The sequence below is a fragment of the Thalassophryne amazonica genome, chromosome 5, assembly GCF_902500255.1.
Source record: "Thalassophryne amazonica chromosome 5, fThaAma1.1, whole genome shotgun sequence".
Classification (NCBI taxonomy): Eukaryota; Metazoa; Chordata; class Actinopteri; order Batrachoidiformes; family Batrachoididae; genus Thalassophryne; species Thalassophryne amazonica.
Genome location: NC_047107.1, coordinates 97297947 through 97370035, shown reverse-complemented (window position 1 = coordinate 97370035; position 72089 = coordinate 97297947). Strand labels below are relative to the sequence as shown.

Here is a 72089-nt window from a genome sequence, read left to right as displayed (position 1 = left end):
CATCATCCAGGAATTGCCTTCCATGGTATCACCACATGAGGTCAGGCATTGTCATGCACCAAGAGAAACTCAGGACCCAGTGCACCAGGGTACGGTCTGACAATGGGTCCAAGGATTTCATCCCGATACCTAATAGTAGTCAGGTGTCATTGTCTAGCCTGTAGAAGTCTGTGTTTCCTGCCAAAAATATGCCTCCTCAGACCATCACTGACCCACCAACAAACCGGTCTTGTTGAATGATGTTGCAGGCAGCATAATGTTTTCCACAGGATCTCCAGACTGTCACATCTATCACATGCTCAGGTTGAACCTGCTCTCACAGGGTGCTGGTGGTGGGCCTGCCAATTCTGGTGTCTATGGTAAATGCCAATCAAGCTCCATGGTTTCAGCCAGTGAGCACAGGGTTCACTACAGCAGTTCGGGCCCTCGAGCTACCCTCATGAAATCTGTTTCTGATTGTTTGATCAGAGACATTCACACCAGTGTCCTGCTGGAAGTCATTTTGTAGGGCTTTGGCAGTGCTCATCCTGTTCCTCCTTGCACAAAGGAGGTCAAGGTCATGGTAACTTTATTTATATCCAAAGGTAGATTTGGTTTATAGTGAAGTGAGTCAACTTCCTGCACACACAGATAACACTTAAAACATGATTAATAGTACAGCTGCAACAGTGCTACATCCTAAGAGACAGGAACCAGTGCAAATATGTAAATAGTTTACAAAGTAAGAACCATCATTGCAGATAAATAACAGAATAAGAATAAATATATAAATATATACAAAGAGCTATATTGTCAATCACTTAATTCCATAAATACTTACTCTGTGTTATTGATCAATGTGATGGCTGCAGGAGCAAAGCAAACTTTATATCAGACCAGCAATTGGTATTTGTGGCATGATGGAAGAAACTGAAGTTCATCCACTACATGATGAACTTCAGCTTCTTATTTTGAAAGTCATCTTTCAAAATAAGAGCGACCATCCTCTGTAACTGTCTGGTATATAGAGATTCTGGGTTAGGCTCTCCAATCAGCCTACTAGAGCACCTCACAATTTAATTCAGAGCTTTTATTTTTGAGGGTAAGATTGCTGAACCAAGAGACAAAGCTCAAAAGATAAAACAGAGTCAATAAATGAATGATAAAAGAGGGTCAAGAGTGTTCTGGCAACGTGAAAGAAGGACAGCTTTCTCAAACACAAACACAGATTCTCCAGTTTTGCAGTTTGCCTCAAAAGTTGGCTTGCTGTCAGTGATCGTTCCTGTTGTGGTTTGGACTGCAGTCCGGTCCGTAGGGTTCCTTTCCCATTTTTCCCTATTTTCTGCTTGGAGGGCCTGATGTCAGCCAGGTGCTGAAGCGACACACCTGGGACTCATTTGCTTAAGTCTGAGTTGGGCAGACCTTCCCAGAATCTTCTATCAGTTTGAGTGGTAATGTTTTGGTCTCTCTTTGCTCAGAATTTTCTTGTGAATGTTGAACTCTGTGTCTTTGTTAACCTAAAAGATGTTTTTTTTTGTTTCCAGGTTTAACTACTTCCTTTGAGTACAGCTTTTAATTGAACTTCTCGTTGGTTTTTTTCCAACCCTAGATGGATTATGTGGAGATTCTCAATTTGTAACTTGGCCCTGTGCTTCCTTGCAGTCTGCAGCTGGTTCTACTCCACCCCTTTGTGTCCCAGTCTTCCAGTGCTGTGGTTCCTCAGCGCCTCCTTCTGGCTGTTATTAATCATGCACATTTATCTGCTCCCTTGTGCAATCATCATTTTCACTGTGTAAATAAATCTTGTCACTTCCTATTCAACCAGTCATTGCTCTCTGCATTTTGGGTCCAACCAGTCAGTTCCTCAGTCAACAATAACAGTTCTAAGAGCACATACCGGTCTTGCTGATGGGTTAAGACCCTTCTACAGCCCTGTCCAGCTCTCCTAGGGTAACTGCTTGTCTCCTGGAATGTCCTCCTTGCTCTTAACTGGACTGAAAGACACAGCTAATTTTCTCACAATGGCACGTACTGATGTGCCGTCCTGGAGGAGTTGGACTCCCTGTGCAACCTCTGTAGGGTCCAGGTACCACACCATGTTACCAGTAGTGACACTGCCCCTAGACAAATGCAAAACTAGTAGAAAAATCAGTCAGAAAAGAAAAGAATGCAATGGGTAAACTTTTATTCTCATGTCAAGACCTGGTGATCTTTGCACCTACAGCTGGATAATCTGTTGTCATGGTTGGAGTTTCAGTGACAGCTAGGATTATTCTTAAACACTGGAAACCCCCCAAAGCCCCACATTTTAAAGAATGGGTAAATGTGACAATAAAGGCTGCTTCATATGAATGTATGCTTTATAAGCGGGCAAGCACATATCTGGTACTCATGGTGCTTGTGCGTGCAGAAAACATAAGGAAAGTGCTTTAAAAGAGGAAAGCAATGTTTCCCTCTGCTGTGCATCAGTGATGTTTAGCACACATGAGCATGATGAATACCAGTTATGTGTACCCATGTTTATAAGTTAAATAACAGGGATGGTACCAGAGCACCAGATTTGGAGTCATGTTGGTCTTGCATTGCTGTTGCAGCCCGTCAGCGGGACAAGGGCTAATTTTCTTCCCTATGGTATTTTTATTTAGTTTATCTATTCTACTTTTTTTTTTTTTCTGAGAGCTCCCACACCTTGTAGTGCTATTGATGCTTCTCATTTGCATATGGGAGCCCTGCTTGCTGATGCTGGAGAGCACTGTGCATTTGTCATGTACCAAATGAAAACTCCAGTTTAAAAACTTGAACTAAAGAATAGATGGGTGATTCTTTAACTACGGCACTATTGGCCTTGTAAATGTAATTTCCACCACACCATTGCCTTACAATATAAAGCGCCTTGGGGCAACTGTTTGTTGTGATTTGGCGCTATATACATGTGCTCTGATGTCACTGTTTATCTCCATAGAAACTACCCAAACAATCTTTCATACAAACTGTTTAAAGGGACATTACAGTGTTGTGGTGGAAATTATGGCAAGTGTGGGACAACTACATTTTGTTTAAAAAAATCACAACAGTTGTATGACATTGAATACCCCAATTATGTTTTGATTATTTTACTGATATTTTATTCAGAGATATTTTAAAACATTAGAAAAAACGTTTCTTTACCATTCATTTTTATCATTGAAGAGCAAAAGTCTGGGTGTGGGACAAGCACAAAACGGCAATATTTGCATATAGTGATGCTGAAAAAAGGTGAAAAAGTCATCATAGACTACTAGAACAAATTTCTTAACACACTTTCATTGTAAAGATAACTATAAAAGTGTGAAATTTCCCCTTTTTTCTGTTTTTCATACAATATGATCAAAGGACATAATAAGTGCCCGTAGTCTAAGAATCACCCAGATGTGATAAGTTAATGGCACCTGGGGGGTGCGTTCCCAAAGCCAAATGTTCTGCCTGAATATATAAACTCAACACAGAATTTCATACAAATTTATTCCACAAGGAGATTAACATTTTGGAAACAGTAACTCTGTCACTAATGTAACAGTAAAATTAATTCAAGGAAAGCTCATTAGTCAGATAAAGATTAATTTTAATATTTATTTGCTGTTTATGAAAAAAATTTAATCACTATATACCTTTATGAAAATATAAACCAATTTGAAAACATGCTGGTTAAAAGAGTCAGATGTTTCTGTGAAGGCTCTCAGTTATCCAGGTGCTTTCCATATTAGAGAAGCTTGAATCTTCGACTGGACTGGGTTGCTTGATGTGAGGACATTTCGCTTCAATTCACAGAAGCTTCCTCAGCTAAAATTCTTGCTCTGGTAGTCTGACTTCTGTCTTGACTCTTGTAAAGAACAAACAGAAGCCACAAAAGCTGGAGAAATGGTTTGAAAGAGGAGTGAAGGAGGCATTGTATGTGAAACAGTTGAAACCCAGCCTTAACCGGGGAGGGGGTCTGAGACACGCTTTGTCCCATTTACAATGGGGTACTCAGGTCAAAGCAGTTTCAGTCCTTTGTTCATGGTAATGAGTCATTCACGTCATCAGGAGACTCGTCGGGAGAGCCGCCAGGAGAGGCGTCAGTCCCATCATTAGGAGGGACAGCTCCCCTGTCATTAGGAGGGTGCTAACTAGAGCACAATAGGTGCTAATTAAAGCTATTGTTTAGTCACTAGCCAATAGCAGTCTGCCTCTCGGTAGGAGGGGCTGGTTAGGTTTAAAACTCTAGCTTTTGTGGCATCTGTTCTTCTCTGCAAGAGTCAAGACAGAAATCAGACTACCAGAGCAAGAATTTTAGCTGAGGAAGCTTCTGCGATTTGAAGTGAAACGTCCTTGCTTCAAGCAACCCAGTCCAGTCGAAGATTCAAGCTTCTCTACCAAAAGAGTCAGATGTGTGTGTGTGTGTGTGTGTGTGTGTGTGTGTGTGTGTGTGTGTGTGTGTGTGTGTGTGTGTGTGTGTGTGTGTGTGTGTGTGTGTGTGTGTGTGTGTGTGTGTGTGCAGAGTGGTGTGAAACATTTAACAGATCTTCATGTGTTGCAATGATAAATGAGTGTTTATTGTTTCTTAGAATATGACAACTCAGTTTAAGTGAAAGGGCCACCCTGTGAAGCACTACATATAACTCACTCCTCACGGTCTTGTGCGGCCTCTGTTTGGAAAAGACTTCAAACTCTGTAGTGTAAGTATTCTTTTCTCTTGTCTGTTAAAGATAAATTCCTAAAGCTGATGCTGGTTCAGGCTTCTCTGTGCACCAGGGAGCTTTGGCTTCTAGAACCAAGAGAGGCCAGTTGTTTCCTTTTGAACTTTGTAAATTACAGTGACAGCAACTGTCCACTGTGGAACCTTCTTAACACCTAAAATGTATCATTTGGTAGTGAAGAGGTTTAAATTCTTGGCATGTGTGCTGCTATGATCCTGACCTCACATGCACATATTAGCACAGGGAGGAGGGTTACCTTGAAATAAATAAAGCAGAAACCAGTTTGATGCTGCTTCCCTTGATGCTTAGACTCTATTCCTGTTGGTGTAGTGATGTTGCTGGAGGCATACACTCATAATCACCTTGATATTTACACAACTACTGTATGTGAGACAGACAGCTTCGGAACACCTAAAACAATTTTGATCAAACTTAACAGATGTTTAGGGACTATGGATGAGAAGAAGTTAATTGATTTTTGATTAGGATTAGTCAAGGTCACAATATGATGGGGGGGGGGGGGGGGGGTAATTTTTATAGAAATGATTTCAGATATTTTGTTTGTGAAGGTGACTGTTTAAAAACATTTACATGCCTGATACTTTGAAACATGAATGTGGTATCACTGTGTTCTCTGAGCACTTTTCATTTTAACTTTTTTATAGTGCATGTAATGTGGAAGATGGGTGTTAATGTTTTGTGGAAATTATTTTTGTTCATTTACACTCTGATCCTCATTTATGTCCTTGAATTTTGGGTAATACTGAAAGAACAAGCTCACGTAAAGAAGAGGCGGAAATGAAATTCCTTTGTCTGGTATGTGGACTTTCATTCAGGTACAGGGTGAGAAGCTTGATTATTCGGGAAGGACTTGGAGTACAGCCACTGCGTCTTTGCATTGAAAGGAGCCGGCTGAGGTGGTTTCCCCCACTGGTGACATCCCCCCTGATCGTCTCCCTATAGGGACATGAACCAGGACACATTGGAGGGATTATATTTCCCAACTATCTTGGGAATACCTCAGGATCCCCCAGGAAGAGTTTCCGGACTTGACTCAGGATAAGGAAATGTGGGATGAGCTGCTTGGTCTGATGCCACTGTTTGATTCCCATTACACACTTGCTTTTGCAGGTAACCAGTGCTTGCACAAAGGTGCTTCTGTATTTTCCTCACACTTTTCCAAAAGCTAAACTGTCTCTGTTAACAAATCAAAGCTGTCTTCTGTTGAAGAGTGCAACGTGCTTTTCATGGGTTTCATGTCGCTGAGGAAGAACAGAAGGAGGCTTCTGGTCAGAGTGGAAGGTTCCCTTTCACCTACTCTGACACAAGAGTACCCTCCATCTGCACATGTACCTTATGGGTCCAGAACTGTAATAAACCCATTTCTGGGGACTCACTATTGAATGCATGGACCTCTGAGGGCTCAGTCTGGTTATTCACATTTTGTAAATCAGTGTTTCCAACATCACAAATGTTTTAAACCTGCTTAAACTTGGCCTGATTTCTTAGTGTTCCACAATATACAAACAATGAATGTTTGAGTGCAATGGTACGAAAATTTTATGAAATATTCATACCATTGCACAAATGAAAAAACATTGTTTTATATAATGAATAAAAAATTGTATATTTTATTAATTTATAAACAGAAAAAATTAATGCATCACTGGTCCTTTGATGTCAAGGGGTTCCAAACAGTCCAACACAAATTTTAAATAGCAGTCCAATCCAAAATTGTTCTCGGTCAACTTGCAAAAACAGTTAGTTCAAAAACAATCCTGATGATATAGTCCATAGCTGAGGCTGTGCATTGACTTCTTCGTGTACTACTTCTGCTTTTGTCAGTCCAGCGAAAATTTGCGTCAGAAATGTGTCGAGCTCTTCGTTGAGCAGTTCTACTTTAGCTGGATATGTCCCAGCGAATATTGCAAATACCTCCAGACGGCTTACGGCATCTTGGATTTGTCTTTTGTTTTGTGTTAGAAGAATGAGCTGCGTCAATAAGTTGCTAAGTGCCATCGCTGCTCGTGTGTACACACAATGGCCACAGCATGCAATGGTACACCTCATATGAAACCAAATTCGCACGATAAGTGGAACCAAAATTGCAAGCTAAATGATGCACAATGGCAAATGGGACGAATGATCAATATCACGTGACATACAAATCAGCAATCAAATGATACGCCCGTTTTCAGGCTTGGATATCCATATTTTTTTTCCCCCCACCAAAAATGTACATAATCAGTTTTCAAAAATCGATAAAAGATGACCGACCTTAAACGGTTCAGGAAATGCTTGAATAATTTCACCAGGAATATCCTCTCCACTGATGCCGCTGGCTGCTGTCTCCTGGCAGCGTTCTGCATTTGCATGCCCATACTTGAAGACGTGGAATGGAGACACACCCAGGACTTAAAGAAAAACTGCACCCACTGCCTGAAGAATGTAAATCATGGAGCTATCACAGTGTAAATACTTTGTGCAATGACCAGATGTTCTCTGTGCACATGATGGATCATGTCTCTCCCGGTGGAAAGTGGAGTGGGAGATAAATATTTGCAATCATAAAATTTTGTTTTTGTTCTCAGGACTTGAAGCCCTCAGCATTGCGACATATTATTTCAAACTAAAGTAACTCAGTGTTGTCTGCTGACTTGATCAGAGGTCAACAGATGTGAAGCAAACTTTTCTCCCAAACCACACAGATGTTTCACTGGGTGTGATATCTTTGGATTAACATCAGCGCAAATGGTGATGAGTAATTAACTACGCCCAAAGGCCCCAGACCGGCTCCTCACAGGCTCCCCAGGCTGCTCCTGACCAGGTCCAGCTCTGCAGCTCCAGAACCACACCCTTAGGCTCCTCGTCCTCCTTTGACTTTGAACTTTTGCCTGCACAAACTCATCTACTATATCTGCAGAGAGAACGTACATTAAACATGAACACACACACACACACACACACACACACACAACAATGAAAGGTCTCAGTTCACACTGTAAACCTGCCAAACTCAGCTCTTCAGTTTCTCAACTCTAAGACAAGAAGATCATTCTTTCATGTGAAACTGTGAGAGTGGCTGTCCTGATAAGATACGCCTCCTCAGGGAGAGCTATCTTCTGAATGGCATCTCGTCGATCCATGTCTATAACACTCCACCTCCCTGAAGCTATTTGTGTTGAAGCACCAGTCAGAAGGTGGTGTGTTCAGTCTCTCCTATACCGCAGTCACCGATGCTTGTAACTCCTTCGTGGATGTTTTGGTGGCTTCCCTCACATGTCCATGCACAGTCACTGACTAAATGAAGACAGCCAAAAAAAAAGGTGTTCAAATAAGAGTGGCAGATTTGATTTTCTTACTTTTCTCAACTGGCAATTATAGGCCCTGTGCTGAAGATTTATAAGTGCCTCAAATTAATTTCATTCCCCATATGATATTGAGAAAGAAACCTCAAGCAAACCAGACTCAGGGGGGTAACTCACTGCTTAGGCCATTCTAACAATTACAAGGTTTTTACAAAGTTTTCCAGACCTGAAGAAACAGAAAACAAAAATTCAAAACCATCTGCTGCATCAGCTTCAGGCATGGCATTTCGTGGTCAGTTCTGCATCCCGTCGTACACAGACACCACTCCCACACAGTTCGGACAGAGAGAAAAAGATCAGAATCAGTCGGCCAGATAAACCACACCTAAGGTATAATTCATCAGCATTAAATGGATAGGAATGCAGAGAAAGTACTAAGATGACCGCCAGCCATAGCCCTAAGCTTCACTAACAGACCCAGAAGTTCTATACTATACCAGCATGCTAGCCATACAAAAGAGAGAACAAATGTCTTAAGTCTGGATTTGAATGTCTCTACAGAATCAGACTGTTTTATCTCCATAAAACGGTGCTAAAATAGCACAGAGAGCAGTTTTTCCACACAAGTATCTACAAAACATATCAATGCAATGCAAGTAAAATTTATTCTTTGAATGTGTGTAGTATTCAGAAAATATTTATTGAGTTTGCAGAGTTTTTGGAGTTTTTTTTTTTTTTTTTTTAAACAAAACTTAAAAATGCCGATTCCCCATCGGGTGTTGTGAAGACTTTGTGTCTGTCCATCTGTCTGTCTGTGCTCAGCATAAGTCCAGTCCTATTACTACCAGAGTCTTCAAATACACTTGGAACATTCTTGGGACACAAACCTTGGACAAGTTCAAAGATGGCTAACCTTGACCTATTTTAAAAGGTTAAAAAGTCACATTCTGTTCTGTTGTTGTGCTTTTTTCTTTTTAGTTTTTGAGGGGCAGGGGTGACAGCCAATCAGAGTAGAGTAGTGCAGCGAAGGCAGTGGCTGGTCTAGCTAGCTGCAAACTCTGTTTCGTTTATGTGTAAATATGACCTCTGTCATATATTATGTAAAAGCTAGAGAGAAATAAATACTTCTAAAACTGAAAATGGTGTTTTTGTAATCTGATAATACACATGCCCTCACACATCCACAGACAGTTAAAACCTAAATACTGTTTATGATTGATTGATTGATGGAGGGGTTTTATTGAACATGGGGTAGGGTAATATATATATATATATATATATATACACACACACACACACACACACACACTTTGCACTGGGATACTAATTAAACAACTGCAAATTAGAAAGACCACGCTCATATAGTCAAGGTTATTTTAGCATTGCGTTATATTTTTACTTATCTAAGGATTACAGTGGTTTATATTAAAGTTTTGAATATATATTTCTGTTCTATTCATATAATCAATGTATAATCAAACAGTACACCAATGTTTCAATAAACAGCCACTGAAATACTGTAAAATGTTTATTTTTAAAGTTTTCAGAGGTTTACTCTTGGAGAAGTGGTCATCAAATACCTTTCTAATTTGGTGTATATGAAAACATACCAAATTAGAAAGATATTTGCTATTTTTTATTACATATTTTTGCACATGTGTAAAAAAAAATGTCTAGTTTTAAATTAAAAAAAAATCTACAGACAAAAATTGTGTGTTATATTATGAATCCCCCAAAGCTTTCTACAATGGGGGGGTGGGGGTGGTGTGGTGTTCTAAAAGGGGCTTCCTCAACAGGCGTATAACATCAGAATCAGCTTTATTGGCCAAGTATGTCATCACATATGAAGCTGACAGGACTAAGTTTCACTTGCTCACAGTACTATCACAAAACTGGCGCAGTAGAGAACCGTCGTTTCAACTCCTTGAACGCGGCTTCGCACCGATCCGACCAGGTGAAGGGGACTTTTGGAGAGGTCAGGGCTGTCAGGGGGCTAACCACCTGACTGTAGCCCTTAATGAACCTCCTATAGAAATTTGCGAAGCCGAGGAACTGTTGCAGCTTCCTACAGCTTGTTGGTTGGGGCCAATCTCTCACCGCCGCAACCTTGGCCGGATCAGGGGCGACGGAGTTAGAGGAGATGATAAACCCCAGGAAGGACAAAGAAGTGCGGTGAAACTCGCACTTCTCGCCCTTCACAAACAACCGGTTCTCCAACAACCACTGCAGGACCTGACGTACATGCTGGACATGAGTCTCAGGATCCGGAGAAAAGATGAGTATATCGTCCAGATATACGAAGACGAATCGGTGCAGGAAGTCCCGCAAGACGTCGTTAACCAAGGCTTGGAACGTCGCGGGGGCGTTGGTGAGGCCGACCGGCATGACCAGGTACTCAAAGTGACCTAAGGGGGTGTTAAATGCCATCTTCCACTCGTCTCCCTTCCGGATCCGAACCAGGTGATACGCATTCCTAAGATCCAGCTTAGTGAAGATTTTGGCTCCATGCAGGGGGGTGAACATGGAATCTAACAACGGCAATGGGTATCGGTTGCGAACCGTAATCTCGTTCAGCCCCCTGTAATCAATGCATGGACGGAGTCCGCCATCTTTCTTGCCCACAAAAAAGAAACCTGCACCCATCGGGGAGGTGGAATTCCGGATCAGCCCGGCAGCTAATGAGTCCCGGATGTAGGTCTCCATTGATTCACGCTCAGGTCGTGAGAGGTTGTACAGCCTGCTGGATGGGAACTCAACGCCTGGAATCAAATCAATGACACAATCGTATGGACGGTGCGGGGGAAGGGTGAGTGCCAGATCCTTGCTGAAGACGTCAGCAAGATCGTGGTACTCAACCGGCACCGCCGTCAGATTGGGAGGGACTTTGACCTCCTCCTTAGCATGTAAACCGGGAGGAACCGAGGATCCTAAACACACCCGATGTCAGGTTTCGCTCCACTGAACCACCACCCCAGACGGCCAATCAATCCGGGGATTGTGTTTCAACATCCACGGGAAGTCCAAAATCACGCGGGAGGTAGAAGGAGTAACAAAAAACTCGATCTCCTCTCGATGATTTCCAGACACCACCAGAGTTACTGGTTGTGTCTTGTGTGTGATTAAAGGGAGAAGGGTGCCATCTAGTGCCTGCACCTGCAATGGCGAAGGGAGCGCCACCAGAGGGAGCCCTACCTTCCTTGCCCATCTGCTGTCCAGCAGATTCCCTTCTGACCCCGTGTCCACCAGTGCTGGGGCTTGAAGGGTTAAATCCCCACTTAGGATTGTAACTGGGAGTCGTGTGGAAATATGTGTATGTCCCACGTGAATGTCTTGGCCCACCCTTAGCCCAGTTTCTAGGGGCGGGCGTTGGTGTTTAACCACTTGGGGCAGTCTCTCTGCATATGCTCATTTGAACCGCAGATAAAGCACTCCCCGCGGGCCAGCCTCCGCTGTCTGATAGGTGGTCTAAATGTGGCCCTGCACGTGTCCATAGCTTTGTCAGCAGGGGGAGCTGTAGCCACACGGAGCGTTGAGGCTGTGGAGCGTGGGGAGGGCGTAACCTTTTGGAACCTGGAAGGGAGAGGGACGGCGCGTGCCCGGCCATGTCCTTCGTCTTGCTCCCGACGGCGTTCCTCCAACCGATTGTCTAACCGTATAACGAGATCGATAAGCCCATCTAAATCCCGCGGTTCTTCCTTAGCTACCAGGTGCTCCTTCAGGACCGACAACAGTCTGTTTATGAAGGCGGCGCGGAGCGCAACGTTATTCCAGCTGGACCTCGCAGCCGCGATGCGGAAGTCGACGGCATATTCGGCTGTGCTCCGGCGCCCCTGTCGCATTGACAGCAGCACTGTTGAAGCAGTCTCTCCTCTGTTAGGGTGATCAAACACTGTTCTGGACTCCCTCACAAACCCAGTATAAGTGGTAAGGAGCCGTGAGTTTTGCTCCCAAAGCGCTGTAGCCCAAGCGCGTGCCTCACCACGAAGCAAGTTAATTACATAAGCCACCCTGCTGGCGTCAGACGCGTACATTACGGGCCGTTGTGCAAAGACGAGCGAACACTGCATCAGAAAGTCCGTGCATGTCTCCACACAACCCCCGTACGGCTCTGGGGGACTTATGTATGCTTCAGGGGGTGGTGGGGGGGTTTGTTGAACGACCAGTGGAACATTTATATCCGGCACCGGGTCGGCAGGAGGAGGAGCCGCAGCAGCGCCCTGATCGCGCGCTTCCACCTGTGCGGTGAGAGCCTCCATCTTGCGATTAAGGATGATGTTTTGCTCGGTCATTAAATCCAGCCGAGCGGTAAAGGTGGTGAGGATTTGCTGCAACTCACCGAGCACGCCTCCTGCAGAAGCCCGTGCACCCTGCTCTTCCATTGGCTGTCCAACAGATGGGTGACGCCCCTCGGGATCCATGACGCTGGCCGAGATATCCTGTTGTGAAAGTGTAGTGACACGGACCCACAACAGGGGGCGTAAATGAATGGACAATGAAAGAGTCGAATATGAACATCTTTCTTGCCCACAAAAAAGAAACCTGCACCCATCAGGGAGGTGGAATTCCGGATCAGCCCGGCAGCTAATGAGTCCCGGATGTAGGTCTCCATTGATTCACACTCAGGTCGTGAGAGGTTGTACAGCCTGCTGGACGGGAACTCAACGCCTGGAATCAAATCAATGGCACAATCGTATGGACGGTGCGGGGGAAGGGTGAGTGCCAGATCCTTGCTGAAGACGTCAGCAAGATCGTGGTACTCAACCGGCACTGCCGTCAGATTGGGAGGGACTTTGACCTCCTCCTTAGCATGTAAACCGGGAGGAACCGAGGATCCTAAACACACCCGATGGCAGGTTTCGCTCCACTGAACCACCACCCCAGACGGCCAATCAATCCGAGGATTGTGTTTCAACATCCACGGGAAGCCCAAAATCACGCGGGAGGTAGAAGGAGTCACAAAAAACTCGATCTCCTCCCGATGATTTCCAGACACCACCAGAGTTACTGGTTGTGTCTTGTGTGTGATTAAAGGGAGAAGGGTGCCATCTAGTGCCTGCACCTGCAATGGCGAAGGGAGCGCCACCAGAGGGAGCCCTACCTCCCTTGCCCATCTGCTGTCCAGCAGATTCCCTTCTGACCCCGTGTCCACCAGTGCTGGGGCTTGAAGGGTTAAATCCCCACTTAGGATTGTAACTGGGAGTCGTGTGGAAATATGTGTATGTCCCACGTGAATGTCTTGGCCCACCCTTAGCCCAGTTTCTAGGGGCGGGCGTTGGTGTTTGTCCTGTCGTGAAAGTGTAGTGACACGGACCCACAACAGGGGGCGTAAATGAACGGACAATGAATGAGTTGAATATGAACACTTTACTGTTGTGAATGAGCACAACCACAACCACAACAATTTTGCAAACACTCAATCACAAGGGTGACGTGTGGGCAGGCTCGAGGTTAGAAGACGTCTGTCCTGAGATGAACCGGAACCACACGATTTCCTCCGCCACCGAACCCGGAGAATACTGGAGCCGCCAAGTCCCGAGTCCCTAGGTGGCCAACGTCTTCGAAGGTCGGATCTGGTACTGCTGGCAAGGAGCAGAGACAATAAGATATGGGTGTGTGCACACCCAGTAACAACAACGATGGAGAGTCCACCTCCACCTCTAACACACACTCGTGCAGCTCCTGTCTCAACACTTATCTGGTGGGGTAATAAAGCGAAGCTGTCGCCGGTCACGCCAATCTCCAGATAAACACTCCGCAGGAAAACAGCTGCAAAAACGAGTTCACTAAACAAAGTCAATATGACACAGATCAAGGCTGAGAACGTTACCTTAACGGGTCGACGATATCTCGGCAATGAGGTGGAGATGACGTCCGGGTTTTATGGAGTGAGATGATGAAGTATGGATGGGTGACAGCTGTCAGGAGATAATGAGTGACAGCTGTCACCCCCGGCTGTGTCCGTGGCGGCAGCGCCCTCTCGTGCCTGAAGCCTGCACTTCAGGCAGGGCGCCCTCTGGTGGTGGGCCAGCAGTACCTCCTCTTCTGGCGGCCCACACAACAATATCAATTTTTTGGCCTATCCAATCAAAAACACCTTGCAGAAACAACACGGCTCAAACCAAAACCCAAACCTCTTCTTTAGTGTTTCTGCTGCTGGATAATAGTCATTAATTATTTTAAATTGTACTTCTTTGGCTTTTGGTGTGATTGGCCATTTCAGATATTTTAAAATTTGTTTGTAATTTTTTAGATTTGTTTCACTTATTTTGATGTCCTTGTAAAATCATAAAAAGAATGTAGATAATGTAGATTTGTTCTAATTGTAGTTTTGGTAAGAAAATCTGTACAAATGAATGAATGAGTATTTTTTTATCAATTGTACTAATGGGCCAGGTCTACATAATTTATTATAATCTCTATAAGAGCATTGAATATTAAATTTTGTCTTTAACGATTCGAATTGTAACATTGAGCCGCGTTCATTCATTAAATCAGCAATGAAAATGATCTTTTTTCCCACCATGCTTTATCAAATGTTTTTCTATTTGATGTAATCGTTCTGTTGTTCCACAAGGTGGAACCATGAGGACTGAAATTGTGGGTAAATATAATTTTCCAATATTTTAGCACTTGTTCATGAAATTTTGACATTTTCAAAGATAACTTTGTGACTTCAAAAATCACACTTTAGCAAAAAATCTAACCTTCGTACTTTTTTGAAAATGTTTTTTGGATATATGAAACCAAATAGATTCTGATTTTGACAGAAAGGCTTTTATCTATTTTATTCTAAACATGCCTACCAAGGATTCTATATCTATTGTTTTTAAACCGCCTTTATTAGTATCTTTAACCAATTGTGCCTTTTTAATATAGTGTTTTATTTCTCCATATAAAATTATAAATTATACAGTTTGCTTTCTTAATGCTCCAAGGAGTAATGTACAAAGATTGACATGGATAAACCATTTTCGATATGCCCTCTGCTTTAGATAAGTTCTGGCCAATAATTGATAAATCTCATAAAAGCCAATTGTTTAAAGTTTTTTTCATATTCTCCAGTTTTTCATGGAAATTATTTTCTTCCCTTTGTTTGGCATCCTTTATTAAATTAATTCCTAAATATTTCACCTCATTTTTTTAAAGGAATGGACATAATTTCACTCTCTCTACAAGGAAATAGTGGAAGTAATTCACATTTGTTCAACTCAAACCAGATGCCTTGGAAATGGTGGAGATTACAGCTAAAGCTTCTTTAACTATTGATTTATCTTTAAGAAGAAAAAAAAACTATCAGCAAAGTGACTGATACAAAAATTCATAATCAAAAAACTGAATTCCCTTTAGTTCAGAGTGATTTACAACCAAGTATGCCATTATCTGAGTACAGAGAATAAAAAGTTCTGGAGATATGGAACATCCTTGTCTGATTACACGAGAAACATCTATTCTTGGGGTTATTCCTGGATTGAGGGAAACATAACTGCTAATGTCATTATAGAACATTTTTATAATTTTACAAAATTTGTCACCAAATCCAAATTTTTTAAAGTTAGAATTAGGAAGTCATGTTTAATGGAATCAGGCGCTTAAAAAAAAAAAAAAAAAAAAAAATCAATGAATGAAATTAAACTTTCTGTTTCAATACAATCTTGATAGTCTATCATATCTAAGATTAATCTGACATTGTTGTGTATATTCCTACCTTTAATGAAAGCAGACTGAAACTCATCCACTAACTGTGCTAACTCCAATAAAGAATTTCCACAGGAATGAGCATGTTGTCCAATAATATCGATTTTAAAGCAACCAACCTGTATAACCTTACATCGATACTTTTCTCATCTTGTTTTCTTCCTCTTCTTCCTTTTCTTTCTCCTTTCTCTGCATGTGAGAGAAAGAAAACTATGTGTCCCTTGTTTTGTTGACCCTTCAAGGGTCCATTCTCCTTCCATCTATCACAGCGTAGCCCTCTTTCAGGAAAGCTTTCGTGCCGCTTCCTCCACTTTCGGCCACAGCTTTGCTCAAGCTTCTCTGTCCTCCTTCGAAAAATCTTCCCTGCAGTATATGAAGTATATCTTTAGTTCCTTGCAGACTTTTGCCTCTTTGGATTTTTTTTTCCATATCTCGTTCCGGACAGTCTGCGTTGCAAACTGTATGATGATGGGTCTTGGTACGTTGTTCTGCGCCGGGTTATTCTTCCTGCCCAGGCGATGAACCGTGTCCACCGTCTCCCTGAGCTTGTCCACCGCCATGGGAATCACTCTGGTAAGGATGCTGATGACAACTTCTTTTGTATCTTCATTTTCTTTTTCTTTTAACCCCAGTAGTCTGAGATCCCATCTTATTTTGTACCTTGTATTTTCCAGGTATATTTCTTTCAGGGACCAATTTTCACTTTTTAGCTCTTCAATGTGCATCTGCATTTTGACAGTTTCTTCTTTGTTCTCTTGAACAGCTTTACTGTTGGCCTCTATGTGGGATTCAAAAATTTTGAGCCGCTTGTCTTGCTCATTGAACCTCTTCAAAATTGTTTAATGCATCAAAAATGCTTTTGTTGCTGACGCCTTTTCCTCTCTCCCTCTCGTCTCTATTCTTGACTTTCTTGGGATTCGGACTTGGCAGTGGTGTGTGTTAGGCCAATCTCCAACCTTCCTTTTCTCTCAAAAATTCTTGAAAGGGTAGTTGTAAAACAGCTAACTGATCATCTGCAGAGGAATGGTCTATTTGAAGAGTTTCAGTCAGGTTTTAGAATTCATCATAGTACAGAAACAGCATTAGTGAAGGTTACAAATGATCTTCTTATGGCCTCAGACAGTGGACTCATCTCTGTGCTTGTTCTGTTAGACCTCAGTGCTGCTTTTGATACTGTTGACCATAAAATTTTATTACAGAGATTAGAGCATGCCATAGGTATTAAAGACACTGTGCTGCGGTAGTTTGAATCATATTTATCTAATAGATTACAATTTGTTCATGTTAATGGGGAATCTTCTTCACAGACTAAGGTTAATTATGGAGTTCCACAAGGTTCTGTGCTAGGACCAATTTTATTCACTTTATACATGTTTCCCTTAGGCAGTATTATTAGACAGCATTCCTTAAATTTTCATTGTTACGCAGATGATACCCAGCTTTATCTATCCATGAAGCCAGAGGACACACGCCAATTAGCTAAACTGCAGGATTGTCTTACAGACATAAAGACATGGATGACCTCTAATTTCCTGCTTTTAAACTCAGATAAAACTGAAGTTATTGTACTTGGCCCCACAAATCTTAGAAACATGGTGTCTAACCAGATCCTTACTCTGGATGGCATTACCCTGACCTCTAGTAATACTGTGAGAAATCTTGGAGTCATTTTTGATCAGGATATGTCATTCAATGCACATATTAAATATGTAGGACTGCTTTTTTACATTTGCGAAATATCTCTAAAATTAGAAAGGTCTTGTCTCAGAGTGATGCTGAAAAACTAATTCATGCATTTATTTCCTCTAGGCTGGACTATTGTAATTCATTATTATCAGGTTGTCCTAAAAGTTCCCTGAAAAGCCTTCAGTTAATTCAAAATGCTGCAGCTAGAGTACTGACAGGGACTAGAAGGAGAGAGCATATCTCACCCATATTGGCCTCTCTTCATTGGCTTCCTGTTAATTCTAGAATAGAATTTAAAATTCTTCTTCTTACTTATAAGGTTTTGAATAATCAGGTCCCATCTTATCTTAGGGACCTCATAGTACCATATCACCCCAATAGAGCGCTTCGCTCTCAGACTGCAGGCTTACTTGTAGTTCCTAGGGTTTGTAAGAGTAGAACGGGAGGCAGAGCCTTCAGCTTTCAGGCTCCTCTCCTGTGGAACCAGCTCCCAATTCAGATCAGGGAGACAGACACCCTCTCTACTTTTAAGATTAGGCTTAAAACTTTCCGTTTTGCTAAAGCTTATAGTTAGGGCTGGATCAGGTGACCCTGAACCATCCCTTAGTTTTGCTGCTATAGACTTAGACTGCTGGGGGGTTCCCATGATGTACTGAGTGTTTCTTTCTCTTTTTGCTCTGTATGCACCACTCTGCATTTAATCATTAGTGATTGATCTCTGCTCCCCTCCACAGCATGTCTTTTTCCTGGTTCTCTCCCTCAGCCCCAACCAGTCCCAGCAGAGGACTGCCCCTCCCTGAGCCTTGTTCTGCTGGAGGTTTCTTCCTGTTAAAAGGGAGTTTTTCCTTACCACTCTCGCCAAGTGCTTGCTCACAGGGGGTCGTTTTGACCGTTGGGGTTTTTCCGTAATTATTGTATGGCTTTGCCTTACAATATAAAGCGCCTTGGGGCAACTGTTTGTTGTGATTTGGCGCTATATAAATAAAATTGATTTGATTTGTTCATGTTTAGCGGTTGTTTTACCCACTTCCATCTCCTCTATCTCCTCGAGCAAGTCTTCATCACACGCCTCCTGCAGTGCTGTAAGGTTGAAGTCATGGTCTAGCTTGTTAGCATTTTTAGCATGTGACATTTTGTCGGCTTTGTGTAGAATTTTCTCCACAGGAAAAAAACATGGTGTAGCCTCATCAAGAATGTCCACAAAGTAATTTATCTGTGTCAGATTCTTTTTATGACACTGTGGTTGGAAGCTGGACTTGGAATACAGCGTGTTATGGCCTGAATTTGCATTTTGTTAAGAGACCCTGCTGAGGGGTACAGCTGCTCACTCCGCCATCTTGAATCCCCTCTCACCTGTGTGGAGTCTGTTGAGTGCTCAGTGTGTGTTGTACGCTGAAGTTTATTATTCTGTAATCTGTGGCGCCATCTGGTGTGGACACTGTAAACTGTAACTTCACTCCTGTGACTAATTTAATTTAAAGTTCCTTCACTCTATATTAAAAGCTTTTTTTAATAGCTGTGTTTGTTGAGAATATTGTCATCTGATTATAAGACAAAATACTAAGTTAAATTGAAATTAAGAGCTATTATCTTTAAAGGGGCATTCATTTCTAAAGGCCTCATATTACACACCTTCATTTTCTGGACCTACTTACGCCAAACAAGGGTCATGGGGGGGGAGATGGAGCCCAGCAGGCATAGTGTGTGAGGCAGGGTACACCCTGGGCAGATTAACACCTACAGTCAATTTAGAGTCACCAATTCACCTAACCTGCCTGTCTTTGGAAGTGGGAGAAGCCGGAGCACTGGGTAGTGCAGCAGATAACTGAAACAATCCTTCACTTAGTGATACAAGCATCAGATTGGCATAAATGTTCTACATGAATCAGTGTTTGAGAAAAAAGTGCAGGCCACTTGAAACTCCAATATGGTGGCCAGGTAGGGGTCAATGAAGAATTACACGGGTCAGAATTTAAAAATGCTCCAATCATATTGAAAACTACACCACATTATGTGTCTGATCACAAAGATCCCAAAAAGGTATAGTTTGGATTATCTATGACTGAATGTTATGGAGTTATGAGGTAAAAACAGCAAGAATGGTGACAAAGGTCAATTTAATTTGTAAAAGGAGTCAAAAGTTAAACTTGCTCCAATTTTGGTAAAAGGTGGTGCAAATTATTGGTTGAGCTAATAGGATTAATAAATGGAATAGTTTTGACTGTGTTGAATGGTTTGCAAAGTGCATGTCAAACAATGTCGACGTACACTGGATTCTATGGCATGTGACATATGTTACGCTGGAATGTGACAACTGAGCATGACACATGGTGCAAACTATTCCCTTTTAAAACCCTATTAACACAACCAATAATGTGCATAAGATGCAACGTGGCTGGATCAGCGTAGCTGTGACACGCCTGGTACTACAGGATTTGAGTCCCTCTCTGCGTAGTATGTAGCCTTTGTTACTTTGGTCCCAGCTCTCTGCAGGTCATTCATCAGGTCCCTCCGTGTAGTTCTGGGATTTTTGCTCACCGTTCTCATGATCATTTTGACCCCATGGGATAACATCTTGCGTGGAGCCCCAGATCGAACGAGATTATCAATGGTCTTGTATGTCTTCCATTTTCTTACAATTGCTCCCACAGTTGATTTATTCACACCAACCTGCTTGACTATTGTAGATTTACTCTTCCCAGCCTGGTGCACATCTACAATTTTCTTCCTGGTGTCCTTTGACAGCTCTTTGGTCTGGCTGTGGTTGAGATTGGAGTTTGACTGTTTGAGGCTGTGGACAGGTGTCTTTTATACAGATAACAAGTTCCAACAGGTGCCATTAATACAGGTAACAGGTGGAGGACAGAAGAGCTTCTTAAAGAAGAAGTTACAGGTCTGTGAGAGCCAGAAATCTTGCTGGATTGTGGGTGACCAACTACTTATTTTCCACCATAATTTACAAATAAATTCTTTAAAAATCCTACAATGTGATTTTCTGGATTTTTTTCTCATTTTGTCTCTCATAGTTGAAGTGTACCAATGATGAAAATTACAGACCTCTCTCATCTTTCTAAGTAGGAGAACTTGCACAATCAGGGACTGACTAAATACTTATTTACTCCACTGTAAGCTCCACCAAGAAGTCCATCCGTCTCTCCTTGACCCCAGTGCATGCCTGATAAAGCACATGTGCATTCAGTGCTGCAATGTCAATCATGCTGTAAAACACAGCGACTGGCCAACACCGTGTTCCTGAACGTACAGTGTACTTTCACACCATCTGGTCCATGACATCCACACCGCATTTCATGCTGTTGTAGTCAGACTAGCCCATGTATCCCATTTCAAATTTTTAGGCATTGTAGTGAATGAGAATTTGAACCAGAAACAACACATTAGTTTTATCCCCAAAAACAGTAAGATCATTTGGAATCATCAGCAAACTCAGACATTTTGTAGATAAGGCTTGTCCATTGATCCTGTATTATTCTTTGATTCTCACAGTATTCAATATAAATATTTATCAGATGTGTTTATTTACAAAAACATGTTCTCACCTTTATGTTTACCATCAGCATTTAGAAATTTGTTCATATTAAATTCACAGATTCATTAATATAACACCAAACAGAATAGTCATCTTCACCTTCCTTTCTATAAAACTAAACATGGTGTGTTTTCATATTGTGTCGTACAAATATGGAATGATAAGGAAATGTAACAGAGAGCTCATCGTCACTGCAAACTTTTAAAAGAAAACTGCCTTTACATTTAATTCATGAAGTTTAGTTTTGTTTTAAAGTCTTAAATTTGTTCAATTTTTGGTCATTTTTTTATTTGTATGCATGCGTAACACTTGCATTCTGACTTTGAGAAAGTCAGAATGCAAGCTTGAGCAGAAAGCTCAAACTGCCGGTCACTCGGGTACTGGCACATTCCGATCTAATGGCTGCACTTACATATGAAACATAAGAACAGGTACATAAGAAAAGGTGGCCTAATGAGTTGTAAATTACCCCAACAGTGCCATTTGGCACCCTCTGGTCAGAATAGGAGGTGGGAGAAAAGGCTGGGTTTTCGAGTATTAAACCTTTTCAAGTTCAAATAAACATGCAAGCAACACACATGCACACACACACACACACACACACACAATTCTTTGAAGATGTTTTGTCTGGTAAACAACACCAAAATACATCCCAGTAATTAGTCGTGAAATGATGAAAAAATCCTGATTAAATGCAATCTGACTTTCTTATAAATCCCAGAGGGAATAAAATAATGTAGTATTCTTGATGAAAATAAATGAGTCAACATTTTACTTCTAATTTCTTTTTGGCTTCTCCATTTTTGATAGGGGTCACCATAGACTGTTGATTAGACAGTCTGTGGTTGACTAGGTCAGTTCTACACTGGTTGCCCTTCCTGAAGTACCTCCAGATGCACACTGAGAATGGGGCAGGGGTAGTCTTGAAGGCATTAAGGCATTCTTTCTCAATCGTAAACAAAGAGGCATTATATACAGGGCATGTCATCTGACTGGATCAGTGTGTTTAATTTTGTTTTGTTTTTTTTTCCAGAAGAAGGGCCTTTATTGTCATTGTATATACATAAAATGAAATTTGTCCTCTGCATTGAACCCAAATAAGCACATATTTAATTGTGGTGAGGAATCTGGAGTGCCTCGAGAAAACCCACCCAGACACGAGGAGAACATGCAAACTGTCAGAGTTTGAGTTTTGTTAGTTTTGTATTACCAGGGTTTTGGTTTGTTTATTCTCTTGTTGGGATTTTTCTGGTTGGGTCTGTCTGTCTCTGTTTCTCTTGTCTCTCTCGACTTTCTCTTGGTTCTTGGTGATGGGTGTTTTTCTCTCTCTCTCTGGCCACGCCCTGCTTCTGGTGCTTTCCTGTGCACCTGTTCCTGATTCACTGATTACCACCTGGGGTTTTATAAGCTCACTGGGTGGTTTTGTCCTTTACCAGTTTGTCGTGCCTTGTGCCCTCATTCCAGCTCTGTACCTGTGTTCCTGCCTGCCTGCCTGCCTGCCTGCCTGCCTGCCTCATAGTGTGTACCTGACCTCCTGCCTGTTGCTTTGACCACGCCATTTAGTCTGATGATTTCTGTACTGCTGCTTTTGTTGGACTGCCTACTCGTGTACCGACCACTGCTATCCTCTTCAGTAAAGTTTACTAAAAAACCAGAGCTGTCTGCTGGAGCCGTGCATTTGTGTCCTACCATTCCTGAGCATCCCGCCCGTCACAAACTTGACACAGAAATGGTGAGAAGTGATCCCACAAGCTTCTTGCTGTGAGGCATGAGTGCTAACCAATAAGGCACCATGCCACCAATTTACCAGATTGTGTTCTACATGACTCCTTTGTCTGTCTGTTTGCCGATGATACCAAACTATTTAGACCAATCTTCAAAGTAGAGGATAGTGTGGCTCTCTAGCCAGACATCAACAGGATATTTCATTGGACAGAAAATTCACTGCGTAAACTCCATCCAGACAAATGCAAAGTTATGAGGACATCCTCAAAAACTCTGTGTTACCTGTGTCAGATTAAGCCCTGGGTTCTAACCTGAAGCCACAGAAAACATCTAACGTTGGGCAATCAAAATACCCCATGTCTCAAGGAATTATGATACCCTGAAAGACTCTGAAGTCTAAAATGTCCTTCGTGAGCATTCCTATGACTCTGTGGAGCTATGATTGAAATGTAAAATATGACTGTGAAGTGCGTGATTTCATCAAAATCTAAGACCAAACACAAGAGGACACCATTTGAAAGTCAACAAAATCAGGCCATGTACCAATCAGTACTCAGTCTGGCTGCTAACTGTTGTGGAGAGCTGTGATTGTTGTTTTGAGCATTTTATTACAAATACCTAAACATATAGATAAACATATAGACAGAGGTAAACAGACCTTGATATCTTTATATTCATTTAGCTATTTGCATAGCTTTGCATAAATTTATATACTGTTATATTTATATATTGTTTTCATAGTGATAAATACATTTTTAGATTCATATAGTGTTATTTTAAGTAAATTTTAGATTGCTAGCTTTATATTCATTTAGCTAGTCACATAGCTTTGCATGAATGTATGTTCAGTTAGCTTTATACACACTTATCTGTTTTCATAGTGATAAAGATTTCGACTGTGATTGTTTAAATGCATTTAGATTTGGTTAGCTTGATATTCCCTCAGCCCCAACCAGTCCCAGCAGAAGACTGCCCCTCCCTGAGCCTGGTTCTGCTGGAGGATTCTTCGTGTTAAAAGGGAGTTTTTCCTTCCCACTGTTGCCAAGTGCTTGCTCACAGGGGGGTCATTTTGACCATTGGGGTTTTTCTGTAGTTGTTGTATGGCTCTTGCCTTACAATATAAAGCGCCTTGGGGTGACTGTTTGTTGTGACTTGGCGCTATATAAATAAATAAATAAATTTGATTTGATTTGATATTCCGTTTGTTAGCTTACAAGCTATAGTTACATTGCGCTAGATGAATTGTTTTCGGTTTAGATTGAGTCAGATTTATTTTCAGTCAGTTTTAGATTGTTTCAGGTAGGTTTTCCTGGAGCTGCACTCACTTTGGTTTTGATTAGGTTGGCTTTGTGTTTTTGTTGTTGTTGTTTTACAACACAGATATTGTTTATTCAAGTATGGCAGTGGTAGGTCCATGACCTATACGGGATCTAAGCACTCCCGCCATCACGAGCCTCCCAGCTGACTGGGTTATAGCAGTGGGTAGATGGGACTCATTAGCCCTGTTAAGACGGTCCACCTAGGGGAAGGAAAACCCTGATGTTAAACCCCCAGCCTGGGTTACTGCCCCCGTGCCTCCGTGGAAGGTTCTTTAGCCAGAGGCTAGGAGAAGGTCACTCTGATGTAAAACCTACAGCCTGGTGGTCGCCACAGCCGTCTCAGCTTGTCTGTGCCACTGTGGGGTGCCACCTTGCGTAAAGAGTGGAATTGGTGCGCGCGAGCTGATCCCCACTTTAAGCAACAAGACTGGTTTGATGAGTCTGATGCACAGATCCAGGAACTACTAGAAAAGAAACAGGCATGCCACAAGACTCTTTTAGCTAAACCTGATGACCATTCTGCCAAGACAGCTTACAGAAATATCTGCTCCACACTGCAAAGCAAGCTCCGCATACTGCAGAACGACTGGTGGCTAGCTTTTGCAGAGAAGACACAACAACATACCGATGCCGGAGACATGCGCTCCTTTTATGAAGCCCTTAAGACCATCCATGGGCCAGCACATCAAGTGCAAGCACCCCTGCGCTCCTCAGATGGCTCCACCCTTCTGACGGACAAGGAAACCATTACGCAGCGTTGGTCAGAACACTTTGAAAACCTCTTCAGTGACAAGCACACTGTGCAAGAGTCATCAATCGAGAAGATTCCCCAGGTGGAGGTGAAATGGGAACTTGATGACCCCCCAACACTTGAAGAGATCCGAAAGGCCACCACGCAGATGAATCCAGGGAAGTCTCCTGGCATAGATGGCATCCCAGCAGAGGTGTACCGAAATGGAGGTGAGGCAGTCCTCGACAAGCTTCAGATTCTCTTCTCCAGTTGCTGGGAAAAGGAAATGGTTCCACATGACCTTCGGGATGCGGTCATTGTCTCCCTGTACAAGAACAAGGGCGACAAATCCGACTGTTCTAATTACCGGGGCATCACTCTCCTCTCAATAGCAGGTACGATTTTGGCTCAAGTGCTGCTCAACAGGCTTACCCCTACCATAGCACATGAAAATACTCCCGAGAGTCAGTGCGGATTTCGGGCCAACAGGGGAACCACCGACATGATCTTCATCCTGAGACAGATCCAGGAGAAGTGCAGAGAACAGAACATGGCCCTTTATGCAGCCTTCATAGACCTAACCAAGGCTTTTGACACGGTCAGTCGTGAGGGTTTGTGGAAGATTCTTGCACGCCTTGGCTGCCCTCCAAAGCTCCTCACCATCATCCGCCAGCTGCATGAAGGCCAGATGGGACAAGTGAAGTACAACGGGACTCTGTCCGGCAGCTTCCCCATCTCAAATGGCGTCAAACAAGGTTGCATCCTCGCGTCCACTCTGTTCTCCATCTTCTTCAGCATGATGCTTCATGAGGCCAAAGAAGACTTGACAGACGGCATCTATATCCGCTTCAGAACTGACGGAAGTATGTTTAACATGCGGCGCCTTCTGTCCCACACTAAGATCACAGAACAGCTAATCACGGAGCTGCTCTTCGCAGATGACTGTGCCCTCGTCGCCCATACGGAGCAAGCCTTGCAGCACATTGTCAATTGTTTTGCTGAAGCAGCAAGAGCCTTCGGCCTCACCATCAGCCTGAGAAAGACAGAAGTGCTATATCAACCGGTCCCCCATACAGCATATACCCCACCCCAAATCAACATCGAGGGTACCAGCCTGAATGCAGTAGAGCACTTCACGTATCTCGGTAGTGTTATCTCAAACGACGCATCTGTTGCCAAGGACCTAGACAGTCGCCTTGCCATGGCCAGCAGTTCTTTTGGTCGACTCTCACAGAAAGTCTGGCAGAATCATGCACTGCGCCTTTCCACAAAAGTGCAGGTCTACAGAGCCATTGTGGTCCCTACCCTCCTGTATGGAGCTGAAACCTGGGTTCTGTATCACCAGCAGATCAGATTACTGGAACGCTTTCATCAGCGTTGTCTCTGAAACATCTTCGGGATCAAGTGGCAGGACTACGTCTCAAATGAGGACATCCTTACCAGAGCCAAATTGCCCAGCATGGAGTCTATTATACTCAAACAACAGCTTCATTGGGCAGGTCACGTAGCCAGGATGGATGATACACGCATGCCGAAATTAATTCTCTTTGGCGAGCTCAAGGAAGGGAGACGAAACCAAGGGGCCCCCAAAAAGCGTTATAAGGACCAGCTGAAGAAACAGCTCTCTCTTGCAGGCATTCAGCATCAGTCATGGCAGCATCTAGCTACAGATAGACTCAGCTGGCGTTCCAGCATCAAATCCGCCAGCCTGAAGTTTGAGGCAGAATTAAGTGAGGCCTCACGCCAGAAGCGTCAGACAGAAAGAGCGGGCAGCAGCACAAGCCCAGCCTACTCAAGTGTTCATTTGCCCCAAGTGTAACAGGTCTTGTGCATCCCGCATCGGACTTTTCAGCCACCAGAGGGCTTGTAGAAAATAAACTAAAAAAAAAAAAAAGGCCTTCCCACTATCCTCGCAAGCGAGGAAACTGCCAACAACAACAACCAATCAGTGCAATCACTCCTTTTCAGTTTGGACCTGAGACACCTGGAACAACTTGCCCGACGTTGTCATATCAGCACCTAGTATTAACAGCTTCAAGAACCATTTGGATAAACCATGGAAAGATTTCTCATATATGACCATAAAGCAGCCCAGTCTCCCTTTTTTTTCGTTCTCCCGTCACGAAATGATTAAAATTTTCATGACGGGGGGTTTTTTAAACTCACTACTAACCCTACTCCTACCTCCAACCCTAACCTTAACCATAACCTAACCCTACTCCTTCCCCCAACCCTAACCATAACCACCCAACCCCCTCATCTACCCCCCCTCCCGCTGCACTTTTAATTACGTGCAGCCATCACGAAATGAATTAGAATGAATTTGTGCACCCATGACGAAAATTTTGCACTTTTCGTGACAATATGATGAACCAACAGATTAATGAATATTTCGTGTTACTGAATCACGACAATCCGTGAGACTGGGTTGGTCCTGTCACACCAATCACCTCCACATCCTCCCTCACCACATCCATAAACCTCCTCTTTGGCCTCCCTCTTCTCCTCCTGCCTGGTGGCTCCATCCTCAGCGTCCTTCTCCCTATATACCCTGAGTCTCTCCTCTGCACATGTCCAAACCATCTCAATCTCGTCTCTTTGACTTTGTCTCCAAAACATCTCACCTGAGCTGTCCTATGATATGTTCATTCCTAATCCTGTCCATCCTCATCACTCCCAAAGAAAATGACACTGACAACAACCAAGAAAGGCCAGTTCTTTCTCAATGACCAATGACAAATACAGTAAATTAATGAATAAATAAATTATAGAAAAACTGCCCAAAATGACAAATAGCGATGATGGAACCAAACATCCAGGCACTTGCCAGTTCCATTTTTCTATGCAGCCCCTCAATTTTCAGAGACCATAAGTAAACAAACCTCAGCATTATTTTTAATACATCACTTTGACAACCTTTAGGCTTTAGAAAACATATGAAAAATATAAATAAAAAAATAAACAAAGACAAATGAGTAAAAATGCTGACCAGCACAGTGCTGCAAGTAGTTAGCACACTTGTGTCCGAAACTGAAGATTTTTGGTTCAGCCTACCTATATAGCCTATGACAATTCAAGGCATTAGGCTCAGTCAAGTGGCTCGTCTGCTACCTCGATCCCTGTCAAGATGCTCCTATTTTTTAATTCCAATCATGTTTATATACCCCTGGCAAAAATTATGGAATCACCAGCCTCAAAGGATGTTCATTCAGCTGTTTAATTTTGTAGAAAAAAAGCAGATCACAGACATGACACAAAACTAAAGTCATTTCAAATGGCAACTTTCTGGCTTTAAGAAACACTATAAGAAATCAGGAAAAAAAAAATTGTGGCAGTCAGTAACAGTTACTTTTTTAGACCAAGCAGAGGGAAAAAAAATATGGAATCACTCAATTCTGAGGGAAAAATTATGGAATCATGAAAAACAAAAGAACGCTCCAACACATCACTAGTATTTTGTTGCACCACCTCTGGCTTTTATAACAGCTTGCAGTCTCTGAGGCATGGATTTAATGAGTGACAAACAGTACTCTTCATCAATCTGGCTCCAACTTTCTCTGATTGCTGTTGCCAGGTCAGCTTTGCAGATTGGAGCCTTGTCATGGACCATTTTCTTCAACTTCCACCAAAGATTTTCAATTGGATTAAGATCCGGACTATTTGCAGGCCATGACATTGACCCTATGTGTCTTTTTGCAAGGAATGTTTTCACAGTTTTTGCTCTATGGCAAGATGCATTATCATCTTGAAAAATGATTTCATCATCCCCAAACATCCTTTCAATTGATGGGGTAAGACAAGTGTCCAAAAAATCAACGTAAACTTGTGCATTTATTGATGATGTAATGACAGCCATCTCCTCAGTGCCTTTACCTGACATGCAGCCCCATATCATCAATGACTGTGGAAATTTACATGTTCTCTTCAGGCAGTCATCTTTATAAATCTCATTGGAACGGCACCAAACCAAATTTCCAGCATCATCACCTTGCCCAATGCAGATTAGAGATTCATCACTGAATATGACTTTCATCCAGTCATCCACAGTCCACGATTGCTTTTCCTTAGCCCATTGTAACCTTGTTTTTTTTCTGTTTAGGTGTTAATGATGGCTTTCATTTAGCTTTTCTGTATGTAAATCCCATTTCCTTTAGGCGGTTTCTTACAGTTCGGTCACAGACATTGACTCCAGTTTCCTCCCATTCGTTCCTCATTTGTTTTGTTGTGCATTTTCGATTTTTGAGACATATTGCTTTAAGTTTTCTGTCTTGACGCTTTGATGTCTTCCTTGGTCTACCAGTATGTTTGCCTTTAACAACCTTCCCATGTTGTTTGTATTTGGTCCAGAGTTTAGACACAGCTGACTGTGAACAACCAACATCTTTTGCAACATTGCGTGATGATTTACCCTCTTTTAAGAGTTTGATAATCCTCTCCTTTGTTTCAATTGACATCTCTCGTGTTGGAGCCATGATTCATGTCAGTCCACTTGGTGCAACAGCTCTCCAAGGAGTGATCACTCCTTTTTAGATGCAGACTAACGAGCAGATCTGATTTGATGCAGGTGTTAATTTTGGGGATGAAAATTTACAGGGTGATTCCATAATTTATTCCTCAGAATTGAGTGAGTCCATATTTTTTTCCCTCTGCTTGGTCTAAAAAAGTAACCATTACTGACTGCCACAATTTTTTTTTTCTTGATTTCTTATAGTGTTTCTTAAAGCCAGAAAGTTGCCATTTGAAATGACTTTAGTTTTGTGTCATGTCTGTGATCTGCTTTTTTTCTACAAAATTAAACAACTGAATGAACATCCTCCGAGGCCGGTGATTCCATAATTATTGCCAGGGTTGTAGCACAGATACACTGATCTTCTAGTGTCTCTGGTAGCAGGTCTTCTTTATGGCAACCCATTAGAGTTAGTAATAGTGAGTTAAAAAAAAATCACAAAAATTTTAATCATTTTGTGAAGGGAGGATAAAAAAAAACGTGAGACTGGGCTGGACAGGACAGGGTGAGATGGAAGTGACTCATCTGCTGTGGTGACCCCTAATGAGAGCAGTGGAAGGAAGAGGAAGGTAGTCTGGCCAAAGCAGATGGTTACCCCTCAGAGTCTGGTCTGCTTTAATTTTTTTCCGACAATCAAAAAACGCCTGAGGAAGTTTATCTTAATCACTTTTGCCTATGTGGTTACTCTGGGGGTTGTAAGGTTTGACCTTACCCTTGTGAAGCGCATTGGGGCAACTTCATTTTAGTGCTGCATAAATAAATTGAATTGAAATGCCTGTAATTCCTTAATGGTGAATGAAGTTTACAAGGTAGCAGATCTTCATTTCAGCAAGTTTGTGGTGGTCTTCAGATAGAGACAAATTTAGAGTGACTATTTTGAGGAATTGATTTAAGATTCCATTCTTACAATCAAACACTAATATCAAGTCATATGTCAGGTTTCTATTGGACGCAGGAGATATGATATATTTGTATTACTTTGTGATTTAAAACTATATTCTATGAGTTCTCTTGAAATATATGTTATTTTTGTTATCAACTTTGTACAATCATTTTACTATTACAGCCCCAATTCCAATGAAGTTGGGATGTTGTGTAAAATGTAAATAAAAACAGAATACAATGATTTGCAAATCCTCTTCAACCTATATTCAGTTGAATACACCACAAAGACAAGATATTTAATGTTCAAACTGATAAAAGACATTACAAATTTCACTGGCTGTGGTGCGTCATCAGGAGACCTGAGTGCACTGCTAGCAGAAGAGCTAAACTGCTTTTTTGCTCGCTTTGAAAGACCCCAGCAGCACTCATCTTCTCCATCTCTGCACACACCCCCACCAGGCTCGTGCACCTCACAATTCACTGTTCAGGAGCCTGATGTCAGAAGGGTGCTGTTGTCAGTGAATCCCAGGAAAGCTGCTGGTCCAGATGGAGTACCAATCAGCTCACATACACCTTCACCAGGATTTTCAACCTCTCCCTGGCCCAGGCAGTTATCCCACCCTGCCTCAAATCTTCCATAATAATTCCAGTGCCAAAGAAAACTCCCATCGTAAGCTTGAACGACTACCGTCCAGTGGCTCTTACCCTGGTAATCACCAAGTGTTTTGAGAGACTGATCCTCCAACACATCAAGGATTACATCCCTCCAGAATTCGACTCCCACCAGTTCACTTACCAGGAGAACAGATCCACGAAGGATGCCATTGCTGTAGCTCTCCACTCTGCACTGAACCATCTGGAGCAGCAGCAGAGCTACGTCCGGATGCTCTTTGTAGACTATAGCTCAGCTTTCAACACCATTATTCCAGAAGTACTCATTTCAAAAGTGGTCACCCTTGGCCTTCCATCTCTCACATGTGCATGGATTATTAAGGATTTCATTACCAACTGGCCCCAGACCGTGAGACTTGGCCCCCACCTCTCCTCTACTCGTACGCTGAGTACCGGCTTCCCACAGGGCTGTGTGCTGAGCCCTCTCTTGTACTGTCTCTACACTCATGACTTTCTACCACTCATCCATCGAGAGCCTGTTGACATACTGCATCACGGTGTGGTATGGCAGCTGCAGTGTGGCACATAAGGAGTGGCTCCAGAGAGTTGTAAGGGCAGCACAGAAGATCACTGGCTTCCCTCTCCCCTCTCTGAGGGACATCTACACCTCCCGCTGCCTCAGCAGAGCCAAAAACATCATAAAGGACAGTTCTCACCCCTGCCATAAACTTTTTGAGTTGTTACCCTCAGGGAGGCGCTACAGGTCCCTGAAGACAAGGACAAATAGATTTAAAAACAGGTTTTTTTTCTAGTGCAATATTCACTTTGAACTCTGACAGACATTGACTTTTCTGTACATTATTTAGTTTTATGCATTATTTGATCTTATTTGTTATTGCCAAATGTTATGTGTTTTTTTGAACTTTTTATATTATGTTGGCACTGACTGAGCTTCAATATCAATGTACTTTTGTATAAGTCAATCAATCAATCAATCAATTTCTTTTTTATATAGCGCCAAATCACAACAAACAGTTGCCCCAAGACGCTTTATATTGTAAGGCAAGGCCATACAATAATTATGTAAAACCCCAACGGTCAAAACGACCCCCTGTGAGCAAGCACTTGGCTACAGTGGGAAGGAAAAACTCCCTTTTAACAGGAAGAAACCTCCAGCAGAACCAGGCTCAGGGAGGGGCAGTCTTCTGCTGGGACTGGTTGGGGCTGAGGGAGAGAACCAGGAAAAAGACATGCTGTGGAGGGGAGCAGAGATCGATCACTAAAGATTAAATGCAGAGTGGTGCATACAGAGCAAAAAGAGAAAGAAACAGTGCATCATGGGAACCCCCCAGCAGTCTACGTCTATAGCAGCATAACTAAGGGATGGTTCAGGGTCACCTGATCCAGCCCTAACTATAAGCTTTAGCAAAAAGGAAAGTTTTAAGCCTAATCTTAAAAGTAGAGAGGGTGTCTGTCTCCCTGATCTGAATTGGGAGCTGGTTCCACAGGAGAGGAGCCTGAAAGCTGAAGGCTCTGCCTCCCATTCTACTCTTACAAACCCTAGGAACCACAAGTAAGCCCGCAGTCTGAGAGCAAAGCGCTCTAATGGGGTAATATGGTACTACGAGGTCCCTAAGATAAGATGTACATAAGATGTACTATGATGAATTCTAAAACCTGACTGAAACTCTTCAAATAGACCATTCCTCTGCAGATGATCAGTTAGCTGTTTTACAACTACCCTTTCAAGAATTTTTGAGAGAAAAGGAAGGTTGGAGATTGGCCTATAATTAGCTAAGATAGCTGGGTCAAGTGATGGCTTTTAAGTAATGGTTTAATTACTGCCACCTTAAAAGCCTGTGGTACATAGCCAACTAACAAAGATAGATTGATCATATTTAAGATCGAAGCATTAAATAATGGTAGGGCTTCCTTGAGCAGCCTGGTAGGAATGGGGTCTAATAAACATGTTGATGGTTTGGATGAAGTAACTAATGAAAATAACTCAGACAGAACAATCGGAGAGAAAGAGTCTAACCAAATACTGGCATCACTGAAAGCAGCCAAAGATAACGATACGTCTTTGGGATGGTTATGAGTTATTTTCTCTAATAGTTAAAATTTTGTTAGCAAAGAAAGTCATGAAGTCATTACTAGTTAAAGTTAATGGCATACTCAGCTCAATAGAGCTCTGACTCTTTGTCAGCCTGGCTACAGTGCTGAAAAGAAACCTGGGGTTGTTCTTATTTTCTTCAATTAGTGATGAGTAGAAAGATGTCCTAGCTTTACGGAGGGCTTTTTTATAGAGCAAGCACTGTCAGCACTGTAGCCAGGCTGACAAAGAGTCAGAGCTCTATTGAGCTGAGTATTCCATTAACTTTAACTAGTAATGACTTCATGACTTTCTTTGCTAACAAAATGTTAACTATTAGAGAAAAAATTACTCATAACCATCCCAAAGACATATCGTTATCTTTGGCTGCTTTCAGTGATGCCGGTATTTGGTTAGACTCTTTCTCTCCGATTGTTCTGTCTGAGTTATTCTCATTAGTTACTTCATCCAAACCATCAACATGTTTATTAGACCCCATTCCTACCAGGCTGCTCAAGGAAGCCCTACCATTATTTAATGCTTCGATCTTAAATATGATCAATCTATCTTTGTTAGTTGGCTATGTACCACAGGCTTTTAAGGTGGCAGTAATTAAACCATTACTTAAAAAGCCATCACTTGACCCAGCTATCTTAGCTAATTATAGGCCAATCTCCAACCTTCCTTTTCTCTCAAAAATTCTTGAAAGGGTAGTTGTAAAACAGCTAACTGATCATCTGCAGAGGAATGGTCTATTTGAAGAGTTTCAGTCAGGTTTTAGAATTCATCATAGTACAGAAACAGCATTAGTGAAGGTTACAAATGATCTTCTTATGGCCTCGGACAGTGGACTCATCTCTGTGCTTGTTCTGTTAGACCTCAGTGCTGCTTTTGATACTGTTGACCATAAAATTTTATTACAGAGATTAGAGCATGCCATAGGTATTAAAGGCACTGCGCTGCGGTGGTTTGAATCATATTTGTCTAATAGATTACAATTTGTTCATGTAAATGGGGAATCTTCTTCACAGACTAAAGTTAATTATGGAGTTCCACAAGGTTCTGTGCTAGGACCAATTTTATTTACTTTATACATGCTTCCCTTAGGCAGTATTATTAGACGGTATTGCTTAAATTTTCATTGTTACGCAGATGATACCCAGCTTTATCTATCCATGAAGCCAGAGGACACACACCAATTAGCTAAACTGCAGGATTGTCTTACAGACATAAAGACATGGATGACCTCTAATTTCCTGCTTTTAAACTCAGATAAAACTGAAGTTATTGTACTTGGCCCCACAAATCTTAGAAACATGGTGTCTAACCAGATCCTTACTCTGGATGGCATTACCCTGACCTCTAGTAATACTGTGAGAAATCTTGGAGTCATTTTTGATCAGGATATGTCATTCAAAGCGCATATTAAACAAATATGTAGGACTGCTTTTTTGCATTTACGCAATATCTCTAAAATCAGAAAGGTCTTGTCTCAGAGTGATGCTGAAAAACTAATTCATGCATTTATTTCCTCTAGGCTGGACTATTGTAATTCATTATTATCAGGTTGTCCTAAAAGTTCCCTAAAAAGCCTTCAGTTAATTCAAAATGCTGCAGCTAGAGTACTGACGGGGACTAGAAGGAGAGAGCATATCTCACCCATATTGGCCTCTCTTCATTGGCTTCCTGTTAATTCTAGAATAGAATTTAAAATTCTTCTTCTTACTTATAAGGTTTTGAATAATCAGGTCCCATCTTATCTTAGGGATCTCGTAGTACCATATCACCCCAATAGAGCGCTTCGCTCTCAGACTGCAGGCTTACTTGTAGTTCCTAGGGTTTGTAAGAGTAGAATGGGAGGCAGAGCCTTCAGCTTTCAGGCTCCTCTCCTGTGGAACCAGCTCCCAATTCAGATCAGGGAGACAGACACCCTCTCTACTTTTAAGATTAGGCTTAAAACTTTCCTTTTTGCTAAAGCTTATAGTTAGGGCTGGATCAGGTGACCCTGAACCATCCCTTAGTTATGCTGCTATAGACGTAGACTGCTGGGGGGTTCCCATGATGCACTGTTTCTTTCTCTTTTTGCTCTGTATGCACCACTCTGCATTTAATCATTAGTGATAGATCTCTGCTCCCCTCCACAGCATGTCTTTTTCTTGGTTCTCTCTCTCAGCCCCAACCAGTCCCAGCAGAAGACTGCCCCTCCCTGAGCCTGGTTCTGCTGGAGGTTTCTTCCTGTTAAAAGGGAGTTTTTCCTTCCCACTGTAGCCAAGTGCTTGCTCACAGGGGGTCGTTTTGACCGTTGGGGTTTTACATAATTATTGTATGGCCTTGCCTTACAATATAAAGCGCCTTGGGGCAACTGTTTGTTGTGATTTGGCGCTATATAAAAAAATTGATTGATTGATAGAGCAACAGACTCTTTTTCCAGGCTAAGTGAAGATCTTCTAAATTAGTGAGACGCCATTTCCTCTCCAACTTACGGGTTATCTGCTTTAAGCTGCAAGTTTGTGAGTTATACCACGGAGTCAGGCACTTCTGATTTAAAGCTCTCTTTTTCAGAGGAGCTACAGCATCCAAAGTTGTCTTCAATGAGGATGTAAAACTATTGACGAGATACTCTATCTCCCTTACAGAGTTTAGGTAGCTACTCTGCACTGTGTTGGTATATGGCATTAGAGAACATAAAGAAGGAATCATATCCTTAAACCTAGTTACAGCGCTTTCTGAAAGACTTCTAGTGTAATGAAACTTATTCCCCACTGCTGGGTAGTCCATCAGAGTAAATGTAAATGTTATTAAGAAATGATCAGACAGAAGGGAGTTTTCAGGGAATACTGTTAAGTCTTCTATTTCCATACCATAAGTCAGAACAAGATCTAAGATATGATTAAAGTGGTGGGTGGACTCATTTACTTTTTGAGCAAAGCCAATAGAGTCTAATAATAGATTAAATGCAGTGTTGAGGCTGTCATTCTCAGCATCTGTGTGGATGTTAAAATCGCCCACTATAATTATCTTATCTGAGCTAAGCACTAAGTCAGACAAAAGGTCTGAAAATTCACAGAGAAACTCACAGTAACGACCAGGTGGACGATAGATAATAACAAATAAAACTGGTTTTTGGGACTTCCAATTTGGATGGACAAGACTAAGAGACAAGCTTTCAAATGAATTAAAGCTCTGTCTGGGTTTTTGATTAATTAATAAGCTGGAATGGAAGATTGCTGCTAATCCTCCTCCTCGGCCCGTGCTACAAGCATTCTGACAGTTAGTGTGACTCGGGGGTGTTGACTCATTTAAACTAACATATTCATCCTGCTGTAACCAGGTTTCTGTTAGGCAGAATAAATCAATATGTTGATCAATTATTATATCATTTACCAACAGGGACTTAGAAGAGAGAGACCTAATGTTTAATAGACCACATTTAACTGTTTTAGTCTGTGGTGCAGTTGAAGGTGCTATATTATTTTTTCTTTTGAATTTTTATGCTTAAATAGATTTTTGCTGGTTGTTGGTGGTCTGGGAGCAGACACCGTCTCTACGGGGATGGGGTAATGAGGGGATGGCAGGGGGAGAGAAGCTGCAGAGAGGTGTGTAAGACTACAACTCTGCTTCCTGGTCCCAACCCTGGATAGTCACGGTTTGGAGGATTTAAGAAAATTGGCCAGATTTCTAGAAATGAGAGCTGCTCCATCCAAAGTGGGATGGATGCCGTCTCTCCTAACAAGACCAGATTTTCCCCAGAAGCTTTGCCAATTATCTATGAAGCCCACCTCATTTTTTTGGACACCACTCAGACAGCCAGCAATTCAAGGAGAACAGGCGGCTAAACATGTCACTCCCGGTCCGATTGGGGAGGGGCCCAGAGAAAACTACAGAGTCCGACATTGTTTTTGCAAAGTTACACACCGATTTAATGTTAATTTTAGTGACCTCCGATTGGCGTAACCGGGTGTCATTACTGCCGACGTGATTTCCTTCAATGTCGCCTGCTCTGGCCCCCGGAAGACAATTGACTATGGTTGCTGGTGTCGCTAACTTCACATTTCTCAAAATAGAGTCGCCAATAACCAGAGTTTGATCCTCGGCGGGTGTGTCGTCGAGTGGGGAAAAACGGTTAGAAATGTGAACGGGTTGGCGGTGTACACGGGGCTTCTGTTTAGAACTACGCTTCCTCCTCACAGTCACCCAGTCAGCCTGCTTGGGATCTGCCAGGGGGGAACTAACGGCGGCTAAGCTACCTTGGTCCGCACCGACTACAGGGGCCTGGCTAGCTGTAGAATTTTCCACGGTGCGGAGCCGAGTCTCCAATTCGCCCAGCCTGGCCTCCAAAGCTACGAATAAGCTACACTTATTACAAGTACCATTACTGCTAAAGGAGGCCGAGGAATAACTAAACATTTCATACCCAGAGCAGAAAAGTGTGGGAGAGACAGGAGAAGCCACCATGCTAAATTGGCTAAGAGCTAGTAGCTACACTAACCTAGCAGATTCCTAAAAACACGCAAAGTGAATAATTTAGAGGTGATTCAGCAGAAGGAGTGCTTTAGTTAAGGCACGTAAAGATTACACTGGGAAACAAATCGTAATCTAGATAACTAGATCAATCTAACTGCGCAGATTAAACAGATACAGAAAAACACTGCTGTGCTCTGGAACAGGAAGTGATACAATACCGCAGTGAGAGCCAACCACCAGTAGAGGCAAGCAAGTGAGTACCATAAGTGACAATAAAAGGCATTCATTCATTTATTCATTCATAAACTTTATTGTTTTGTGCAAATATTTGCTCATTTTGAAATGGATGCCTGCAACACGTTTCAAAAAAGCTGGGACAGTGGTATGTTTACCACTGTGTTACATCACCTTTCCTTCTAACAACACTCTAACAACACTAACAACACTGAGGACACTAATTGTGTTGAAGCTTTGTAGGTGGAATTCTTTCCCATTCTTGGTTGATGTATGACTTCAGTTGTTCAACAGTCCGGGATCTCTGTTGTCGTATTTTGCACTTCATAATGCACCACACATTTTCAATGGGCGACAGGTCTGGACTGCAGGCAGGCCAGTCTAGTACCCGCACTCTTTTACTATGAAGACGCTGTTGTAACACGTGCAGAATGTGGCTTGGCATTGTCTTGCTGAAATAAGCAGGGCCATCCCTGAAAAAGACGTTGCTTGGATGGCGGCATGTGTTGCTCCAAAACCTGGATGTACCTTTCAGCATTGATCGTGCCATCATCACACATGTATAAGTTGCCCATGCCATGGGCACTAACACACCCCCATACCATCACAGATGCTGGCTTTTGAACATTGCACTGGTAACAGTCTGGATGGTCTTTTTCCTCTTTTGTCCGGAGGACACAACATCCATGATTTCCAAAAACAATTTGAAATGTGGACTCATCAGACCACAGCACAGTTTTTCACTTTGCGTCTGTCCATTTCAAATGAGCTCAGGCCCAGAGAAGGCGGCGGTGTTTCTAGATGTTGTTGATGTATGGCTTTCGCTTTGCATGGTAGAGTTAAGTTGCACTTGTAGATGTAACGACGAACTGAGCCCACATGGTAAGATCCTTTACACAGTGATGTTGGTTTTTAATGGAGTGCCGCCTGAGGGATCGAAGGTCACGGGAATTCAATATTGGTTTTTGACCTTGCCACTTATGTGTAGAAAGTTCTCCAGATTCTCTGAATCTTCTGATTATATGATGGACTGTAGATGATGGAATCCCTAAATTCCTTGCAACTGAACATTGAGAACCATTGTTCTTATAATGTTGGAATATTTTTTTCACATAGTTGTTCACAAAGTGGTGATCCTCGCCCCATCTTTGCTTGTGAACGGCTGAGGCTTTTGGGGATGCTCCTTTTATACCCAATCATGACACTTGCAATTAGTGTCCTCAGTTCCCAAGCGCTTATTGAGTGTTGTTAGAAGAAAAGGTGATGTAACACAGTGGTAAACATACCACTGTCCCAACTTTTTTGAAACGTGTTGCAGGCATCCATTTCAAAATGAGCAAACATTTGCACAAAAACAATAAAGTTTATCAGTTTGAACATTAAATATCTTGTCTTTGTGGTGTATTCAACTGAATGTAGGTTGAAGAGGATTTGCAAATCATTGCATTGTTTTTATTTACATTTTACTCAACGTCCCAACTTCATTGGAACTGGGGTTGTATTATTGATTGTTTGTAAATAGGAGTACATCTAAAATGGAAACCTGTTTTGTAACTTCATAAGAAATGAGGGCCGTGGCGACAGTGAATGAATGTCGCTAATGGAGAGCAGTGTGTGTGTGTGTGTGTGATGACTCTGACTTGCTCATCGTCCTTGTCTCCTCCAGAGGGCGCTGTTCAGCTTCTTACAGGATTTTTTTCTCCGGAGCATCTTCAGCGGCGTCTCTGAAAATCCCGCAGGAAGACGACGCGCGTCACCTTGAACCGGTCTTGTGTAACTTCTGTTTAACTCCTTCGTCAGCTCCGACCCGCTGGTGGCACGTTTTATTTTATTTGTTTGTTTATGTGTCGGTGACTGAGCGGACAGCGGCAGCAGGGCTGGTTAGGAATGACAGCGGACGGAGGCGACGCATCCTCCTCCTCCTCCTCCTCACCATCTTCATCACCATCATCATCACAACCACCATTTGCCGTGTCTGCCTGAGATGGTTATATGAACGGATGAGTGCCGCCGGCGGTTGGTCTGGATTTGGAGAGCGCGTGCTGTTCCGGTAATGAGCACATAAACCGACGTCTGGAATTCGGTCGTTCCTCCAAGATGGTCCGCATGGCCAGAGCCCTGGGTTTGGTCATCCTGAGCATCGCCCTGCTCATCCTGTCCCTGATCAGCTACGTGTCTCTGAGGAAAGACAGCCTCTTCAGCTCGTCCAAATACCCGATGGGAGGCCCCAGGATTATGTTTCATGCAGGATTTCGGTGAGTGTTTTTTTTTTTTTTTTTTTTTTTGCAAGTCTGTGTGGAGTTACAGTCATGCGGCCTGGCCTAAACGTGCACATTCCAAACGCGTGCTCGTGAGGCGTATGGATTCGGGCCGCTGCGAACCGGTGAGCTGTCCAAGGTGCTGATCCGGTTGGACCTGCAGCTAAAGACAGATACTCCACCCCCTCCCCGGTGGAAAAGCGTTTTTGTTGTTGTTTTTACCTTCAGGTAGATTTACCGGTTTGTCTTTCGCCTTTATATCCTTCATCTCCTACAGTCGTTTCCATTACGCAACACATGAAAAGTGTGCGCAACAACAGGTGATATAGACCCAGAATAATGTGACACATTAAACCAAGCAGATTTGACAAATATTAGGCAGTGGTCTGCTGGAGGACAGGAAGACATGTGACAGACTCGTGAGAAAGTCCAGACTTACATCCAGATACTCGTCTTGTCGTACTCGAGTCCAGTCTCGGCCACACTTCTGTTTAGCCGCCTAAGTGTGTTTGGAACAGTGTTGTATAAAGCATGCCAGTATATAGAGGGGGTTCAGGGGGTTCAACCGACCCCCCCCCCCCGATAATTCTGCTGATTTTTTTCTGATCTGGATATCAACGTTATGTATTTTCTTTTCATTGATAATAAGCAACAAGCACTAACTGTTACACAGCTATTATCACACACCCTCAAGTTTCAATTTCCTCTGCCAGAGTAATCCCTTAAGTGATGAAAGGGGGAACTACTAGATAAACTTTTCCCATGGGGGTTTAGAATTTTTGCTCCCTGGTCCCTATCAATCAATCAATCAATTTTATTTATATAGCGCCAAATCACAACAAACAATTGCCCCAAGGCGCTTTATATTGTAAGGCAAGGCCATACAATAATTACATAAAAACCCCAACGGTCAAAACGACCCCCTGTGAGCAAGCACTTGGCGACAGTGGGAAGGAAAAACTCCCTTTTAACAGGAAGAAACCTCCAGCAGAACCAGGCTCAGGGAGGGGCAGTCTTCTGCTGGGACTGGTTGGGGCTGAGGGAGAGAACCAGGAAAAAGACATGCTGTGGAGGGGAGCAGAGATCAATCACTAATGATTAAATGCAGAGTGGTGCATACAGAGCAAAAAGAGAAAGAAACACTCAGTGCATCATGGGAACCCCCCAGCAGTCTAAGTCTATAGCAGCATAACTAAGGGATGGTTCAGGGTCACCTGACTCTTCAAATAGACCATTCCTCTGCAGATGATCAGTTAGCTGTTTTACAACTACCCTTTCAAGAATTTTTGAGAGAAAAGGAAGGTTGGAGATTGGCCTATAATTATCTAAGATAGCTGGGTCAAGTGATGGCTTTTTAAGTAATGGTTTAATTACTGCCACCTTAAAAGCCTGTGGTACATAGCCAACTAATAAAGATAGATTGATCATATTTAAGATCGAAGCATTAAATAATGGTAGGGCTTCCTTGAGCAGCCTGGTAGGAATGGGGTCTAATAGACATGTTGATGGTTTGGATGAAGTAACTAATGAAAATAACTCAGACAGAACAATCTGAGAGAAAGAGTCTAACCAAATACCGGCATCACTGAAAGCAGCCAAAGATAACGATACGTCTTTGGGATGGTTATGAGTAATTATTTCTCTAATAGTTAAAATTTTATTAGCAAAGAAAGTCATGAAGTCATTACTAGTTAAAATTAAAGGAATACTCAGCTCAATAGAGCTCTGACTCTTTGTCAGCCTGGCTACAGTGCTGAAAAGAAACCTGGGGTTGTTCTTATTTTCTTCAATTAGTGATGGGTAGTAAGATGTCCTAGCTTTACGGAGGGCTTTTTTATAGAGCAACAGACTCTTTTTCCAGGCTAAGTGAAGATCTTCTAAATTAGTGAGACGCCATTTCCTCTCCAACTTACGGGTTATCTGCTTTAAGCTGCGAGTTTGTGAGTTATACCACGGAGTCAAGTACTTCTGATTTAAAGCTCTCTTTTTCAGAGGAGCTACAGCATCCAACGTTGTCTTCAATGAGGATGTAAAACTATTGACAAGATGTTGGGTATTTTCTCCTCCAAACATTTGTAAAACCTTTAACAAGACAAACAGAGTCAAGAAACACCAGTGAGACAGAAAATCAAATATTACGCGCGGAGTGCGGCCAGGCTGTACACCAAGGCTACACTAAAGTCTGGCCTGCTTTTCCGCTCTTTTTATTAAGAGACGCCCTCATCACATAAACAAGAAACTTGTCCTAAGGGTGGGGGTAATGACGCAAGACAAGTTTCTTCCCATAACATAAACGCATACGTCAAGTGCAGCTGTAAGGAAGAACACTTCAGGTCAGCACATCTCGTTCGTCTGTTGCAGGTATCAGCTGTTCTGCATCTGCCTGAAGTGTCCTGTCTTCCACACTCCTTCACACTAAACACCACATCACAATAGTCAAAACGTTCTCTTGCTCCCAGTCGTTAGAGGCTGCGAAAACAAAGTTATGTTATAACAATAAGTACATCCAGTCCTTCATTCCCAGCTCAGATTGACCCCAGAGTGCTAAAACAAAATTGAATTCTCAGGATTGCATTAAGACAGGTGCAAAACAGCACATCTCCGTTCTCATGAGAAAGAAGACAAAGCTAAAACAAGGTTGAATAACACATACATTCTCAGGGTGAAGTGCAAAACAGCACAACACCGTTCTCATGAGAAAGAAGACAAAGCTAAAACAAGGTTGAATAACACATACATTCTCAGGGTGAAGTGCAAAACAGCACAACACCGTTCTCATGAGAAAGAAGACAAATGTACAAACGTTTAACAGTGATAACATATATACAAAATCTTTAACACAAGATACTCTATCTCACTTACAAAGTTTAGGTAGCTACTCTGCACTGTGTTGGTATATGGCATTAGAGAACATAAAGAAGGAATCATATCCTTAAACCTAGTTACAGCGCTTTCTGAAAGACTTCTAGTGTAATGAAACTTATTCCCCACTGCTGGGTAGTCCATCAGAGTAAATGTAAATGTTATTAAGAAATGATCAGACAGAAGGGAGTTTTCAGGGAATACTGTTAAGTCTTCAATTTCCATACCATAAGTCAGAACAAGATCTAAGATATGATTAAAGTGGTGGGTGGACTCATTTACATTTTGAGCAAAGCCAATTGAGTCTAATAATAGATTAAATGCAGTGTTGAGGCTGTCATTCTCAGCATCTGTGTGGATGTTAAAATCGCCCACTATAGTTACCTTATCTGAGCTAAGCACTAAGTCAGACAAAAGGTCTGAAAATTCACAGAGAAACTCACAGTAATGACCAGGTGGACAATAGATAATAACAAATAAAACTGGTTTTTGGGACTTCCAATTTGGATGGACAAGACTAAGAGTCAAGCTTTCAAATGAATTAAAGCTCTGTCTGGGTTTTTGATTAATTAATAAGCTGGAATGGAAGATTGCTGCTAATCCTCCACCTCGGCCCGTGCTACGAGCGTTCTGGCAGTTAGTGTGACTCAGTGGTGTTGACTCATTTAAACTAACATATTCATCCTGCTGTAACCAGGTTTCTGTAAGGCAGAATAAATCAATATGTTGATCAATTATTATATCATTTACTAACAGGGACTTAGAAGAGAGAGACCTAATGTTTAATAGACCACATTTAACTGTTTTAGTCTGTGGTGCAGTTGAAGGTGCTATATTATTTTTTCTTTTTGAATTTTTATGCTTAAATAGATTTTTGCTGGTTATTGGTGATCTGGGAGCAGACACCGTCTCTACGGGATCCTATCCTCCTCTGATATCAAACAGATTAGTAGGCTTGTAAATACCCATGTAGACACACAATTGCACTTGTCTGGTTTGTAAAAACATGTTTGTATGTATAAGCTGAGAAATAAAGGGAGCTTCTCCTTCCTGTTGCAAATACTGTAAAGGTGCAAATATTCGCGTGGGATTTATTATGCGAATTTCACGAGTTAAACAAGGTCGCCAAATTAAATACCACTATTTTAATACATAACGTACATATACGTACATATTCATAATGTAAACGCGAATATTAATACCGCTAAATATGAGGTCTGTTAGAAAACTATCTGACCTTTTTCATTTTTGCAAAAACTATATGGATTTGAATCATGTGCGCTTGCATCAGCCAAGCTTGAACCTTCGTGCGCATGCGTGACTTTTTTCACGCATGTCCGTTGCATCATTCGCAACCGACAGGCAGGTATAAAGTTTGCATTAATGTTATCTTGGTTCTTCCTGGGTGGTTCTTATGGCAACTGATCCAATCCCAAGCAAGGACTATTTGTATATAAAAATGTATTTCCTAAAATGATACATTTTGGGTTTCAAATGAAATTTATGTAGCTTTTTACCCCTCAAAATCCTCAAAAAGCTTCTGCTTCGGGGGGCTTCGCCCCCTGAGCCCCCCACAAGGGCGTTGCCCCTCGACCCCACCGGGGGCCCTGTGGCCCACTGGACCCCCAACTCAATGATTTGAACCCCCCCTTTCACATTCCTATATACGGCCCTGTAAAGTACCGGAAAATCACACTTAAGTAAAAGTACAGATACCCATTTAAAAAAAAATGACTTTGGTAGAAGTTCAAGTTACCGACTGAAATGCTACTCAAGTAAAAGTCTTAAAGTATCTAGTATTTATTGCACTTAAGTATGACAAGTAATGTACAACTAAATGTACTCAAGTACTGAAAGTAAAAGTACAAGTAAATGTTAATAATCAAAAACGGACTGATTTTTTTAATATTACAAAGTTTATCTAGGCTTGTAAATGACTGGTAGTATTAGTCAAAATACTGAAAATTGTGCACATCACACAAAAACACTTCAGAAACAAGGTTTCAAAACCTAAACGAGAGTAGGCTATGCACTCGGTTTTCACAGGAAACAGTTATTTATTTCTATATGTATTTATTTATTTTCATTGTTACATGGTTTTGTCTTTTCTGTTGTGTTTTGTTTCATTAGGTTCTTTTTGTCTCTTTCTCTAAAATTGTATTGTTACATTTTTAGTCTGTTATTATTGACTATTATTATCTATTATGTAGACTATTATTGTTGTTGCTATTATTATTAATATATGAATAAAAATAAATAAAAAAAATTACAATTTGATTCTTTTACAACAACGAATACTGAGCCATTAATTATACAGAAAATAAATCAACACAAACGTGCTGATGCGAACAGCTTAATGCTAACTTTAACATTGAAAACGCAATAGACATGCTAACCCGTTAGCATCGGTCCTGTTTTTAAGTTAAAAAACACATCTATCAACTGTTTCAGAAGACCATAACAGGTCAGTTTAACATAAAAATATTAAATATTACTCACAGACATATGCTCTTCAGGGTTTTAGTGGGAAAAAATTAGGATACAGCGAAATAAAACAATGTATCCCAAATTGTAGATCAAAGCACTGCTTTGATCTGCGAATCACTGCTTCGATTGGTTCACGGTTCAAAGCAAAGCCGCGCTGCAGAAAAGTTGATTACAGACCCGCTGCAGGTCTGTAATCAATGTAGAGAAATTACCATTTTCCTGACAAACACTGCCCAAGTGCACAAGTGCGCAACTGCAAAAAAGCCTACCAGACATGCCTCATGACAAATCGGCCTGACTTCGTTGCAGTCACTAGTAATCAGTGGTGTCTCTGGGTGAAAACACAACTTTTTTTTGTGTGTGTGTGTGTGTGTTTGTTTGTAACGAGTAACGGCATGGCGCATATAAAATGTATCGGAGTAGAAGTATGCAATTAAGATTGGAAATGTAGTGAAGTTAATGTGAAAGTAAGCTGAATTAAAAAAACTCAAAGTACAAAGTCTCCCAAAACGTACTTAAAACGTACTTTTTGACATGATACGAAAAGTACAAAATGATAAAGTGACAGAGTTAAGCTTAAGGTGACTGAGTTATGAGGTGTTCATGAGTCTAACGGCAGAGGGGAAGAAACTGTTCTTATGGCGGGAGGTTCTGGTCCGGATGGACCGTAGCCTCCTGCCCGAGGGGAGTGGTTTGAGTAGACCGTGTGCAGGGTGAGAAGGGTCGGCTGTGATCCGACCTGCTCGGCCCAGAGTCCTGGAGGCGTGCAGGCCGTGGAGAGATGGAAGGCTACAGCCGATCACCTTCTCAGCAGAGGCCACAATGCACTGCAGTCTGTGTCTGTCCCTGGCTGTGGCCCCGGCGTACCACACCGTGATGGAGGAGCAGAGGATGGACTCGATGATGGCCGTGTAGAACTGCACCATCAGCTGGACAGGCAGCTTGGCCTTCTTCAGCTGTCGCAGGAAGTACATCCTCTGCTGGGCCTTCTTGATGAGGGAGCTGATGGTTGACTCCCACTTGAGGTCCTGGGTGATGGTGGTGCCGAGGAAGCGGTGACAGACCACAGTGGTGATGGGGCTGTTGGTGAGGGCGAGGGAGGGTGGGGGAGCTGTGGCTTTCCTGAAGTCCACGATCATCTCCACTGTTTTCTGGGCGTTGAGCTCCAAGTTGTTGCTGCTGCACCAGGTCACCAGCCGGTCCACCTCCCTCCTGTAGGCAGACTCATCCCCATCCGAAATGAGTCCGATGAGGGTGGTGTCGTCCGCAAACCTGATGAGCTTTACAGAGTCGTGGCTGGAGGTGCAGCAGTTAGTGTAGAGGGAGAAGAGCAGAGGGGAAAGGACACAGCCCTGTGGAGATCCTGTGCTGAGAGCCCGAGTGTTCGAGACATTTTTTCCCAGCCTCACACGCTGACTCCGGTCCGTCAGGAAGTCTGTGATCCACCTGCAGGTGGAGTTGGGCACGTGGAGCAGAGAAAGCTCACACACCCCACACACAGATACCAGTGAAAAACCTGAGGGAGACCAAATAAACAAACTTTAATTTTGAAGCAGCATGTCCACATTTGTTGCTCAGCATGCTTCATGTGCTTCATTTGTTCTCAGGTCTCAGTTTGCTATGAACTTCCTGGACCCGTCCTTCATCCCGCTAACAAATGCCTTGAATGAGGAGCTCCAAGGAAAACCTTCCAAGTGGAAATTCAACAAGACTGCCTTTTATCAACAGAGGTAAGAACCCGTATCTTATTTTTAAAATGTCACAGTGTCACACATATTCTGACGGATACACTTTACTGTGTAGAAGTATTCAGCACCTTTGTGTTCTTTATAATAAATGTGTTTTTCTTCATTAGTATGTCAGGAAGAGATCAAGTTTGAACTTTTCAAATGAAAAAGAAAAAGCTTAAATGTTAGAGAACTGTGTATTTTATAAAGGAAAAATCAAAGTTACACTGCAAGTAAATATTAATATGCAAGTAAGCACTGTGAGGTGTATTTGAAGATTTTTTTTTTTTGACATGACATTCCCTTTTGCACAAACCAACATATCACCATTGTTTTCCTGTCCTTTCTGGAATGCTGTTGAAAAAATAAATGAACTGATCAGATGTTTAAGCAGAGATCAGTAAATAGCAAGTGAAAGGCATTAAAGGACTAATACCCTACAATGGTGGGATAAAAAAAAACTAGGAGGGCTGTCCATAAAGTATAGGTCCTTTTTATTTTTTTTCAAAAACTATATGGATTTCATTCATATGTTTTTACGTCAGACATGCTTGAACCCTCGTGCGCATGCGTGAGTTTTTCCACGCCTGTCGGTGACGTCATTCACCTGTGAGCACTCCTTGTGGGAGGAGTCGTCCAGCCCCTCGTCGGAATTCCTTTGTCTGAGAAGTTGCTGAGAGACTGGCGCTTTGTTTGATCAAACTTTTTTCTAAACCTGTGAGACACATCGAAGTGGACACGGTTCGAAAAATTAAGCTGGTTTTCAGTGAAAATTTTAACGGCTGATGAGAGATTTTGAGGTGATACTGTCGCTTTAAGGACTTCCCACGGTGCGAGACGTCGCTCAGCGCTCTCAGGCGCCGTCGTCAGCCTGTTTCAAGCTGAAAACCTCCACATTTCAGGCTCTATTGATCCAGGACATCATGAGAGAACAGAGAAGTTTCAGAAGAAGTCGGTTTCAGCATTTTATCCGGATATTCCACTGTTAAAGGAGATTTTTTTAATGAAAGACGTGCGGACGGGTCCGCGTGTCGGGACGCAGCCGGCGCGGTGCGGCGGCACAGGAAAAACACCTCCGTGTTGATAACCATTTGTAAAATCCAGGCAGCTTTTGATGGCTTTCAGTGGAGTGAGTATATGAGAAATTGTTTAACAGCTGGACATGTTCCAACTTGTCCTTAAGGCTTCCAACAGAGGTGTTTTTCCTGTGGCGGAGCGTCGCGGCGGCTGCAAGCCGACACTGCAATCCGTCCGCACGTCTTTCATTAAAAAAATCTCCTTTAACAGTGTAATATCCGGATAAAATGCTGAAACCGACTTCTGAAACTTCTCTGTTCTCTCACGAAGTCCTGGATCAATAGAGCCTGAAATGTGGAGGTTTTCAGCTTGAAACAGGCTGACGACAGCGCCTGAGAGCGCTGCACGATGTCTCGCTCCGTGGGAAGTCCTTAAAGCGACAGTATCACCTCAAAATGTCTCATCAGCTGTTAAAATTTTCACCAAAAACCAGCTTAATTTTTCGAACCGTGTCCACTTCGATGTGTCTCACAGGTTTAGAAAAGATTTTGATCAAACAAAGCGCCAGTCTCTCAGCAACTTCGCAGACAAAGGAATTCCGACGAGGGGCTGGACGACTCCTCCCACAAGGATTGCTCACAGGGGAATGACGTCACCGACAGGCGTGGAAAAACTCACGCATGCACACGAGGGTTCAAGCATGTCTGACGTAAAAACATATGAATGAAATCCATATAGTTTTTGAAAAAAATAAAAAGGACCTATACTTTATTGACAGACCTCGTATATATGACTTCATACTATGATTTCTTTGTGACAGTGTTTTGTTTGACCTTTACCTTTGACAATCTGTTTCAAAAGTTAATCATCTAGATACATTAACCCAAGTAACATTTTCATCGGATTTGGTCAAAATCTGTCCAGTGGTTTTATGGCAGATATGTTTTTCTTGACCTTGTCCGCTTACCTTTGACCAATCTGTTCCTAAAGATAATCACCAGGAGACAGAAACCCAAGTAATATTCCTACTAGGTCTGGTCAAGATCCATCAAGCAGTTTTTTAATTATTTCATACAAACACACACACAGTGATGCAGTTACGGCTGTGCACCTGTAAACCATGTTTTGTGGCTGCACATTGATTTACATCTGCCATGGATGTTATATTTTTCTTACTATTTATATTGAAAATCAATTAATCTTTTCATGAAACTTGAAGAAAATATTGGAAAAAATTCTGATTTTGGTGATGAGGCCCTTTTGAATGCTAAATGGTAACTGGTAAATGGACTGCATTTATATAGCACTTTCCCATCTGCATCAGATGCTCAAAGTGCTTTACAATAATGCCTCACATTCACCCTGATGTCAGGGATTTGAATGCTGATGTAGGAGTATATTTTTATTTAACAGAGTAAATATTGATTGTGGCCCATCTGGCCTCAATTAAGGTGGCCTCCCACTGAAGATTTATTTTTTTTTAAATACTTGACCATGTACGTTACCAACAAATACATAATTAAAAATTGGATACCCAATCAGGACCTGGAAATGGGTGTAATCTGTGATAAAAGTAGCATTGTAAAACATTATTAGCATTCAGGAGAGTCTTAAACATGATGTGGGGACACAATATGATGCACAAAATAGTGCATCATATTGCACACAAAATACCACCAGTAGAGGCAAGCTCTTGCTTGCCTCTACTGGTGGTTGGCTCTCACTGCGGTATTGTATCACTTCCTGTTCCGGAGCACAGTGGTGTTTTGCTGTATCTGTTAGCTGTTTAATCTGCGCAGTTAGATTGATCTAGTTAACTAGATAACGATTTGTTTCACAGTGTAATCTTCACGTGCCTTAACTAAAGCACTTTTCTGCTCTGGGTGTGAAATGTTTAGTTATTCCTCGGCCTCCTTTAGCAGTAACGGTACTTGTAATAAGTGTAGCTTATTCGTAGCTTTGGAGGCCAGGCTGGGCGAATTGGAGACTCGGCTCCGCACCGTGGAAAATTCTACAGCTAGCCAGGCCCCTGTAGTCGGTGCGGACCAAGATAGCTTAGCCGCCATTAGTTACCCCCTGGCAGATCCCGAGCAGCCGGGAAAGCAGGCTGACTGGGTGACTGTGAGGAGGAAGCGTAGTCCTAAACAGAAGCCCCGTGTACACCGCCAACCCGTTCACATTTCTAACCGTTTTTCCCCACTCGACGACACACCCGCCGAGGATCAAACTCTGGTTATTGGCGACTCTGTTTTGAGAAATGTGAAGTTAGTGACACCAGCAACCATAGTCAATTGTCTTCCTGGGGCCAGAGCAGGCAACATTGAAGGAAATTTGAAACTGCTGCCTAAGGCTAAGCGTAAATTTGGTAAGATTGTAATTCACGTCGGCAGTAATGACACCCGGTTACGCCAATTGGAGGTCACTAAAATTAACATTGAATTGGTGTGTAACTTTGCAAAAACAATGTCGGACTCTGTAGTTTTCTCTTGGCCCCTCCCCAATCAGACCGGGAGTGACATGTTTAGCCGCATGTTCTCCTTGAATTGCTGGCTGTCTGAGTGGTGTCCAGAAAATGAGGTGGGCTTCATAGATAATTGGCAAAGCTTCTGGGGAAAACCTGGTCTTGTTAGGAGAGACGGCATCCATCCCACTTTGGATGGAGCAGCTCTCATTTCTAGAAATCTGGCCAATTTTCTTAAATCCTCCAAACCGTGACTATCCAGGGTTGGGACCAGGAAGCAGAGTTGTAGTCTTACACACCTCTCTGCAGCTTCTCTCCCCCTGCCATGCCCTCATTACCCCATCCCCGTAGAAACGGTGCCTGCTCCCAGACCACCAATAACCAGCAAAAATCTATTTAAGTATAAAAAATTCAAAAAGAAAAAATAATATAGCACCTTCAACTGCACCACAGACTAAAACAGTTAAATGTGGTCTATTAAACATTAGGTCTCTCTCTTCTAAGTCCCTGTTAGTAAATGATATAATAATTGATCAACATATTGATTTATTCTGCCTTACAGAAACCTGGTTACAGCAGGATGAATATGTTAGTTTAAATGAGTCAACACCCCCGAGTCACACTAACTGTCAGAATGCTCGTAGCACAGGCCGGGGCGGAGGATTAGCAGCAATCTTCCATTCCAGCTTATTAATTAATCAAAAACCCAGACAGAGCTTTAATTCATTTGAAAGCTTGACTCTTAGTCTTGTCCATCCAAATTGGAAGTCCCAAAAACCAGTTTTATTTGTTATTATCTATCGTCCACCTGGTCGTTACTGTGAGTTTCTCTGTGAATTTTCAGACCTTTTGTCTGACTTAGTGCTTAGCTCTGATAAGATAATTATAGTGGGCGATTTTAACATCCACACAGATGCTGAGAATGACAGCCTCAACACTGTATTTAATCTATTATTAGACTCAATTGGCTTTGCTCAAAATGTAAATGAGTCCACCCACCACTTTAATCATATCTTAGATCTTGTTCTGACTTATGGTATGGAAATTGAAGACTTAACAGTATTCCCTGAAAACTCCCTTCTGTCTGATCATTTCTTAATAACATTTACATTTACTCTGATGGACTACCCAGCAGTGTGGAATAAGTTTCATTACACTAGAAGTCTTTCAGAAAGCACTGTAACTAGGTTTAAGGATATGATTCCTTCTTTATGTTCTCTAATGCCATATACCAACACAGTGCAGAGTAGCTACCTAAACTCTGTAAGTGAGATAGAGTATCTTGTCAATAGTTTTACATCCTCATTGAGGATGTAAAACTATTCTATAAAAAAGCCCTCCGTAAAGCTAGGACATCTTACTACTCATCACTAATTGAAGAAAATAAGAACAACCCCAGGTTTCGTTTCAGCACTGTAGCCAGGCTGACAAAGAGTGAGAGCTCTATTGAGCCGAGTATTCCTTTAACTTTAACTAGTAATGACTTCATGACTTTCTTTGCTAATAAAATTGGAACTATTAGAGAAAAAATTACTCATAACCATCCCAAAGACGTATCGTTATCTTTGGCTGCTTTCAGTGATGCCGGTATTTGGTTAGACTCTTTCTCTCCGATTGTTCTGTCTGAGTTATTTTCATTAGTTACTTCATCCAAACCATCAACATGTCTATTAGACCCCATTCCTACCAGGCTGCTCAAGGAAGCCCTACCATTATTTAATGCTTCGATCTTAAATATGATCAATCTATCTTTATTAGTTGGCTATGTACCACAGGCTTTTAAGGTGGCAGTAATTAAACCATTACTTAAAAAGCCATCACTTGACCCAGCTAGCTTAGCTAATTATAGGCCAATCTCCAACTTTCCTTTTTTCTCAAAAATTCTTGAAAGGGTAGTTGTAAAACAGCTAACTGATCATCTGCAGAGGAATGGTCTATTTGAAGAGTTTCAGTCAGGTTTTAGAATTCATCATAGTACAGAAACAGCATTAGTGAAGGTTATAAATGATCTTCTTATGGCCTCAGACAGTGGACTCATCTCTGTGCTTGTTCTGTTAGACCTCAGTGCTGCTTTTGATACTGTTGACCATAAAATTTTATTACAGAGATTAGAGCATGCCATAGGTATTAAAGGCACTGCGCTGCGGTGGTTTGATTCATATTTATCTAATAGATTACAATTTGTTCATGTAAATGGGGAATCTTCTTCACAGACTAAGGTTAATTATGGAGTTCCACAAGGTTCTGTGCTAGGACCAATTTTATTCACTTTATTTTCCCTTAGGCAGTATTATTAGACGGCATTGCTTAAATTTTCATTGTTACGCAGATGATACCCAGCTTTATCTATCCATGAAGCCAGAGGACACACACCAATTAGCTAAACTGCAGGATTGTCTTACAGACATAAAGACATGGATGACCTCTAATTTCCTGCTTTTAAACACAGATAAAACTGAAGTTATTGTTCTTGGCCCCACAAATCTTAGAAACATGGTGTCTAACCAGATCCTTACTCTGGATGGCATTACCCTGACCTCTAGTAATACTGTGAGAAATCTTGGAGTCATTTTTGATCAGGATATGTCATTCAATGCGCATATTAAGCAAATATGTAGGACTGCTTTTTTGCATTTACGCAATATCTCTAAAATTAGAAAGGTCTTGTCTCAGAGTGATGCTGAAAAACTAATTCATGCATTTATTTCCTCTAGGCTGGACTGTTGTAATTCATTATTATCAGGTTGTCCTAAAAGTTCCCTGAAAAGCCTTCAGTTAATTCAAAATGCTGCAGCTAGAGTACTAACAGGGACTAGAAGGAGAGAGCATATCTCACCCATATTGGTCTCTCTTCATTGGCTTCCTGTTAATTCTAGAATAGAATTTAAAATTCTTCTTCTTACTTATAAGGTTTTGAATAATCAGGTCCCATCTTATCTTAGGGACCTCATAGTACCATATCACCCCAATAGAGCGCTTCGCTCTCAGACTGCAGGCTTACTTGTAGTTCCTAGGGTTTGTAAGAGTAGAATGGGAGGCAGAGCCTTCAGCTTTCAGGCTCCTCTCCTGTGGAACCAGCTCCCAATTCAGATCAGGGAGACAGACACCCTCTCTACTTTTAAGATTAGGCTTAAAACTTTCCTTTTTGCTAAAGCTTATAGTTAGGGCTGGATCAGGTGACCTTGAACCATCCCTTAGTTATGCTGCTATAGACTTAGACTGCTGGGGGGTTCCCATGATGCACTGAGTGTTTCTTTCTCCTTTTGCTCTGTATGCACCACTCTGCATTTAATCATTAGTGATTGATCTCTGCTCCCCTCCACAGCATGTCTTTTTCCTGGTTCTCTCCCTCAGCCCCAAACAGTCCCAGCAGAAGACTGCCCCTCCCTGAGCCTGGTTCTGCTGGAGGTTTCTTCCTGTTAAAAGGGAGTTTTTCCTTCCCACTGTCACCAAGTGCTTGCTCACAGGGGGTCGTTTTGACCGTTGGGGTTTTTACGTAATTATTGTATGGCCTTGCCTTACAATATAAAGCGCCTTGGGGCAACTGTTTGTTGTGATTTGGCTCTATATAAATAAAATTGATTGATTGATTGATTGAAAATGTGAATAATTGGAATTAATTTGTGCAGATGCGGTAATATGTGTCTTTAATTTTACAGATGGCTTTCAGTTCAGTTTAGTTCAGTTTATTTCTCTTTCTAACCATTAACCATATAATAGAAAAAATAAAATACTACAGGCAATTCAACTATAATAAATACAGAAAAAGAAAAGAATGAAATATAGATGATAATGATCAATCAATCAATCAATCAACTTTTTTCTTATATAGCGCCAAATCACAACAAACAGTTGCCCCAAGGCGCTCCAAATTGCAAGGCAAGGCCATACAATAATTATGAAAAACCCCAACGGTCAAAACGACCCCCTATGAGCAAGCACTTGGCCACAGTGGGAAGGAAAAACTCCCTTTTAACAGGAAGAAACCTCCAGCAGAACCAGGCTCAGGGAGGGGCAGTCTTCTGCTGAGACTGGTTGGGGCTGAGGGAAAGAACCAGGAAAAAGAGATCGATCACTAATGATTAAATGCAGAGTGATGCATACGGAGCAAAAAGAGAAAGAAACAGTGCATCATGGGAACCCCCCCACAGTCTACGTCTAAAGCAACATAACCAAGGGATGGTCCAGGGTCACCTGATCCAGCCCTAACTATAAGCCTTAGCGAAAAGGAAAGTTTTAAGCCTAATCTTAAAAGTAGAGAGGGTATCTGTCTCCCTGATCTGAATTGGGAGCTGGTTCCACAGGAGAGGAGCCTGAAAGCTGAAGGCTCTGCCTCCCATTCTACTCTTACAAACTCTAGGAACTACAAGTAAGCCCGCAGTCTGAGAGCGAAGCGCTCTAATGGGGTAATATGGTACTACGAGGTCCCTAAGATAAGATGGGACCTGATTATTCAAAACCTTATAAGTAAGAAGAAGAATTTTAAATTCTATTCTAGCATTAACAGGAAGCCAATGAAGGGAGGCCAACACGGGTGAGATATGCTCTCTCCTGCTAGTCCCCGTCAGTACTCTAGCTGCAGCATTCTGAACCAACTGAAGGCTTTTTAGGGAACTTTTAGGACAACCTGATAATAATGAATTACAATAGTCCAGCCTAGAGGAAATAAATGCATGAATTAATTTTTCAGCATCACTCTGAGACAAGACCTTTCTGATTTTAGAGATATTGCGTAAATGCAAAAAGGCAGTCCTACATATTTGTTTAATATGCGCTTTGAATGACATATCCTGATCAAAAATAACTCCAAGATTTCTCACAGTATTACTAGAGATCAGGGAAATGCCATCCAGAGTAACAATCTGGTTAGACACCATGCTTCTACGATTTGTGGGGCCAAGTACAATAACTTCAGTTTTATCTGAGTTTAAAAGCAGGAAATTAGAGGTCATCCATGTCTTTATGTCTGTAAGACAATCCTGCAGTTTAGCTAATTGGTGTGTATCCTCTGGCTTCATGGATACATAAAGCTGGGTATCATCTGCGTAACAATGAAAATTTAAGCAATATCGTCTAATAATACTGCCCAAGGGAAGCATGTATAAAGTGAATAAAATTGGTCCTAGCACAGAACCTTGTAGAACTCCATAATTAACTTTAGTCTGTGAAGAAGATTCCCCATTTAAATGAACAAACTGTAATCTATTAGACAAATATGATTCAAACCACCGCAGCGCAATGCCTTTAATACCTATGACATGCTCTAATCTCTGTAATAAAATTTTATGGTCAACAGTATCAAAAGCAGCACTGAGGTCCAACAGAACAAGCACAGAGATAAGTCCACTGTCCGAAGCCATAAGAAGATCATTTGTAACCTTCACTAATGCTGTTTCTGTACTATGATGAATTCTAAAACCTGACTGAAACTCTTCAAATAGACCATTCCTCTGCAGGTGATCAGTTAGCTGTTTTACAACTACCCTCTCAAGAATCTTTGAGAGAAAAGGAAGGTTGGAGATTGGCCTATAATTAGCTAAGATAGCTGGGTCAAGTGATGGCTTTTTAAGTAATGGTTTAATTACTGCCACCTTAAAGGCCTGTGGTACATAACCAACTAACAAAGATAGATTGATCATATTTAAGATTGAAGCATTAAATAATGGTAGGACTTCCTTGAGCAGCCTGGCAGGAATGGGGTCTAATAAGCATGTTGATGGTTTGGATGAAGTAACTAATGAAAATAACTCAGACAGAACAATCGGAGAGAAAGAGTCTAACCAAATACCGGCATCACTGAAAGCAGCCAAAGATAACGATACATCTTTGGGATGGTTATGAGTAATTTTTTCTCTAATAGTCAAAATTTTGTTAGCAAAGAAAGTCATGAAGTCATTACTAGTTAAAGTTAATGGAATACTCAGCTCAATAGAGCTCTGACTCTTTGTCAGCCTGGCTACAGTGCTGAAAAGAAACCTGGGGTTGTTCTTATTTTCTTCAATTAGTGATGAGTAGAAAGATGTCCTAGCTTCACGAAGGGCTTTCTTATAGAGCAACAAACTCTTTTTCCAGGCTAAGTGAAGATCTTCTAAATTAGTGAGACGCCATTTCCTCTCCAATTTACGGGTTATCTGCTTTAAGCTACGAGTTTGTGAGTTATACCACGGAGTCAGACACTTATGATTTAAAGCTCTCTTTTTCAGAGGAGCTACAGCATCCAAAGTTGTCTTCAATGAGGATGTAAAACTATTGACAAGATACTCTAACTCCCTTACAGAGTTTAGGTAGCTACTCTGCTCTGTGTTGGTATATGACATTAGAGAACATAAAGAAGGAATCATATCCTTAAACCTAGTTACAGCGCTTTCTGAAAGACTTCTAGTGTAATGAAACTTATTCCCCACTGCAGGGTAGTCCATCAGGGTAAATGTAAATGTTATTAAAAAATGATCAGACAAAAGGGAGTTTTCAGGGAATACTGTTAAGTCTTCTATTTCCATACCATAAGTCAGAACAAGATCTAAAATATGATTAAAGTGGTGGGTGGACTCATTTACTTTTTGAGCAAAGCCGATAGAGTCTAATAATAGATTAAATGCAGTGTTGAGGCTGTCATTCTCAGCATCTGTGTGGATGTTAAAATCGCCCACTATAATTATCTTATCTGAGCTAAGCACTAAGTCAGACAAAAGGTCTGAAAATTCACAGAGAAACTCACAGTAACGACCAGGTGGACGATAGATAATAACAAATAAAACTGGTTTTTGGGACTTCCAATTTGGATGGACAAGACTAAGAGACAAGCTTTCAAATGAATTAAAGCTCTGTCTAGGTTTTTGATTAATTAGTCTTACACACCTCTCTTCAGCTTCTCTCCCCCTGCCATCCCCTCATTACCCCATCCCCGTAGAGATGGTGCCTGCTCCCAGACTACCAATAACCAGCAAAAATCTATTTAAGCATAAAAATTCAAAAAGAAAAAATAATATAGCACCTTCAACTGCACCACAGACTAAAACAGTTAAATGTGGTCTATTAAACATTAGGTCTCTCTCTTCTAAGTCCCTGTTGGTAAATGATATAATAATTGATCAACATATTGATTTATTCTGCCTAACAGAAACCTGGTTACAGCAGGATGAATATGTTAGTTTAAATGAGTCAACACCCCCGAGTCACACTAACTGTCAGAATGCTCGTAGCACGGGCCGGGGCGGAGGATTAGCAGCAATCTTCCATTCCAGCTTATTAATTAATCCAAAACCCAGACAGAGCTTTAATTCATTTGAAAGCTTGTCTCTTAGTCTTGTCCATCCAAATTGGAAGTCCCAAAAACCAGTTTTATTTGTTATTATCTATCGTCCACCTGGTCGTTACTGTGAGTTTCTCTGTGAATTTTCAGACCTTTTGTCTGACTTAGTGCTTAGCTCAGATAAGATAATTATAGTGGGCGATTTTAACATCCACACAGATGCTGAGAATGACAGCCTCAACACTGCATTTAATCTATTATTAGACTCTATTGGCTTTGCTCAAAAAGTAAATGAGTCCACCCACCACTTTAATCATATCTTAGATCTTGTTCTGACTTATGGTATGGAAATAGAAGACTTAACAGTATTCCCTGAAAACTCCCTTCTGTCTGATCATTTCTTAATAACATTTACATTTACTCTGATGGACTACCCAGCAGTGGGGAATAAGTTTCATTACACTAGAAGTCTTTCAGAAAGCGCTATAACTAGGTTTAAGGATATGATTCCTTCTTTATGTTCTCTAATGCCATATACCAACACAGTGCAGAGTAGCTACCTAAACTCTGTAAGGGAGATAGAGTATCTCGTCAATAGTTTTACATCCTCATTGAAGACAACTTTGGATGCTGTAGAGCGCCTTGGGGCAACTGTTTGTTGTGATTTGGCGCTATATAAAAAAATTGATTGATTGATTGATTGATTAATTAATAAGCTGGAACGGAAGATTGCTGCTAATCCTCCGCCCCGGCCCGTGCTACGAGCATTCTGACAGTTAGTGTGACTCGGGGGTGTTGACTCATTTAAACTAACATATTCATCCTGCTGTAACCAAGTTTCTGTTAGGCAGAATAAATCAATACGTTGATCAATTATTATATCATTTACCAACAGGGACTTAGAAGAAAGAGACCTAATGTTTAATAGACCACATTTAACTGTTTTAGTCTGTGGTGCAATTGAAGGTGCTATATTATTTTTTCTTTTTGAATTTTTATGCTTAAATAGATTTTTGCTAGTTATTGGTGGTCTGGGAGCAGGCACCGTCTCTACGGGGATGGGGTAATAAGGGGATGGCAGGGGGAGAGAAGCTGCAGAGAGGTGTATAAGACCACAGCTCTGCCTCCTGGTCCCAACGCTAGACAGTCACAGTTTGGAGGATCCCAAAAAATTGGCCAGATTTCTAGAAATGAGAGCTGCTCCCTCTAAAGTGGGATGGATGCCATCTCTCCTAACAAGACCAGGTTTTCCCCAGAAGCTTTGCCAATTATCAATGAAGCCCACCTCATTTTTTGGACACCACTCAGACAGCCAGCAATTCAAGGAGAACATGCGGCTAAACATGTCACTCCCGGTCTGATTGGGGAGGGGCCCAGAGAAAACAACAGAGTCCGACATTGTTTTTGCAAAGTTACACACCAATTCAATGTTAATTTTAGTGACCTCCGATTGGCGTAACCGAGTGTCATTACTGCCGACGTGAATTACAATCTTACCAAATTTACGCTTAGCCTTAGCCAGCAATTTCAAATGTCCTTCGATGTCGCCTGCTCTGGCCCCCGGAAGACAATTGACAATGGTTGCTGGTGTCGCTAACTTCACATTTCTCAAAACAGAGTCGCCAATAACCAGAGTTTGATCCTCGGCGAGTGTATCGTCGAGTGGGGAAAAACGGTTAGAGATGTGAACGGGTTGACGGTGTACACGGGGCTTCTGTTTAGGGCTACGCTTCCTCCTCACAGTCACCCAGTCAGCCTGCCTTCCCGACTGCACGGGGTCTGCCAGGGGGGAACTAACGGCGGCTAAGCTACCTTGGTCCGCACCGACTACAGGGGCCTGGCTAGCTGTAGAATTTTCCACGGTGCGGAGCCGAGCCTCCAATTCGCCCAGCCTGGCCTCCAAAGCTACGAATAAGCTGCACTTATTACAAGTACCGTTACTGCTAAAAGAGGCAGAGGAATAACTAAACATTTCACACCCAGAGCAGAAAAGTACGGGAGAGACAGGAGAAGCCGCCATGCTAAAACGGCTAAGAGCTAGTAGCTACGCTAAGCTAGCGGATTCCCAAACAGGGAATCCGACACTAGACAGGCTGTGGAGCAGCACAGGTAACGCACGACAACAGTGCTAAAATAAAATAAAAATCCACTAGACAGGCTGTGGAGCAGCACAGGTAACGCACAACAACAGTGCTAAAAAATAAAATAAAAATAAAAATCCACTGGACAGGCTGTGGAGCAGCACAGGCAACGCACGACAACAGTGCTAAAACAAAATAAAAATCCACTAGACAGGCTGTGGAGCAGCACAGGTAACGCACGACAACAGTGCTAAATAAAAATCCACTGGACAGGCTGTGGAGCAGCACAGGTAACGCACGACAACAGTGCTAAATAAAAATCCACTGGACAGGCTGTGGAGCAGCACAGGTAACGGACGACAACAGTGCTAAAAAAAAATAAAATCAAAATCAAAATCCACTGGACAGGCTGTGGAGCAGCACAGGTAACGCACGACAACGGTGCCAAAACAAAACAAAAAACCACTAGACAGGCTGTGGAGCAGCACAGGTAACGCACGACAACGGTGCCAAAACAAAACAAAAAACCACTAGACAGGCTGTGGAGCAGCACAGGTAACGCACGACAACAGTGGTAAAAAATAAAATAGAAATCCACTGGACAGGCTGTGGAGCAGCACAGATAACACACGACAACAGTGCTAAAAAATAAAATAAAAATCCACTGGACAGGCTGTGGAGCAGCACAGGTAACACACGACAACAGTGGTAAAAAATAAAATAAAAATCCACTAGACAGGCTGTGGAGCAGCACAGGTAACACACGACAACAGTGGTAAAAAATAAAATAAAAATCCACTGGACAGGCTGTGGAGCAGCACAGGTAACGCACGACAACAGTGCTAAAAAAAAATAAAATCAAAATAAAAATCCACTAGACAGGCTGTGGAGCAGCACAGGTAACGCACGACAACAGTGGTAAAAAATAAAATAGAAATCCACTGGACAGGCTGTGGAGCAGCACAGATAACACACGACAACAGTGCTAAAAAATAAAATAAAAATCCACTGGACAGGCTGTGGAGCAGCACAGGTAACACACGACAACAGTGGTAAAAAATAAAATAAAAATCCACTAGACAGGCTGTGGAGCAGCACAGGTAACACACGACAACAGTGGTAAAAAATAAAATAAAAATCCACTGGACAGGCTGTGGAGCAGCACAGGTAACGCACGACAACAGTGCTAAAAAAAAATAAAATCAAAATAAAAATCCACTAGACAGGCTGTGGAGCAGCACAGGTAACGCACGACAACAGTGCTAAAAAAAAATAAAATCAAAATAAAAATCCACTAGACAGGCTGTGGAGCAGCACAGGTAACGCACGACAACAGTGCTAAAAAATAAAATAAAAATCCACTGAACAGGCTGTGGAGCAGCACAGGTAACACACGACAACAGTGCTAAAAAATAAAAATAAAAATCCACTGAACAGGCTGTGGAGCAGCACAGGTAACACACGACAACAGTGCTAAAAAATAAAAAATAAAAATCCACTGAACAGGCTGTGGAGCAGCACAGGTAACGCACGACAACAGTGCTAAAAAATAAAAAATAAAAATCCACTGGACAGGCTGTGGAGCAGCACAGGTAACGCACGACAACAGTGGTAAAAAATAAAAAATAAAAATCCACTGGACAGGCTGTGGAGCAGCACAGGTAACGCACGACAACAGTGCTAAAAAATAAAATAAAAATCCACTGAACAGGCTGTGGAGCAGCACAGGTAACGCACGACAACAGTGCTAAAAAATAAAAAATAAAAATCCACTGGACAGGCTGTGGAGCAGCACAGGTAACGCACGACAACAGTGGTAAAAAATAAAAAATAAAAATCCACTGAACAGGCTGTGGAGCAGCACAGGTAACGCACGACAACAGTGGTAAAAAATAAAAAATAAAATCCACTGAACAGGCTGTGGAGCAGCACAGGTAACGCACGACAACAGTGGTAAAAATAAAAAATAAAAATCCACTGGACAGGCTGTGGAGCAGCACAGGTAACGCACGACAACAGTGGTAAAAAATAAAAATAAAAATCCACTGGACAGGCTGTGGAGCAGCACAGGTAACGCACGACAACAGTGGTAAAAAATAAAAAATAAAAATCCACTGGACAGGCTGTGGAGCAGCACAGGTAACGCACGACAACAGTGGTAAAAAATAAAAAATAAAAATCCACTGGACAGGCTGTGGAGCAGCACAGGTAACGCACGACAACAGTGCTAAAAAATAAAAATAAAAATCCACTGAACAGGCTGTGGAGCAGCACAGGTAACGCACGACAACAGTGGTAAAAAATAAAAAATAAAAATCCACTGGACAGGCTGTGGAGCAGCACAGGTAACGCACGACAACAGTGGTAAAAAATAAAAAATAAAAATCCACTGAACAGGCTGTGGAGCAGCACAGGTAACGCACGACAACAGTGCTAAAAAATAAAAAATAAAAATCCACTGAACAGGCTGTGGAGCAGCACAGGTAACGCACGACAACAGTGGTAAAAAATAAAAAATAAAAATCCACTGAACAGGCTGTGGAGCAGCACAGGTAACGCACGACAACAGTGCTAAAAAATAAAAATCCACTGGACAGGCTGTGGAGCAGCACAGGTAACACACGACAACAGTGGTAAAAAATAAAATAAAAATCCACTGACAGGCTGTGGAGCAGCACAGGTAACACACGACAACAGTGGTAAAAAATAAAATAAAAATCCACTGAACAGGCTGTGGAGCAGCACAGGTAACGCACGACAACAGTGCTAAAAAATAAAATAAAAATCCACTGACAGGCTGTGGAGCAGCACAGGTAACGCACGACAACAGTGTAAAAAATAAAAAATAAAATCCACTGAACAGGCTGTGGAGCAGCACAGGTAACGCACGACAACAGTGGTAAAAAATAAAATAAAAATCCACTGACAGGCTGTGGAGCAGCACAGGTAACGCACGACAACAGTGGTAAAAAATAAATAAAAATCCACTGAGACAGGCTGTGGAGCAGCACAGGTAACGCACGACAACAGTGCTAAAAAATAAAATAAAAATCCACTGACAGGCTGTGGAGCAGCACAGGTAACAGCACGACAACAGTGCTAAAAAATAAAATAAAAATCCACTGAACAGGCTGTGGAGCAGCACAGGTAACACACGACAACAGTGCTAAAAAATAAAAATAAAAATCCACTGAACAGGCTGTGGAGCAGCACAGGTAACGCACGACAACAGTGCTAAAAATAAAAAATAAAAATCCACTGAACAGGCTGTGGAGCAGCACAGGTAACGCACGACAACAGTGCTAAAAAATAAAAATCCACTGAACAGGCTGTGGAGCAGCACAGGTAACACACGACAACAGTGCTAAAAAATAAAATAAAAATCCACTGAACAGGCTGTGGAGCAGCACAGGTAACACACGACAACAGTGCTAAAAAATAAAAATAAAAATCCACTGAACAGGCTGTGGAGCAGCACAGGTAACGCACGACAACAGTGCTAAAAAATAAAAATAAAAATCCACTGAACAGGCTGTGGAGCAGCACAGGTAACACACGACAACAGTGGTAAAAAATAAAATAAAAATCCACTGAACAGGCTGTGGAGCAGCACAGGTAACGCACGACAACAGTGCTAAAAAATAAAATAAAAATCCACTGAACAGGCTGTGGAGCAGCACAGGTAACACACGACAACAGTGCTAAAAAATAAAATAAAAATCCACTGGACATGATGATGATGATGATAATAAAAGGTGAAGCTCTCAATCTACTGGTCAGCCTTCGTTCCTACTCTCACGTATGGTCATGAGGGTTGGGTCATGACCGAAAGAACTAGATCTCGGGTACAAGCGGCCGAAACGGGCTTCCTCAGGAGGGTGGCTGTTGTCTCCCTTAGATATAAGGTGAGAAGTTCGGTCATCCGTGGGGAGCTCGGAGTAGAGTCGCTGCTCCTTTGCATTGAAAGGAGCCAGATGAGGTGGTTCAGGCATCTGGTAAGGATGCCCCCTGGGAGCCTCCCTAGGAAGGTGTTCCAAGCATGTCCATCTAGGAGGAGACCCCGGGGAAAACCCAGGACTAGGTGGAGAGATTATATCTCCACACTGGCCTGGGAACACCTCGGTATACCCCGGTCAGAGGTGGTCAATGTGGCATGGGAAAGGGACGTCTGGGGTCCCCTGCTGGAGCTGTTGGCCCTGCGACCCAAACCCGGAAAAGCGGTTGAAGATGATGATTAGTAATAAAAATAATAATAATAAATAAAACAATAAAACACTGACTGAAAACGTGTAGGCTGAAGCTGTCCCTTATCGTGCCAGCCCTTTTACCACAGAATATTCAGTTTGGTAACTCCTTTCATTTTAAATTACCCAAAACAAAACAAAGCAATGAGGCTAAAGTAAGGCTAAAATTAAAATACAGTGTGGATTGATTTCTGTTTTGGAGCGAGCGGTGAGTAATTTCATTGGAGCATGTAAAAACTGACCAGAGCAGGCATCAACTATGTGCGATTGTTCCGCAGTGGGCGTACTCCATGAGGTACGTATCTCCACTCATTACTCTGTCAAAAGCATGTATCATATCATGCATGTGTAGGCAACCCAGTCTCACGGCAAGTTGTGATTCAGGAGCATGAAATATACATTAATCTATTAGTTTGTGATATTGTGACGAAAAGTGCTTCATTTTTGTCACAGCAGCACAAATTCATTCTCATTCATTCCATGATGGCTGCACGAAATTAAAAGTGGAGTAGGGTTAGTAGTAATATTGAGTTAAAAAAAAGCCCCGTCACGAAAATTTGACTCATTTCATGCCGGGAGCACGAAAAAAACTGTGAGACTGGGCTGGTGTAGGATATGTATGTAGCTAAAGTAGATGACAGTGGATATGTGAGTGGAACATGTAGTGATATAGACCTCGTGCAGAGTCTTTATTTGCAATTTCTCCAATCACAGCTCGTATGTCGTAATGGTCACGGCTATGTTTGGTAGCTTCCCTCACAGGAATGGCATTCATGCACGACCAGAATGAGAAAGCCATGCTGTATTCAGATTTACTACACTGTCATCACATGTTTTGCCATGTCTGAAAACAACTGATACCTTCATAAAGACAGTTGTGACTGAATTTCATGGAGTTATGGGGTAAAACAGCAAAAATGGTGACAAAGGTCAGTTTCAGTTTATACAGGGGTCAGAAGTTAAAGTTGAGCCAATTTTGGTAAAAAATGATGCAAATTATTGGTTGAGTTAATAGCATTTTTAAAAGGAACAGTTTGCACCATCTGTCATGCTTAGTTATCATGTTACGGGGTAACATATGTCATACATCAACCTTGTTTGACCTTTACTTTGGAGACCAAACATTCAACACAGTCAAAACTATTCCATTTATTAATCCTTTTATTTCAACCTATAATTTGCAACACTTTTTATCAAAATTGGAGCAACTTTAACTTTTGACCCCTGTACAAACTGAAACTGGCCTTGTCACCATTTTTGCTGTTTTTTTTACCCTATAACTCCAGAACATTCAGTCATAGATAGTCCAAACTATACCTTTTTGGAATCGTTATGATCAGACAAATAATGTGGTATAGTTTTCAACATGATTGAAGCTTTTTTAAATTTTGACCCCTGTGTAATTCTTGATTGGCCCCTGTAGCTCATCAGAGGTCAGCTCCAGGGTAGTTCCATATCTGAAAATAAACATTATTTAATTTAGAATATGTGTGCCAAATTCCATGCAGTTGTTTTGCTATGCCACCCCACTATCTGTGCACATGCACACCATAAATTTTAATGTAGTACCGGATGAATTTCTTTGTTTTGGGGGGAACCAAAATTTCACCATCTTGTTTTTGCTGACATCATCACTACCTGTCTGCTGATGAATTTATGGGACATGTACGAGTCTACTAGGACTTTTTTTGTGATGATTACCTGGATATCACTCATACAAAAAGCCTGTTAGAATTCAACATTTACAACAACCAGTTATCAATAAGAATAAGCATATCTAACCAGGAACATCAACAGTGTCATTCAACATCTCCTTTAATTACTAATAACAGTGTAAATTATTATTATTTTGTTAGGAAAGATATCTTCAGCTACATTGACATTGCCAACAACTTCTCACTGACCAAAAACAGCGTGCGTGTGGGACAGCTGATGCACTTCGACTACTCCAGCCACAAGTATGTCTTCTCCATCAGCAACAACTTCAAGTCCCTGCTGCCGGACGCCTCTCCTATTCTCGGCAAGCATTACAGCATATGTGCGGTGGTGGGAAACAGCGGCATCCTGACTGGAAGCCACTGCGGCTCAGAAATCGACCAGGCTGACTTTGTCTTCCGCTGCAACTTTGCCCCCACGGAGGTCTACTCTAAGGATGTGGGCAAGAAGACCAACTTGACCACCTTCAACCCCAGTATCTTGGAGAGGTACTACAATAACCTGCTGACCATTCAAGACAGAAATAATTTCTTCCTCAACCTGAAGAAACTGGAGGAAGCCATTTTGTGGATTCCCGCCTTCTTCCTGCATACCTCAGCCACAGTAACCAGGACCCTGGTGGACTTCTTTGTGGAGCACAAGGGCCAGCTGAAGGTCAAACTGGCCTGGCCAGGAAATATAATGCACGATGTCAATAAGTAAGAACCACATTTTTTACTTCAGTTCAGTGTTGTTTTTAGTTTTATAATTGAACAGGAGGAATACAAACACTAATGCAGATCAACGTGCATTTTCAGACCAGGTTTTCGGTGGTCTATGGCAGTGTTTCCCTATCCTGGTCTTCAGGGACCCTGAAACTGCATATTTTCTGTCTTACCTGCTCTACCTACTGTTGATTTGCATAGTCAGGTGTGTGTTGGTATCTGATTGGTTGAGCACACTGGAATGAGTGTTTGTTGTTTTGTTTTTTTTTAAGATTAAAAATGTGCTGGATAAGGGTCATTAAGAACTGGGATTGGCAACAAGTGGCACCCTCCAGTGTCGGAAATGGAGTCAATAAGGATGTGGCAAATCTTGGCAGTTCCCTGAATGGTCACTCGGCTCCAAACCTGAGTCACTCCATGTCATGATCTGAAATTTTGTATCATGTTGAGTTCTGTTTTATTCTGTTTAGTTTAGTTTTGATTTGTTTTTCTGTGTGTGTTTTCTCTTGCTTGTTTTTTTCCTGCTTAGGCTTTGTCTTCCCCTGTCTCTTTTGTCTGCCTCTCTTGGTGCATGGTGGTGCACACTGTCTGGGCCACACCCTGTTCTGGAGCTTTCCATACATACGAGCTTCCAATCTGTAGCTCGTCACTAGGGTGCATAGTTCTCCGCCAGATCATTTTGCCTGGTGCCATCGCTTCGAGCTCTGTTCCTTGTGTTTTCCTCACCTTGCTTCCTAGTATTTTTTGACCTACTGCCTGTTTTTTCGACCACGCCTGATGTTCTGGATTTGTTTGCTGATTTTATACTGCCTTTTTGTGTACCAGACCCTGCTGATTCTGTCAGTAAATATTCCTAAAGACCAGAGTCGCTTTGTCGAGTCCTGCATTTGTGTCCAGAAGTCTAATAACAGTGGCTACTTGCTGCTGCTGCTGGACTTGTCCTGGTTGAAATGACTCTGTCTTTTCTGAGTGTTTTATTACAAATAACTGAGGTAATATGACTTGCTGTGTGGTTAATTGTACTAAAAGACCATCAAAGAAGTTGGTGCCAGGAATTCCGTTGAGGGAAATTACATGTTAGCACTGGGACGGCGCAGTCACTTAGTGGTTATCACTGTTGCCTCACAGCAAAAAGGCCCTAGGTTTTCTTCCGACTTAGTCCTTTGTGTGTGGAGTTTGCATGTTCTACCAGTGTTTGTGTGGGCGCTCCGGCTTCCTTCCAAAGACAAGCAGGATAGATGAACTAATGACTCCAAATTGACCATAGGTTTGTCTGTCTATATGCACCAGCTAGACTGGCAGCCTGGGATAGGCTCCAGATTTGCTTTAACATGATGCAAACTAGACCCTACCCTGGATATTTATCCATCAAATTTTAAAAGGATTGGCAAATGAGCAATGCACAAATGTGGACACACGACTATATTGTATGCATGTAGTTCAAGCTGATCTGGATCTGGTGGACAAAAATGGGTTGCTGGACGTGGTTGTTTCACTACAGTGGTCGTACATAATAAGTTACTTTAGGGCCTTACATAAATGAAAGTGGACAGTGGAATTTTGGAATTGGCATTGCTTAGGATATGAACATTTATGTTCAAATGAATTCGACTGGAAACAAAAATCTGTCATTAAATGTATCTAGTAGAAGTACAAGGTTTGCAATAATTCACAGGTTGTTTGTACTGACTCATACTCTTCTGCTCACAGTAACATCACATGTGCTTGGCTCTCAGAAATATCTCTTGCCGTTTGCCTCACAGATACTGGAAGACTAAAAACCTATCCCCCAAACGGCTCAGCACCGGAATCCTCATGTACACGCTGGCTTCCGCCATGTGCGATGAGATCCACCTCTACGGCTTCTGGCCCTTTGGCTGGGACCCCAACACGGGCAAGGAGCTGCCTTACCACTACTATGACAAGAAAGGGACCAAATTCACCACCAAGTGGCAGGAGACTCACCAGCTGCCCAGCGAATTCAAGCTACTCTATAAACTGCACAGGGAAGGTGTGACCAAACTCAGCCTGTCACACTGCAGTTAGACTGCAGAGGCCGTGACCCAGATCCACATCAGCTCATCGCAGACCTCCATCACAGTTGCGTAGTGCATGATAAATGTAAACACAATGATTGAAACACTCATTTTAGAAACACGCCGAGGTTCGCTCACTTCACCAATCACATGCTTTATTTCCATATTAATGTGTTCAGTACTGTTTACTCTCATTACTTTCCCATTGTTGTCCAGTAATATTTGGTCATTTTTTTGGCCAAGGTTGGAAAAAATGAGTAGAAAGCTGAAAATTGTTGGATGCCCATGTAGCCTCCTTGAGCTTTTCCCGTTATGATGCCATGAGTGTCATGGATGTTGAAAATAATGTTTGACACATGTTCATCATTTAATTATTTGCAGTGGTATATGTATCGTCATTGTTTGATAGACAAGATTGCTTCAGAGTGAAACAGGTATTATGATTGATGATATATAACCAAAAGTGGTTGTGAGCGATCGAGTGGCTGAAGACGTCTGGTCTGTTCTGTACAATTCTGTGTGGGCATTGCCATGAAAATGGCTGCAGCAATTCTGAAAAATTAGTGTGTCAGACACTGATGAAGAGCACGACTTTGATGCAAAAGAGAGCAAAGATAAGTTTAGGTCTGATTCACTGGTACTCAAAAAGAAACATTTGATTTCCAGATGGCTGATGAGGATCATTTTGATGAATGTGACTTCATCCGTGACTGAAAATCCACAAAAACGAAATACCCTTGATAACCTCTCACATAGGCAGAGTCTGATTTGAACTGTAAAACTATATTGTGAACCCAAGTCCCCAAGTTTGAAAAATTACATAGAACACCTATGCTGGATTGTATAACGTCCTCTTAAGCCCACCTCTTAAAAAATGAGGTGGGCTTCATAGATAATTGGCAAAGCTTCTGGGGAAAACCTGGTCTTGTTAGGAGAGACGGCATCCATCCCACTTTGGATGGAGCAGCTCTCATTTCTAGAAATCTGGCCAATTTTCTTAAATCCTCCAAACCGTGACTATCCAGGGTTGGGACCAGGAAGCAGAGTTGTAGTCTTACACACCTCTCTGCAGCTTCTCTCCCCCTGCCATCCCCTCATTACCCCATCCCCGTAGAGACGGTGCCTGCTCCCAGACCACCAATAACCAGCAAAAATCTATTTAAGCATAAAAATTCAAAAAGAAAAAATAATATAGCACCTTCAACTGCACCACAGACTAAAACAGTTAAATGTGGTCTATTAAACATTAGGTCTCTCTCTTCTAAGTCCCTGTTGGTAAATGATATAATAATTGATCAACATATTGATTTATTCTGCCTTACAGAAACCTGGTTACAGCAGGATGAATATGTTAGTTTAAATGAGTCAACACCCCCGAGTCACACTAACTGTCAGAATGCTCGTAGCACGGGCCGGGGCGGAGGATTAGCAGCAAGATAATTATAGTGGGCGATTTTAACATCCACACAGATGCTGAGAATGACAGCCTCAACACTGCATTTAATCTATTATTAGACTCTATTGGCTTTGCTCAAAAAGTAAATGAGTCCACCCACCACTTTAATCATATCTTAGATCTTGTTCTGACTTATGGTATGGAAATAGAAGACTTAACAGTATTCCCTGAAAACTCCCTTCTGTCTGATCATTTCTTAATAACATTTACATTTACTCTGATGGACTACCCAGCAGTGGGGAATAAGTTTCATTACACTAGAAGTCTTTCAGAAAGCACTGTAACTAGGTTTAAGGATATGATTCCTTCTTTATGTTCTCTAATGCCATATACCAACACAGTGCAGAGTAGCTACCTAAACTCTGTAAGGGAGATAGAGTATCTCGTCAATAGTTTTACATCCTCATTGAAGACAACTTTGGATGCTGTAGCTCCTCTGAAAAAGAGAGCTTTAAATCAGAAGTGTCTGACTCCGTGGTATAACTCACAAACTCGTAGCTTAAAGCAGATAACCCGTAAGTTGGAGAGGAAATGGCGTCTCACTAATTTAGAAGATCTTCACTTAGCCTGGAAAAAGAGTCTGTTGCTCTATAAAAAAGCCCTCCGTAAAGCTAGGACATCTTTCTACTCATCACTAATTGAAGAAAATAAGAACCCCAGGTTTCTTTTCAGCACTGTAGCCAGGCTGACAAAGAGTCAGAGCTCTATTGAGCTGAGTATTCCATTAACTTTAACTAGTAATGACTTCATGACTTTCTTTGCTAACAAAATTTTAACTATTAGAGAAAAAATTACTCATAACCATCCCAAAGACGTATCGTTATCTTTGGCTGCTTTCAGTGATGCCGGTATTTGGTTAGACTCTTTCTCTCCGATTGTTCTGTCTGAGTTATTTTCATTAGTTACTTCATCCAAACCATTAACATGTTTATTAGACCCCATTCCTACCAGGCTGCTCAAGGAAGCCCTACCATTATTTAATGCTTCGATCTTAAATATGATCAATCTATCTTTGTTAGTTGGCTATGTACCACAGGCTTTTAAGGTGGCAGTAATTAAACCATTACTTAAAAAGCCATCACTTGACCCAGCTATCTTAGCTAATTATAGGCCAATCTCCAACCTTCCTTTTCTCTCAAAAATTCTTGAAAGGGTAGTTGTAAAACAGCTAACTGATCATCTGCAGAGGAATGGTCTATTTGAAGAGTTTCAGTCAGGTTTTAGAATTCATCATAGTACAGAAACAGCATTAGTGAAGGTTACAAATGATCTTCTTATGGCCTCGGACAGTGGACTCATCTCTGTGCTTGTTCTGTTAGACCTCAGTGCTGCTTTTGATACTGTTGACCATAAAATTTTATTACAGAGATTAGAGCATGCCATAGGTATTAAAGGCACTGCGCTGCAGTGGTTTGAATCATATTTGTCTAATAGATTACAATTTGTTCATGTAAATGGGGAATCTTCTTCACAGACTAAAGTTAATTATGGAGTTCCACAAGGTTCTGTGCTAGGACCAATTTTATTCACTTTATACATGCTTCCCTTAGGCAGTATTATTAGACGGTATTGCTTAAATTTTCATTGTTACGCAGATGATACCCAGCTTTATCTATCCATGAAGCCAGAGGACACACACCAATTAGCTAAACTGCAGGATTGTCTTACAGACATAAAGACATGGATGACCTCTAATTTCCTGCTTTTAAACTCAGATAAAACTGAAGTTATTGTACTTGGCCCCACAAATCTTAGAAACATGGTGTCTAACCAGATCCTTACTCTGGATGGCATTACCCTGACCTCTAGTAATACTGTGAGAAATCTTGGAGTCATTTTTGATCAGGATATGTCATTCAAAGCGCATATTAAACAAATATGTAGGACTGCTTTTTTGCATTTACGCAATATCTCTAAAATCAGAAAGGTCTTGTCTCAGAGTGATGCTGAAAAACTAATTCATGCATTTATTTCCTCTCGGCTGGACTATTGTAATTCATTATTATCAGGTTGTCCTAAAAGTTCCCTAAAAAAGCCTTCAGTTAATTCAAAATGCTGCAGCTAGAGTACTGACGGGGACTAGAAGGAGAGAGCATATCTCACCCATATTGGCCTCTCTTCATTGGCTTCCTGTTAATTCTAGAATAGAATTTAAAATTCTTCTTCTTACTTATAAGGTTTTGAATAATCAGGTCCCATCTTATCTTAGGGACCTCGTAGTACCATATCACCCCAATAGAGCGCTTCGCTCTCAGACTGCAGGCTTACTTGTAGTTCCTAGGGTTTGTAA

At 41.9% G+C, this 72089-nt stretch overlaps 1 protein-coding gene across 1 annotated transcript; it reads left to right on the top strand.

The window, feature by feature from the left end:
• Positions 1-39505: 39505 nt before the first annotated feature.
• Positions 39506-68594, top strand: LOC117511005 (sia-alpha-2,3-Gal-beta-1,4-GlcNAc-R:alpha 2,8-sialyltransferase-like). The gene is made up of 4 exons (XM_034170937.1): positions 39506-39753; positions 46713-46835; positions 65744-66301; positions 68071-68594. The coding sequence occupies exons 1-4, from the start codon at positions 39596-39598 to the stop codon at positions 68351-68353; spliced, it is 1122 nt and encodes a 373-aa protein (XP_034026828.1). The 5' UTR covers positions 39506-39595; the 3' UTR covers positions 68354-68594.
• The last annotated feature ends 3495 nt before the right edge of the window (positions 68595-72089 follow it).

Coding starts and splice junctions, on each gene's coding strand:
- LOC117511005 (XM_034170937.1), top strand. CDS start 39,596: ATGGTCCGCATGGCCAGAGCCCTGGGTTTGGTCATCCTGAGCATCGCC. Junction 46,836..65,743: donor ACTGCCTTTTATCAACAGAG/GTAAGAACCCGT, acceptor TTATTTTGTTAG/GAAAGATATCTTCAGCTACA. Junction 66,302..68,070: donor ATAATGCACGATGTCAATAA/GTAAGAACCACA, acceptor TTTGCCTCACAG/ATACTGGAAGACTAAAAACC.